This window comes from Lagopus muta, chromosome 10 (assembly GCF_023343835.1).
Source record: "Lagopus muta isolate bLagMut1 chromosome 10, bLagMut1 primary, whole genome shotgun sequence".
NCBI lineage: Eukaryota > Metazoa > Chordata > Aves > Galliformes > Phasianidae > Lagopus > Lagopus muta.
In genome coordinates this window covers 15,163,099-15,223,062 of record NC_064442.1, presented here as the reverse complement: position 1 = coordinate 15,223,062, position 59,964 = coordinate 15,163,099, and the positions used below count along the sequence as shown (strand labels likewise).

Here is a 59,964-nt window from a genome sequence, read left to right as displayed (position 1 = left end):
TAATTCTAAGGCACTTTGCCCACTAAAGGTATAATTTGACTTATAGGTGCTCAGGGTTGGGTTGGTGTACCTTAAGAGAAGTATACTGAATGCACTTGAAAATATCACAGTAAGGCATGCTATAGAACATGGGCTGCCAGCCCTGCTTACTCTCCCTCAGCTACTGACCCACAGTCCTTGTGAGCAACTGGGAAGGAAATGAAACCCTTAGCTCATAAAACCTGTTGAAACCAGGGTATTTCATTGCATTAGATGTATACTGTAGAGCACGGTAAAAATTCACTGGGTAATTAGGTGATGTAAAAATATACTGGGTAGGGTGTGCTCTCGTACTAGCAATAGTAGCAGTGTTACACTGGTCTAAAATTGGTTGATATAATTTGGACAAGGACAGATCTGTGGCAGATCTGACATCTGCCAGTTGATTTCAGCAGGAAGAGACTGCATGTGAGCATGGGGAGAAAAATGAAAGCATAGTACTGAGATTTTGCTTCAGTCCACAACAGTTGAATAAAATCGCTCAGAAGTCATAGAGGAAATCTTAAGATGAGCGTATTTTACCTCTTTTAAATTTTAAGACAAAGAAATTTAATTTATGCAACAAATGCTTCCTTTTTCACAGTGCAGTTTTTAATGTAAGGCAAAGTAATAAGAATATATAGAATATGAAGTGTATTAATAACAGAAATTTGTGTAAATTAATATGATTAGGTGATTAGATCAAGAGAACTACCTTGGATGGATTTAGTGCATCTATAGGATGAGACCAACAATTTTAAACCCCCAAAAACTTTCAGTTAATTTGGGACCCTAAAAGCTATTCATTTTGCATTGTTCTTCTTGCTGTCTGCTTGAGTATTGGTCTATACATCATCAGTTGTAATCATCTTCACGTGGCATTTCTGGAATGATACTAAAGGGGATGAAAGAAACTAACTGATAGTGAATTTAGCCCCTCTTCTCTTGAGTGAGCTTGATTAAGTTAAACATTTCTTTTTTTGAGTTGTATTTATTTACAATTTATATGTACAGTTGGTAGCACAAACTCTGAGCTCTTTGCATAATGACTATATATATCATTACGCACACCCTCAGCACAGTGCCATATATGTTGTCTTTGGAAGCAGAGTAGCTGTATTTTGGTAGCAAGATAAGGTGTGTGCGTAGATGTCTGCAAAATCTGTTCTTGTACGTGGTGGTTGTGATTGCCAAGCCCAGGATATTATGGTGTTTCTCTAATTGGAGGTGTCCAAGCGACGACAGCAGTGAAAGTCCTGAAAAGGAATTTTTAGCCTTCTCAGCTGTGAATATTTATGCTAGCAGTCGAGCTTAGTTCCAGGGACTAAGGCTGCAGAACTCATTCATTTTGTGTGTTTAAAGTTCAAGAGCAAGAGGTAATTTGTCTTTTTCTAAGAAAACTAAATTTTGCAGTTCACCTTTTAGAATCTCCGTTGGTTGTGGCAAGAGAAGCAGCACAACATATTACAGTGAAAGTGTTGGTTGTATATACACATCTCTACCCAAATCCGTCACTACAATCCAGTAAGCCGCTGACTTCTGTTATTACCCACTTGCAAATATGTCTGTCAGGTCCTGCACAGTTAGTTTTGGCTAATGTTTATTTTATACTATTGTTAGTGCTTAATAGTAGATTCTAGTGGTTTCAGATGTACTTGCTATGCTTAGACTTGGGAATCTATTATTTTACCTTGGAACGTGACACTAAATTATAACAGGTATGAGTAATTCAACTTGTTCAGTGGTGGGCATTTATATGTGTAGACTATGATTTTATTTAATTTTTTAATACCCACTCAAAGCAAGATGAATTTTTTTTTCAAGTATTTAAGCATATTACTTTTATAGTAGTTTGTGTGATTCTGTGAATCAGGTTCTGAGCCTCCAAGAATTCAAAATGTTGCATAGTATGGGCAAGTTTATCCTATGGCTCTGGAAAAACCTGTGTGTATTTCACTATGTGAGTAAATGCACTGGTTTTTTTGTATAATGATCACTGAAGTAGGTGGCTGAGCTGCAAGCCATTCAATTGCAAATAATTTCAACCACGCTTCTTAAATAGCAGCTCAAGTGACCTTATGTGGTTTTTAGTAAGAAAGTAACTTGCAGCTACCATTTTTGTCCAAGCCAGCTGTCTTGAAAGACTGCTTGTGGCCGTATCATTGGCATTAGTCTCCATGTCCCTGACCCAAAGCCTTTTTTAAAGCTAATCTTCAGAGAAACCCATGCTACATTTAACTTCAGTATCTCTCCTGTGGGTCTCAAATCTAACCAGACACGGCCGATCTGAATATTTCCTGCATGTTAAACAGACCATTGTAAGCCTTTTCCTCCAGGCTAGATTGTTATAAATGCTGTTTATGATCCTGCTATGACAACTGTGAAGGACATGGCAAAGAATTTATCACAGGATTATTCATCCACCATCAGAATACCTAATAAGATTCTAAATGACCCAAGATGATAATAAGATCTAGCTTGTAGCAATAAGGTATTAATAAACTGCTTTTTTCAATAAGGAATTGTCTTGGCATCATTACCCTGACATATTTGTTTTCCTTATATTTTGCTGGCAAAGTAGCTCTGGTGCTTTATACAGCAAATTTATAAAAACTTGTGATGTATGAAAAATACACCACATATGAAGTGGAACCCATAGGTTAAAGTCAAGAGCATTCTGTTTGCCTATGCCATAGAGGACTAGACTTTCAAGTCATAGATCCTAATTTTTTCCATGCTGTTTCTCTTTGTATTTAAAAATTATATATAGAATAATGCATAGCCTAGTGCTGAATACAAGGCCATAATTCAAATGAAGGGATTTTGTCAAAATCATAAACCCAGGAAGTTCAGCTCAGATGATTAATGACTGATACTGGAACCCTGAAGTCATACTGAGCTGGAATTTCACCTGCAATCCTTATTTTTGCATCATCTCAAACTGAAACTACAGACTTCATGAGAAAAATAAACTATACACTGTTATAAAAAGTTCTCATGTTTGTTGGTAGTAAAACAAGTAAAAGATACAAAAACGTGCAGCCGGTCTGGTTAGAAAAATAGTTGATGTCAACAAAACATGTTGCTCTGTTCTGTGTGGCCCTCTGGTCACCTGGAATTGCTGTGCCTGGGAGCTTGCTGCTTCAGTTGCTTCTGTTGCCCTAGAGGAATGACTGGTGTTGACAAGAAAGGCCAGCAAGTGGGGAATTGCCAAGGAGGTGGGAGTTCACAGTGTAGAAAGGAACGGATTTGCAAAGCTACAGCTTTTCCCCGTAAACTTACTGAGCTTAGAAATAAACAGCTAAGTTACACTTCTGAAATGCAGAGCTGATACAGCTTTTTCAGTGTGAGTTTGCACTGCAAGATCTCACAGTCTCTTACAGGTTGTTTCTCCCTGCCCTTCATTTATCATAGGGGAAAGTATGAAACAGTTGAATTGACTAACTCAGAGCTCTGACCTGGGGCAGTGACTGAATTTGTTATTTCTGGTTTCTGTCAGCTGCTATGACCATCAGTGTTCATGGTGTCCCAAGTGGTTCAATTTGAAAAGCCAAAGGTAGGAGTACATTTCATTCTTAAATTTCATCAAAAGTTTATTCAAGCTGGAGAGCGGTGAGATTTAAGTATGGAGAGCCTTAAAGTTTATTTAAATTTATTAGGCATAGGGAGGTCTGGATTATTTCAGCTCCTTGCTTTCACTCATGCTGCTAGTTGGAGAAGTGGCTGCAGTAGCGTTTGCATTCAAATGAAATGATCACTTTGAAGAGTGGGTTCATGGTAAAGAAAGCCAGCATGGGACACTAAAGACAAAAAAGGCCTTCTGCTCCCTAACAGACTTCCTTGTGAACGTGAGAAGACTGCTCTGCCTTGTTTCCTCATCTGCAAGAAAAGCAAAAAATCTTTCCTATCTCATGGGAATACTGACAAGACTGCTACCAAACACTTTGGTAATGGAAGTACTCAGATATTATTGGAATGGAGGCCATATGAAAACCTAACATAGATAAGGCCCAGCAGCCAGTACTGTATATTTGGCTTTCCTTTCCCGTGCAGCAAAAATATCACAGATGTGCTTATTTCCCTAATGGAAAATTAAGATAATGTATTCCTGAGAGTGCTGTGGGTGCAAAGTGAGCAGGTGCTGAAGTGTGCAAATGTGAAGCAAAGAGATAAATCTGAGTAGCTAGTTATGGATAAAAATCAGTGAGATCAAATATTTTATCTTTTTTGTTGTTGTTTTTCTTTTCCCAATAGCTTTTGTTACTTCTTTAAGCAGCTATTCTATGGAACAGTTTGTTTCTGCTTCTGTAGAGAATACACAGCTCATTAAAATAGATTGGAAAGTAAGAAGCCAAAAGTGCTGTGGCCCGTTGTGGGCCTTTCCTCTCCTACTGAAGGAATATGTTTTGGCTCGACATGGAGTGTTGTTGAGGGCACTAAAATGAGAACACTAAGCAGTGGTGTTCATTTGCTACTATCATTTATTTTCCTCAACAAACTTAATATGCATTTAAACCAACACATTTTTACTATTTGCCCATGATTCATGTAAACTTTAATGTTGTAATGTTCAGAGATTGGCACAGTTCTGGAGTGAGGCTGGGGCAGTTTCTTTTTGCATTGTGTATGAATGACTTCCTGAGAAAAGTGCGTAGCTGTCACAGTGCAGTCTGGTAAAATACCTCCCTGGGTTTGTTGCTTGCTTCTTGGAACATCCTTAATATGTAATTGGAAAGGGAAGTTTTTGTGAAAGCAAATTGTGAGTGTGTGCATGATCATCAGCTTTCTAGGAAATAGAAGTAGTTTTCCTTTCTAAATAGAAGTAGATGTTACATGAAGGCTACAGGGAGAGGAAAGCAAACTACCAAAGTGGCTAATTGCTAAAAGTGGGCTTAGATCAGCACACTGCAGTGGGCCCTTAGTAAGAAACAGCATCTTGTCAGGCTGAATAACAACATAGGAGGTTAAGAGTCACAATTCATTTTTCTGTTTCATTTTGGGATACAAGAGCTGCAGGAGGAAAAAAGCGAAGGCCATTCATATCTTGCTGTCTATCAGAATGCTGCTGTTCTACGTTGTGTTGTGTGGAGATTAGAAGCATCTTTCCAAGTGCTACAGTCACGGGGCTGTTCCAGGATTCCTCTGCACAGCAGCTGAGAGAAATGCCCACCAGCCAGAGCCAAGGGGCAGTTGGCTTTGGAGGTGGTGAGCTAAGAGGTCAGAACCAGACTGAAATGGAGATGCAGAGCCTTCATTTTGGAATGGGCACGTCTGAAAGATTTTGCAGGATTGCAATAAAACACAAAATTTTGTATGCTAGAAAAGAAATGTATTTTGGTTACTGGAGCCTTTTTTTCCTTACTAGATTAGTTTTCTGCTAGTATGCATCTACATACTAGCATACTGTACCTGTGTCATTCTTAATTTTCTGTAGCGTGAGGTGTTTCTCCCTGTGATGCCATCACAATAGGGAAAAAAAGTTAAGAAAGGAGGTATATTGATTTTTAAATTACGGATAAATATTGATTTTTAAATTGTGGAGAAATATATTGCTATAGTATCCAAAATCTGAGTGTGTCTGCTTTTTAACTCAAGTAACTTACAACCATATTGAGGGCAGATAGTAGGTACAAATCTGACAGAAAGCTAATGAGCTCTCCTGTGATTATCTCTAAGAACTATGACTCATTAAATCTCATTTCCTGAGAAAGTCCACACAGGGAAAAGAAATTGACTGGAATAAAGGTCTGAAAACCTAATTCGAACAAATTTATAGGTAGTCTTGTAGATGCTACGTAATAATCAGTGAAAACAGAGAAACCTTTTAATGAGATCTTTTGAAATGGTTAATGGTTTTTGTTGGTATTTTTTGGAGGGGGGGAAGTCCATTTCAAATGCAGAGAAAATATCTGCGCTTCTCACAATTTGAACAGTCTGAAAAGTGGTCTTAAAAAATACTTATTTTAGATGTGTGATTACAGCTGAGACAACAAATAAGGACCTGTGCACAGTAGGATTTTCATTCAAAACTATGCTTAAAAATGAACCTGTCTGCTTTTTTACGGGTTGATTGCATTGATGCAGAATTTTCTACTTGTTATTTATGTCTTTTTTGTGGTATATTTTGCATATGCTGAGTAGAGAGGAAGTACCTCTCTCTTATTGCAGTGAGGAGACTTCCATCGACTTTAATGAGCTTTAGATCACCATTTAGTAACATAGCATTGCAAAAACTTTTTTTTTTTTTAAAAAACAATTCTTTCTTTGTAGAGATTGAGTGAAGGAAACCTCACACTATATTGTGAGTTAGCAGAATTTGGGTGGTGACAAAGCAAGAATTAGTGTGGTCTCCCAGTGCAATAAATAGATACCCATCATTGCCTGACTTGAATACAGCAATTGCCAGATAGCTGAGGAATGTGGGACAGTTATTCACATTTGTAACCCTGAGCATGTGCTGAGGACTTCAGGCACTGAACTGGCTTGCCTTGGTAACCAGGCTTTTCTCACTAATGGGAAGGACCTCACACTGGCTTCTGCAAGCAATTTTGAATAGTTTAAATTATGGATGTGTTTCTTACTTTAGAACAAGTTATAAATGCTAAGGAGCAGTGAGTTGTTAGCTTTTATGCTTTGTAATTTGTTTTTTCCATCATCTCCTTTTTGCTGTATTTGTCAGGATCTTTTTTCTTCTTTTCCTTCACAATGAGGTAATGATATGGCCACTGACATTAGTGAAGACTTAGATGGGCATTTGTATGAGAACTGCTGAGTCCTGGCCTGCTCCACCTGTGGAAAGGACCCGGTCAGCTCTGGGAGCACAGGTGAAGGCAATGCAGCTGTGTGACCAGAAGGGGTGGAGCCTGGCTGCACCTCTCTTAGACCCCATTGAAGGGCTGACTGCCATTGGGGAAGGATCTCTTCCTGGAGATCCCTCCTTGGTGGAGCTTTCTCTTGTGAACCTGGAATCTTCTGGTATGGGTGAGCAATTTTCTTCCCTTCCTTTATAGCACCTTTCTATTGTGCTGATCCTTCTGTCATCACACCTTTGTTGTAATGCCTTTCCTCTTGTCCTGATCTGTCTAATTGCTACAGCATTTACAGGGTGGTAGGAACAAAGAAACACTGATACTTCTTCCTGTTGTTTAGTCTGGGAAGAGGAGGCTGAGGGGGCAGACCTTATAGCTCTCTTCAAACACCTGAAAGGTGATTGTGAAGAAAGCAGGGTTGGTCTCTTCTCACTGATAACAGGTGACAGGACGAGGGGAAATGGCCTCAAGTTGTGCCAGGGGAGGCATAGGTTGGGTATCAGGAAAACTTCTTTGCAGAAAGGGTTGTTAAGCACTGGAATAGGCTTCCCAAGGAGGTGGTCACCATCCCTGTAAGTGTTTAAAAACTGTTTTGATGTGGTGCTCAGGGACATGATTTAGCAGAGGGTTGAGTTACGGTAGTGTGATTAGGTTATGGTTGGACTTGATGCTCTTGAAGATCTTTTCCAACCTGAGCAATTCTATGATTTGACATGATGTTAAATAGTATGGAATGTCTCTTTGGCCAGTTTGTCTTGATTCCATGCTCTCTCAGCTCCTTGGGCCCTTTGCTGAGAATGGCCGTGGCTCTGTACACCACTGCTTAGCAGCAACTATGGACAGCTATGCGTTATCCACATTGTTTTTATCCTAGAACCAAAACACTGCATCATACCAGACACTCTGAAGAAAACAATTCTATCCCATCTGAAACTAAGCCAATGTGCAATACCAAAATGAAAAAAATTATGAATCCTTATTTGACTGAGAAGCATAGCTGAAGATGAAGTGATACTGAAGAGAAATTCAAATTTCTCTTGAAATTGTCAGTTTCTTCAGCAGTGGTGCTTTCCTGTGTTCACTGGAATTAGCCATTTATTACCTTAGGTAGGAAAGACTTAGCAATACCTAAGAGGTTAGGGAGTTATTTTCCTTATCTAGCACATCTGAAAGCTTGCAGCATTGTGTTGTACTTTCATGTAAAAATAATCAAGGGATAGAAAACTTAAAATTATCAAATCACAGAATCCTTCAGCTTGGAAAGGACTTCTGAAGGCCATCTAGTCCAGCTCTCCTGTAATGAACAGGGACACCAGAGCTAGATCAGGTTGCTGAGGGCCTTATGCTGCCTCACCTTGACAGTCTCCAGGGACAGGACATCAATCACAGCACTGGGCAACATGTTCCAGTGCACAATCATCTGCACCGTGAAAGATTCTTGTATCTAACCTAAATCTACCCTCTTTGGGCTTGAAACCATTTCCCCTTGTGTCACCACAGACCCTGCTGAAGAGTCTTTCCCTTCTTTCCTGCAGCTGCCCCTTAGATACTCCAAGCCGCTATCAGGTCACCTCCCAGACTTCTGTTCTCTGAGGAGAAAATTTTGTGTTCTTGGTTGTCAGTGTTGTTCCTTTTTACACCTGAAATTGAAGTTTCTTATCTGAACGGAACTAAAATAATAAAGCAATACAAAGAAATAATGTTGAGTAGTTCAAGAGATGCTACAGCATTGCTGCCTGAGGGGACATACTCTGTGAAGTCTGGGCATCAACTGTGTTGCTTATGGCAAAGAGCCTCTTCCATAAACTGACGTTTAGGTTTATTTCTGATAAGTGAATGTGTTAACGTTCAGGCTACTTTAGTGATTTGTTAATTGTCACCAATTTTATGCCACTAGGTTAAAAAAAATAAAATGAAACTGAAATTGCTCTGTTACAGTCTTATCAGAGTAAGGAGAGTCTGGAGCAGACAGAAATTCTTTGTTTATTCTTCTAGGTTTATCCATATTTTAGTCTCATCTTTTTGAATCCGTGTGCCCTGTCTTTATTTCGCTGTCTTATAAAGCAGTGCTCGAGAGCCTCAAAGGTGCTACTGCTCATATTTGGGGGGGAGGATGGGAAAAACTGAAGCAATCTACATGCAATGCTCCCTATGTAGTTTGATGGAAACCTTAGCAGGTACAAAGAGCATAGTAGCACAAACTGAGCAAATTGTCAGCTACAAAACGCTATTTTTCAGCACTGTCGCCACATGTTAGTCATGCTGTGCTCATACAAATCTGCACCAGTGGAGGTGCTGTCACCACTGCTGAAATGTACTGCTCACCACATCACTGCTCACTCCCACTATTTGGTCTCCATTGATGTTCAGCAACCATTGATGAATGTCACTGGGTGCAATATTTTCCATGCAGAGGAATTCAGTGGCACACTTGGCTCCATCCACACTTCGATGTCAGACACCATTCTGTCAAACTGCCCCACTGCTGCCATCTGTTGCATGGTAGCAAAATGGAACAGAATGTTAGTGGGAAGATTCATCCTCTATTGCCATACTACCACTAACATCCACCTCCGATGTTGTGGGCCAACAAAATAAATAGGATGCTTTACTTTCGGAACAGCCTCATATAACATCAGTGGGAAAAAAGGTTCTTGTGGGCCTGTTCTCTCTGGTAATTTTCCAAAGGCCTTGATTGGCTTGGAAACCACGGTGAGACCTATATTAAGGCCTAGATAAACTGATTAGTTATGTGACGTGCATAACTCCGTTTAATGCACGTGTCAAATTGAGACTAGACCCCTTAAGGCTAATTCGCTGCCTCATTAGAAGCCAGTAAAATTCCTTCAACATCAAGTAATGTGCTTAAAATGTGCTGGCTTTGGCAGGCAGTCTGTTCAAAATGTAACCTTTTAAGGTGCACCTGGCAAACAGTACCTTAAAATCCAAAGGTGGCAGAAGCATGGGCCACTGCTGGCCGTGTGGAAGTGTGATATTTGTCAAATGCTAGAGAACATGATGAAGGGGAAGGGGCTTTGATATATTCATAATATTGATTCATAATCAATTTTCACGCTATCTGCAATTTACATAGGCATAGATGAGCTTGAAATCCCTCAGATTAACATGTCAAAGGGACATGCTGTACATTTGTTCCACCTAAGCCTCGCTGGCAGTTCAGGCTCTCTGGAAGAGATAAATCAAGAGCAAACTAACCACATCAGATTACTCAATTTACTATCTCAAAACTATTCTTAAGCTAAAAAAGGGAGGACGTCTTACACATTAACCTATCTGTCTGCCTGTCCTTCATTCAGTCATTGCACAATAGGACTGGCTTTTTGGCAAAGTGATGCTAAAACCAACGGTGTCCAAATTTTTCAAATCAAAGACAAGAACTATGCTTTGGGAGTCCATTTTCTAAGACTCTAATGAGGAGGGAAAGGCAATTATTATTATTTATTTCTCTAATTAGCTGGATAATAATTCATTGTGAAATTCTTCTGTGTCAGAAATATGCTTCTTGTACAGTTGCCTTAATTCAGTTTCCTTTTGATCAAACCGAACCATTGTGTGTCTCCTTTTATTAGTGGGGCAGGGGAGCACTTTGGAGGAAAAAAAAAAAGCAGGTTAGTTTCCAAGCTGTGAAGATAATGCAACAAGAAGCGACAGTCCATAAAAACATCACCTTTCAGTCTCTGAAGACATAATGCTTTATGATAACCATAAAACATTTTAGTGCAAAATAAATTGCTGTCCTATTCAAATCCTTAAACGTACTCCAGTGGATGTCACTGAAGACATACAGCTATTTTTTCCAATACTGAGATATATTTTATCATAATTTGTGGTGTAGGTGACAACCTTGTACACATGATTGCCTTTTCTTGCTTAGTTAGTTTGCCAAGGTCAGAGTTCTTTGGCCTTTTATGGCTGTAGGACTATTAGGAAATAAATAGGATAACCAAGTATCGTGAAAAGAAAACTTGTTTCCGTGACTTGTTAGGTATATATCTACCTCTTAAAGATTTCAGTGTATTGAATGTATGCTTAGTGAAATTGATCCCTTTATTATAAATGCTTTAGCTAATTCTTAGCATCTGTAAAACATTCAGATTTTCTCTTCTTTCTTTTCTCTCTTTAAATTAAATTTGGGTTGATTTTTTTTTTTTTCTTTTTTTTTTTTTTTTTTTTCCCTCCACCTTTAGCTAACACCAATATTGGCTTTGGAGCTGTTGAGAGGGGAATGATGACTGTGAACTAAAGGAAAATACTGCAATTGCAATTCAGAAGTCTTGATCCAGGTAAGCACCTCAATTCTCTGTAGTTGAACTCTTCGTATGTCATTTTGTATTTTGCCACTGCTGAGGTCCTGGAGATGGGCATTCTTGAGGACTTTCTGGAATTTAATGTTAAAAGTGACCAAGAAAACATTACAGAAGAGGTTTTATTCTGAAGTGTTACTGCGTTCCTTCTGCTGCTGCTAATGGGGAATTAGGCCTTAGGAAGATGACATAGGAAAATGGTGAATTATTTAAGAGACATCCTTCTCCACAAATACAAGCATTTTCCTTGGCTGATTTGTTCAAATTCGTTACAAAGTATGGTAGTGTTGAGTGGAATAAAAAAAGCTGTACTGATAAAATATGTGGATCAGTAGAGATGTGATAAGACCTGGTTGCTGACATTTGTATAAATGATATGCAAGTCTGATGGAAGATAAATACAAAATGTATTTTAAATGTTTGCCTTCAAAATGTACTGAAGTTGAAACAGAAAATTGGCAACAATTAAACTTTACCATCTGTCTTGAGTTGCTGGGAAGAAATTGTGTGCAGTCCCCCAAGGAAACTAGTATCTTTACAAGTGTAAGTAAAAATTCAGTCACGCGCTTTCATTTGTATGTTGGTTGGTGGTGATGCTGTATTTAATGCAGAGGTTTTCCTCTCTGGTTTTGAAGATCTGTTATTCTTTGGTCGGTGAACAAAAGTTGCTAGCATTCATATGTTACTAAATATCCTATGCAAGATGATATGTAAAATTGCCCAGTAGGCCACTTCAAGTAGTTTTTCCTAAACTAAAAGGTGGAATTTGAAATGATCAGAAATCATACTGATGTGGAGATCTGACAAAACAGCACTTGGGTTTTTAGACCTGTGCCATTTGCACGATCCGGATCGTTTGAAACTCGTCTCTCATCCCTTAAAATAATCTTATGAAAGGTTTTTAATTATTAACCATGTTACCAACATGTTAAAGGACTGTGTATTTGAACTAAGGGATGTTCACCCATAACCAACGGATAAAAGAAGGTTATAAGCAACTTCTTAGCCTTTTAGACTTACAACCACTTGTCACAGCATCTATTATGTATAGACCCTTTATTAAGCTATTTGGAATTGTTCGATTAATATGATGTTATTTTCTTGAGATGTTCATCTTTTGCTTGGCAACCCGTACCATGTAAGAAAATAGTTCCCCTGGGAGACAAGGAAATTGGGTCTTTAGTTTCTCATACTTAATGTTTTTCTAGTTGTTCCCCATTGGTTGTTGACAGTTTGTTTTAGATTTTACAAATAATATAAGCGAGCAGCACTAGTAGTGTTTGGCTTTTGGATTCAGCAGATGCATACATTTTAATCTAAATGACAATATTTAGCAACAAAATTGCTTCATTTTAACTTCGCTGCATTTCTCAATCTATGGGATCTATAATTTAAAAATAATGAATGCAACAGGGTGAATATATGTCTTCTATTAATTTCAAATACTGCTTATTTCCAGCACTTTTTAATTATTTGAATATACTTTTCAATATATTAACTGGAGTGGAAAATCATTCAAATCTCAGACCATTTACAACTATCAGCGTATCTGTAACTTTACATCCAAATACATCCAATACATCCAAATTATTGAACTTTAGCGTAATATTTCTTTTTGAGTATCTGTTTTTCCTCTGTGTTAGAAAACGCTAAAATAGTCAAGAAAAATGTTTTGGAAGATGCAGGTTTCATAAACAATGTTATCATAGAACATTTTAATTTACAAGTCTTGTGTCTAAGTGGTGTTACAGAACTTAAGGACATTCAGTATTGTAACTGAGAATAGGTGAGGCATCTTTCATCCTTCTGTCATATTAAAATGGTGCATTCTCTGAGTGGCAGCAGTATACAGGCAGTGGAGGATTTTTGGAACTCCTAGAACAATTGGCTTTAATGCCCCTTTCACATCATAACTGCAAGCACAGTAAGAGCTGTGATTTGTATCCCATGATTGCACTTTCCCTGCCTTTTGATGACTGGAAACACTAGAATGTTGACAACTGGCAAAACAAAGATGAATATATATTCAAGTTTTCTTTTTGACATTTATGTGTGTGTTATGCTCAAATAGACCTGGGTCACCATGAGGAATTAATTATCACCATGAGAAATCAAATATTGTGATGTGATGGATAATAAGCATTTATACAAGGAAACATCCCTTCCCTTGCTTGAAAAGGAAGCAGAAACACCTAGTTTATTCCTATTTTTTAAATCAAAATCAGAGTTTAGCAGTGTGAGTATGCTCTATCTGTTTGGTTGTTTGTTTTTTCCCCACTGAAAAAAGTTAATACATTTTCAGGGCTCAGGGAATGTTATACTGACTGGAGCAGAGTATTGTGTCCATACTATGTTTAGTCACCGATTTAGTTGGCTCACATTTTTGCTTGTCACAGTTAGTGAGAGAAAGCAGACTTTGGGCCAAAGTCCTTGTGCTTTCACATAAGGAAGTACTGTGGTGTTTCTTTTTCCTTCTGTGTCATATGAGGAAAATTTTGTCAACTTGGGAAAGGTAATGAGGGCTGGGAAAAGAGAAAGTACATTGTGAGATAGTTTCAAGAGCTCTGCCATGTAACTGACAGGTGATTGCTGTTGAATTCCTTCACTGACTCCAAGGTTAGTTTTCTCATCTTGCTCTTCATGATGCCGTGTACTCTGCCTTCTTTTGCATTTGTACACAAACAAATTTGTCTCTCTTCATGTCTCTTAAGCTGCAACACCAACTCTTCTTATCTTTGTGCTACCTTTATGATACCTATGATATCCCTTTATTGTGGGACCTCCAGTATGGGCATCCTCTTTTGCATGGATTGTTGCAGTCAGTGTCTCTCAAAGGAATTGTACTCCAAGGGAAGCGTGTGTTGGTGGTTGATCAGCTGTTAGCTGATGTTTTATTCCAGAGCTACGTCATCCTCAGGTGTCAAGTCATGATCCATCGCTATGCAAGTGCCACACGTCACAGACAATAGTCAGTGAGGGGCTGAGCGATGACCGTGTATCAAGTACTGAAATGCTACTTTTCAATTGCAGGTGTTATGAAAATTTCACAGTTAAAAATTCCAAAAGGCAAACCACTGAGGAATTGATGTGTGCACAAGGAAGCCAGCAGTGGCTGGCTCACTCAGAGAGTATCTTATCACTGTGATCTCCAGAGTATAAACACTAGTCTTCTCTTATCTCTAGTAGCCCACACTGTTTCTGTTTGTGTTCCCTATGCTCTGTTACTGGCAACTGGTAGGTGGGTGCCTGTGGTTCTCTTTTCTGAGTGACATCAAGACATCCAAGTCTGTAAGAAATATATAGTTGTTCAAAGTGATGTATAGCCATATTCAGAAAGTTCACCTGAAACAGTCAGGATCCCAAGTGACTGACCCGGGTTATCCTAATTGGGTAGCTAACAATGGTAAGCTGAAGATTAGATATGCAAAATAAACTTTTCATTTTCGATTGCCAGGAGTTTATGAGTGTATGAGAATTGTTGTTTGTGTAAAATATCCTGTTTTGATTGAAAAAGAGTGCCTCAAAATCCCAGACTAGTTTCTGAGATTTTGCCTTTTATGTCTTTCAAGTATTCTAACTTTCAGGCAAGGATGTGATTATTCACAAGATAAAGGCCTCAACGCTGAGAAACTTGATGAATCAGAAATTGATGCAACTGTAAATTCAGCTTAATTATTTCATTCTATCCCACCTGTTTCCAAAGAACAAAGGCAAAAATCACTTGTCAGATTTCATTTCTGTTCACGTATTTCTCAATGGATTACTGCCCCTTGCTGCCCCTCCCAACAGGAGTTCACAGAAGTGCAGCAAGACCTTATTATTCTGTTTATGATTGGAGGTCCTATCCTAGTACATGCAGTCCATAGTAAATCCATCCGCAGAATTAATTCTGGGGTTGTGAGAGAGGTATGCAAGTAAAAGCTGTAATGATTTACAGTTTGAAGACACAGCTGATAGGAAAATAAACATTGAATCAGTTTCTTCTATATGTCTTGGTTCAATTAGAATAATGACAGTAGGTGATATTTTTCACATTTTAATTGGTGTTTTGCTGATTTTATCAGAATTTCTGCTGATCAAAGCAAACTGACTATTTATTTATTTTGCAGTGATGCTAACTATTCAGTGCAAGTTTAATGTACTGTAATGAATTTTAAATATCTTCCTCGTCATTGCGAGTATGTGAATCTAGTCTCTCTCATAAAAGTTGAAATAATTAATTGAGTAGCACAGAAAGGTAACATTTAATATAATAACTTTTTGAAAAATACTTCACTGCGTGTTTTAGAGTACTATCTCAAACTAGTAGAGCATAATTCTGTTCTGTGCCCCACTTGCACACAGCTTGCTTAACCCAATCCTGACTCCATTGTTTTAGACTGATAGGGAATACCTTAATTATTAGTTTGTTTCAGTAGCTTACTGAATGATACGTTTTTGCGTTATTTATACTTCAGTGACTTTGGCTTAATTGGTTTCTTTTATATTATTTATCCATACAAATATATCACACAAGTTCTTTTAGTATTAATGATGCATTTTATGTCATAGTATTATTTCCTACCTATAATGACATGCCATAAATCGACCCCATGCTTATAAAAGAACCAAGTTAAAAAGTATATATGTAGCCTAATTGAAGTAGTTTGTTAACTCCATGATATAATTCTTCATTTATCCTTTGGTTGAGGAAATGAGTTCAGCATGCATTTTAAATGTTTAGGAACAGGATGTGTTGCCTGAATTAGAGTGTTAGCCTTTGAGACTGTACAAATGAGTTGTAAAGCATTTGACTACACATGCATTACAATTAAACTGATGTCAGGCACCAGTACATTTCTGGACACTATGTTGTATACTTTCATGCTGTGCTCTGAACAAGAGTTGGTTCAAATGTGTTGCCAACTGCATGTGAAAAGTGAAATTAATGCCTGAGGTTCAGTGTATTTATATTTCTAGGTATTAATTCAGACAAGAAAAATGGGGAAAAAAAACATGTTCTCATTGCAATAAGATTTGGTCCAGTTCTGGGCCCAAAATAGGCATATTTCCTTCACAGAAGGGCAGTAGCTGTAAGGGGAGTGGATGTAATTTTAGCTTCAATGCAGTCGTATGTTTTTGTTCTAATATGAACTTTTTTTTTTAGTGTGGTTTTGTGGTGAAACATGCAATAACACTAATTAATTTCTCAACTGGTCATTTGGTGTTTATTTATTAAATGTGAGAGAGAGCACTTCATGTAGGTACAATAAATGCAGTATGTTAGTGGTCAGTAGGAAACAGCTGTACTGCACTGTGATTATAAGGGAGTAAATGATCCGGGGATCTTTGTGAAAGAGCACAGTTTGGGCGATTACAAAACGGGAGATTCAGTAGATTTGTGTTCCTCAGTAAAGGTAAATTATTAAACACTTCAAAAGTGTGCCAGTATTGTTTCTACATCACCAGATTAGCTCATGTGGATCCTGTGTATACATCAGTTTTTTGAAGTCTGTTTTTATCAAGCTGAATGTCCGAGTGAGAGATTTTGATGCTCCTTTAGAGCATCAAAATGTGAAATTGTAGACTGATTCCCAAGTGCAAAGGAATGCAACTTTCATTTCGGTTAAATTAGAAATTCTGTCAGGGCCTTTTTTTATTTCCTTTTTAAATGTTGGCCTCTTGGAAACAGAGACACTCCTGAATTTTGGGGGGATCTTTTTGCAATAATGTTTTAATCTTCTGTGTTGTTTTGATAAACAAAATATATCAAGTAATGGATTGGCCATTCTTTTATGCCAAACATGATTAGATTCTGAACTATTGCTTGTTAGGATTCATCTACTACTCTATGTAAGCACAAAATTTTAAAGAAATGAAGTAGTTGTTGTTAGAAAGCAGGCAAACTAATAGGGAAGAATTCATACTTTTCATTAACATGACACGCATGGGAACCACAACATAACTATCAAGTGAGCTTGTAGGCAGATGGTATCGCTCTGTGGTGGATGTGGCTGTTAGAGGAACCTGGATTGAGAGCCACAGATATACAGAGAGATTCCAAGCACTGATGACAGTAAACAGCAAGCTCTGTAGTGATTTAGCAAATGTTTGGTACGAATCTGATTGATAGATTCTACTCGTCTCACTCGGCCATTTGACAAGCTGGAAATCCATTACTTTTCATAGAACTTCCTGAACTTGAGTTGGACAGCAATTCAGAAATCCCTGAAATGATCCTGTTTCAGAAAACACAAGTGTCCAAACTCTGAAAAACAGAGCCCCTGTAACGTATCTCCACTAGGCAGTGTGAAAGTAACAAATCTGCTTGTCATTCATCACTGAAAAGTTCTGGATTTAATTTAACAAATGAAAATAAGGCATGGAATCGGAACGAGCTTCTCATCTTTAAACTTTACAGTCAACTGGAAATGCTGCTGAGAAGTTTGAGATTCTATGCTGATCATTATATACTAGTCTGTAGCTGATGAGCAAGTGTCTTTTCTGATGTTCCTGTGATGAAATTAGGAAGCCAGAAGGTTTTTGTGTTTAAAAAACAACAACAACAAAAAAAAAAAAAACAAAAAAAAAACAATGAACTGGAAGAAAAAGTGCAAAATATTTTGGTTATTATTTATCTCTAGAATATGTTGAGTTTTGCTGTTGCTGCCACAGCAAAATGGCTGTTGTATTCCCAAAGTAATACTACTAGAAACCTTTCTTGAGGGCATTATACAAAAAGGCATTTAAAAAAGTAAAAGGAACAACACTGATGCATTCTGGTTTAATTGTTGTTCTGTTGCTTCTTGTCGTTCATTTAACACGTGAAAAAAGACACCTATGATTTATGGAAGAAGCCTGGTTTTGTACCAGATATTTTCCGTGTGTAACAGTAGTTATGCTGGAGTCTATCTGGTCTGTTGGGGTTTCTTAGCTTGAGGAATTAATGAATATTCATTCCTTTTCCCTGGGTACAAAGTAAAATAACTAGTAATTAGTATAATATTTAATACTCCTATTCAAAATAAATAAATCTTTTGTGAAAAAAATCTAATTATTATAATGTAGCAACTTCTGCGTGTGTAACTGAAATTGGATGTGCTGTTTTGAAAATGCTTTTAAGCCCTCATTTACATGTTTCCAGATCAGTTAATTATTCCCCTTGTATGCATAAAACAGAACTCTGGATTGTACTTGCATATATTATTCATTTTGCTATCTATCTTCTAAGTTTAGCTGATTCTAATATTTTAATTTTACATTATTATTTTACCAGCGATATTTGTCTTCTGATACAAAAGCTATTCTTGTCTGCACTTGGTTCTATGCTCGTTTTTAAATGAAATGGCTTACACAGTAGTAAGTGTGACTGTTATAACTTTTGGCTTGTACAGTGCATACTGTACTACATTAGTCACGTTCTGTGTCCCTGTGAATGCAGAGTTTTTCAGATGGGAATCTACACAAGGGATAAAAAGAAGGCAGGACCTTTGAAGCTGGTCACCAGGGCCAGAGCTTGGGAATTACTCTAATAAGTAAAAGCTGAAGCTTTCCGAAATCTTCAATAAGATTCATGGTTGCTTGCAATGAGAGCTTCAATGTTTATCTCAACATCAGTAGCTGAAGTATTTTCTTGATGCCTACTGGGTCCTTATTGCTACAGTCATTAGATACTGTTCATTCTTCCCATCTTTGTAGGTGTGAGCGGGGAGGTGTTTGATACCAGCGAACCCTGCTGCAGTCATACTATTCCCTCCTGGGCACTGGCATTTACAAACCATCCCAGTCTCCTCATTTACCACTAGCACCATGGCTGCTCTTTTGCCTCCTTGTAGAATGTAGGGAAGTGAAGTGGAATTGCAGTCTATTTATTAACGTTCTTAGGAGTTCATATGTGATAGTTGTAAGTATGCCCTGGAAATCATTATTATCTCTGCCATATTGTGTTAGCTCCTATTGTTTCACAGAGCCAAACATCCAGAAACTGCTAACAATCAAACTGCAATTGTTATCAGCTGGTATCTTTTAGTGTGGTGTGTGAGAGAACGGAGGTTAGCACCTAAAGCAGTTCTCTACCTTTGCTTTAGTGTACATGACTGTACAGTCACAACATGCACATTCATTATTTGCCTAATATATATTTATACTTTTCCCCAAACGTTCATCCTTTTCCAAGAGCTGAGTCTCCTCCTGTTTTCTCTCCTTATATGGTTTCCTTCTTCCAACCGAATTTGAGTTGGTGGTTATGCACATCCTCAATTCAGTGATCACGCAGGCAAATTTCTGTCATGAAGACTCAGCTGTTCTTGCTTGAGCTTACAACATTCCTTTACTGTTTGTTTTGTTTGCTCCCATTCTGGAGACTTTACATGCCTTTTCAGTTTGCTGACCTTAAGCTTAGCAAGTGCAATTATTGAGCAACATACTGTCTCTCATTATTCCATTTTGTATTGATGATGTCCATTTCAGCCTGCTGCTAACAATAACAGGAAAAACTCCTGTTCTTGAGAAGGAAGTTGGTTGTTGGTGGGAAACAGAAATAGAATATGGGCTGCGTTGCCACCCTGTATGCTTTGACTTTTGCCATTGTGGGTGTCGGTTAGTATGACAGCAGGAAGTTAAGTCAGGAGAGAAAGCTTTCTTCCACCTATAGAATGAGCTTGTCAGGTGATAAGTAGCTAGTCTCTCCCTCATTTGATCTTTCTCATGGTTCTTTTTTTTTTTTTAATCTTGCATTTCAGGAGGAAAAAAAAAAGACTACCCTCTAAGGGTTTTACTGACACCTCCAAGTCACCTATTTCTTTTCCTTGGTTGTAGATTAGGATTTTCAGTAACCTTTGGCTATGTGGTAGGATTTTGGCTAGAGCTGTCAAACGTGAAGTACAAGGAAAGGTAAGGTAGTGCTCCTGCTGTCAAGACATTCAAGGTTAAGTGTACCAGAAAAGCTGACATAATTATATAGGGAGGATTCAGACAGAGCTGTCTAATGCAAAGAGTATTAAATGCTAGCAAGGAGTTAAGAGGCAAAGTCAGGTAGGGAGCAGTTTTAATTGAAACTGAGATACAACAGCATTTTAAAGATACGCACAAAGGACGAGGTTAAAGTATGCTAACCAAAACAGACATAGAAGAAAGATTTGCCATGCCAAATGGGGCTTCCTGTCTTATAAGCCATTACTCCATTTTCTAACTGCATGGCATGTCACCTCTACGAAAGGTGGCTTTTCTATTTCTGGGAATACAGAAAGAGAACTTGTAGAACAGGGTGACTAGCGAGGTGTAGGTCTTTCATTTGTTTGGATCTACTTGCAGAAAGTTACATTAATGTCCTTGATTAAATTTGTTCAGTCAAACCCTAAATGCTGACTTTCCTTGCCCTAATGGTAGATAGTATTTAGTATTTATTTTTCCACAAGATCTTGGCCATTCTCAGGGCCCACAATATATGGTGTTTACACTTTAGTAGCTTATTTTTCTTATTCAGATATGACACATTTATTTAGTAGTGCTTTTCAAATTTTGCTTTGTAGAGAGAATGACTGATTCACCCAGGGGGCTATTCAGCTTTTCAAACATTAATGAAATTGCTTTTACCTTTATGAAGTGAATGAGTAGGATTATCCCCATTATAGAGATTACTAGCTGAGGTACAGAGTGTTAAAAAGCAATCTCTAAGTTTGCATGTACAATTCAAATTGTGAAGACCTTATTTTTTGGGGATCCCAGTGAATGAGAAGCTGGACACGGGCCAGCAGTGTGCTCTTGCAGCATAGAAGGCCAACGGTATCCTGGCCTGCATTAAAAAAGGTGTGGCCAGCAGTGAGGGGGAGGCGGATTGACCGCTTCTACCCTGTGCTTGTGTGGCCCCTTCTGAGTACTGCGTCCAGGGCTGGGGCCCCCAGTACAGGAAGCACGCAGGGCTGTTGGAGTGAGACCAGAGGCGGTCTATGAATATGATCGGGGTCTTGAGCGCTTCTCCTATGAAGAAAGGTTGACGGAGCTGGGCTGGGTTTTAGATTGGAAGAGAAGGCTCTAAGGAGACCTCATTGCAGCCTTTCAGTACTTGAAGGGAGCTTCTAAGCAGGAGGAGAACCAACTTTTTATACGGTCTGAAAAGGATAGGACAAAGGGGAATGACTTTAAACTCAAAATTGGGGAGATTTAGGTTAGATATTAGGCAGAATTTTTTTACTCAGAGGATAGTGAGGCGCTGGCGCAGGTTACCTGGGTTGGATGTGGATGCCCCATCTTTGGAGGCATTCAAGGCTGGGTTGTAGGAAATCCTGGGCAGCCTGATCCAGGTGTTAGCAACCCTTCCTGTGGCATGGGGGGTTGGGATTGGATGGTCTTATACGTTCCTTCCCATTTAAGCAGTTCTGTGATTCATTCTATGATTCATTCTGTGATTATTATTGTTATTTTAAATTCTATTTAACTTTAACTGCTATGTTTTTATTCAGACATAACTCCAACTAATTTTGGGCACAAATGAAGATTTCAACAAAGACTTTGGGATCTCAAGTAGTGAGTCTATGAATGAAGAATGTGCTATGAGAAAGGATCTCTGTAAAGTGTGTTTCTACGTTGTTAAGGTGCTCAGTGGGCGGGAATATAATTCAGTTTTCCTAAGCAAATTCAGATTCATTAATCAGTAGCTGTTTATTTTTTTTCTAATATTCTTTTTTCAATATTTTTTTTGGCTTCAGCAAGAAATTAAGTTGTAACTTCTGTGGCTAGTTTAGTGAGCAATATCAAAGCCAGATGCTTTTAAGGAAGAGAAATATAAACTTCTAGTTTAAAAGTAATAGTAACCAAATGCATATGCATAAGAAAAATTAAATGGATTTTGCATGGGCAATCTTTATCCTAATGCTTCATGACCTCAGAATGCTTGGTTTTGTAAGCCAGAAACAATTCACCAGCATCACCTTTTGTGCATCATGTCTTCCTGACATGCCATGTCAGCTCTGATGTTTCTACTTTGGTTTTCTAAATGCGTTCAAAGGAACAGGATTTTTTTTATTTTAGCTCTGCATCACCCTCAGTCATTCTGCAGTCTGCTCATTGTGTTCATCATATCTGCTGTCAGTGTTAGCACAGTAAATAGCGGCAGTAGTAAATTCTCTCTCTGCTTCAGGTGAGTGAGAGGTGCTGTTGCCAACTGTGAAGCAGGCAGTGGTGAGATATGAGGAATGTTCAATCCCCAAGAAGTGCCAGGCTCTGTAGGTATTTCTTTTGTGTGCTTCCTGTGAATCTCTGCCTCTGTTCTGACCTCCGATCTGTTCAATTCTCATCACTACATCCTTACCCTACCCCAAGATTTCCTTCTACAAGAAACACCACCCCTGCACATACTGGTCAACTGGGTGAACTGCACGCTGGCAGCTTGCTTACGTTTGCTCCCGCTCTTCTATGGAATTTTCTTTTAAAACAAGCTGTACGGGCCGCTCCTCTAGAGCCATTTTTAGGCTTTGACAAAAGTTGGCAGATCTTCTCATCTTCTGCGCTTGGCTGTTGTTTTCAAGGCTGTCACATCAACTAGCCATGACTTTGTTTCTGAACAAAATGGTAAGTTGTAAAGTACAAGGAGCTCGTGTGAAAGATATGCCAGCCTGTTGTTTTTTGTGTTGGCCTAGCACCCTGCCAGCATACAAGGAGATGAGGTGAGGAGAGACTCTTATTCACAGCAATGGGTTTCTTTTTTTTTCTTTTTTTTAGGCTTTTTTTCAGTAATCGGAAGATAGAATTATGGTTTTCTGCATAGGTAGTTTGAAACTCTTTGTTTTAGTTGTCTTGACTGTAGATCTTGGTTCATGTGCCGTGAACTTTAAGGTCAGAAAGTTACAACTGAACTAAAGGTAGTAATGCTTTTGATATTACTTGAAAGATGAGCATTTTTGTCTACTATTGTCAGAACAAGCCAGTCTCTTATTTAGGATATAAGTAGATATTTCGTTATCATTTGGTTACGCTGTTTTTCATTTTAAAAATCTGCATTTAAGCATGTTAGTATAATAAGTATAAAGACTTCATTAAGTAATGCAAGCCTTCAGGGCAGGAACTTGCCTTATCAGTTTGGTAAACCTTTGTGCGTATTTACAGTGGCACATAAAGAATTATGGATGGTAATACCATAAATTGTTTCCTAATAAATTGCTGCATGTTAGAAAGGTTGGAAAGAGGCACAACAAAGATGAACAGGCTAGGAAAATGATGTTATAAAACCCTGCTTCAAAGCACTTTATTAAGTGGAAAGTAAGAGAATTTACTGTGCTGCTCCTAGCTAGGATAGAACTAATAATTAGGGATAAATAAATTGTGACTTTTTACATTTAAGTTCTTCCTGTTGTCCTTCAGCTCAGCTCTGTCCCTGCCTGTGGTGTTTCAGAGGTGTAGTGGTAAATTACAAAGGAACAATTCATCTGTGCTTCTGTTCCTTATCTCTAAGAAGTGAACGAGCACTGTAGTGCTGAAGATGGAGGTCGCTGGACTCTATTCTTCCATAACCCTGGCTGTAGCACCACATAACTGTGTCTCTCACGACTTCACCACTTATTTGTCAGCAGTTCCCACAAACTCCCAAGAACCCATGAGGTATCTGAATTTCTTTAGAATTAGCCAGTTCTTTAAAAAATCGGATTGAGGGGAGTGCCTTCACATCTCAGAGAATTTCAGAGGAACTGAGGTCACGCTTTGGTTGGTATGGTTAGGTTTGCATATTAAAGTAGCTTGAAATTCATGTCCTACAGGAATGTGGAAGCTATTTGGTCATCTATACGACCTAATCAGTGAGCCATATTTTTCTGACTTGTACTTTTTTGCACCCAACTCTTTCACATCAGGGGATTTCCAATACTATCTGAGTTTGTTCGGTAAAAACATTTCAGGTGTTCAACAATGTAGAGAACAAAAGCCTCTGGGATTCATTTTGCTGCCGGGCATGGTTGCAACCCTTTTTCTTCTCCTTCCAAACACCCACTAGTTTAGTCGCTGAGATGTGCTATTATTGATCTGCAGATGTACCACTGGGCTACTCACTTGTCATACAAAATGTGTCAGAATTTGCACATCAATCGCGGTAGGTACTTCAAAAATCACACTTCTCAAATCATACTTTATAAAAATAAAACAGAAACTCACATGCTGCTCGAACACCTCAGCAATAATTTTGTCGCTTCAGGCACTTGTGCTGTAACAACTATTGGCATTTTCACTGCAAACCTATTTTTGAGAAGTTTTAAAAAGCACTGTCAATTCATGCCATTTTGAAATAACTGACGAATGCATGAATGGGGCAGACAGCTGGTAATTAGGCCAGTCAGCTGACCACTGCCTGTTTGCTGCTTACACTTGTCATCTTGCCTGCCTTTTCTGCTCTGTTGAAGTATTTTTTGCTAGGTACAGTGTGGTGTTTCTTTAATCAGGTGCATGCATTAAGTACACTTTGGAAAGATGCTTTGGAAAATACGTATTGTATCCCATTACAAGCAATAATCAAGGCATGAATTTTTCATGTGCATTGAAGACGTAGCATAATTTTTTCTTTTATTGACTTTGTTCGTAGTTACTTTTCAGCAATACAATTCTCAGGTTGAACTCAATCTACTCTCCATCTTTTAATCTGTCCTCTTAAGGAAACGAGGATTATTTGGTCTGTGAATGTGTGTTTTTCTCTCCCCATTTGTCGGCATGTTGAACTTGTGCGTTTTGAGTCTGTGTCAGCAGCAGCCAGATTTGAAGCGTTCCTAAAGATACTGAAGTCCTTTAAGCTTTCTGTCTATATGAAGTAGGGAAATCCTAATAGTACTTTCACTAAGAAATAGACTGTGGAGTGTGTTCCAAGTGGTAATAGACAGTAGTCACTCCATAGAGATGCTCAAATCTTGAGAGAGGGATTCATTTTGGGGCAAGATTTGTTAGCTCTGCTGTTCACAGATTCGTTCTCTTTGCTCTGCTACTCCTTATCTTCTTCTTTCAGCCACGCATTGTGTCTTGTTGTTCATTTGCTTCTTCTCCACTCCTTCTGCCCCCAACTTTTCTTTTGATTCTTTTTTTCTCTATAAAATAAGCTAGGAAAGACTAGCCAGACATGGCCCTCTCATTCACATTTTTTGCACCAGTATTTTTGCAGTGAGATGCTTCAGTGATGATTGGAGGAGGTTAAAATGGTATGCACAGACTAGGAGCAAACCTGCTCTACCTGTGTAGAACACCATGGGAGATTGTATGCTGAGTAATTTTCAAAATTTAAGTCTGTAGCAAGCAATCCATGTAGTAAATCCTTTAACATATTCACCTTAACATCTTTAGCCAGCTTACGATTTCAACAATGTTTTCTCTGAAGTGAGAAAACTCTCAGTTCATGCAGGCTTACAGTCTGTGCGATCTGAATGCTCCAAGTGCCAGCAGGGATTTCCCCTGTGACATCGATAGTGGAGTCAAGTGCACCCTCAGCAAGTTTGCTGATGACACCAAACTGTAAGGTGTGGTTGACACACTGGAGGGACAGGATGCCATTCAGAGGGACATACAGACTTGAGCAGTGGACCCAGGTGAACCTCATAAGGTTCAACAAATTCAAATGCAAGGTTTTGCACCTGGGTCAAGGCAGTCCCCACTACCGATACAAACTGGGGGATGAAAGGATTAAGCATGGCTTTGCCGAAAAAGATCTGAGGGTATGGGTGGATGGCAGGCTGGACACGAGCCAGCAATGTGCCCTTGCAGCCCAGAAATCCAACTGTATCCCAGAGATGGAACACCTCTTTTTGTGAGGACAGGCTGAGAGAGCTGGGGCTCTTCAGGCTGGAGAGGAGACAGTGAGGTGACCTGATAGTGACCTTTCAATATCGAAAGGGCAGCTACAGACAAGGCAAGGACAGGATCTTCAGCAGGGTCTGCAGTGACAGAACAAGGGAAACTGGCTTCAAGATCGGAGAGAGAAGATTTAGGTTAGATGTAAGGAAAAGGTCTTACAATGAGAGTGGTGGAGTGCTGGAACGTGTTACCCAGTGCTGTGATTGATGCCCTGTCCCTGGAGACTGTCAAGGTGAGGCAGGATAAGGCCCTCGGCAACCTGATCTAGCTCTGGTGTCCCTGTTCATTACAGGGGAGTTGGACTAGATGGTCTTCAGGTGTCTGTTCCAACTTGAAAGGTTCTATGATTATCCATTGTTTGCCCAGTTTACAGTGGCCACTACTTCAACTACCATGAAAACGTATGTTCTAGGCTTTGTCTTTGGTGTGACTGTCTTGCTGCCCTGGGACTTAGAAAGTCCCATTTTAGTACACCTGTCTAAATGCACTCTGTTAAAAAATGAGATGATAGAGAGAAAGATTCTGTTATCAACTACTTCTGCTGCTATTAAAGGTATCTTTCAATAGATCTGTGCCGCCCAGGAATACAAACCAGATTCTCTGCTGAAGTATCTGTTAAGTCTTACTTTGTTTCTGCCTGACGGCTTTCACTGACTAATCCAAACTGTGTTACAGTAAAGCTCTCAGTTTAGTGTTTGTAGTCCTTTGTCTAGTGACTAACAGCAAAATGTTATGAAAATATTTCTCATGACTTGCTACAGAGTGCCACGTTCATTTAGCTGGCTCTGTGAACTGGCTGTGTATTTGAGAGAGAACTCACACGTACAGATCCCATGGGGGCGAAGGATGAGTTTGTTACGAAAATGATGCAAGCATTTAGTGGGAAAGGGGACGATTGCTGCTTTGTTCACAGAGTGCCCTATGTAGACTGATTAAAGCACAAATGAAATGCAGCATTGACAAGCCCGTATTGCATGGCACACTGTGAGAATCACAGGAGTGAGTAAGTGTGGGTTAGTTCTGTGCCATTACTGACACATTATTAGGCGAATGGGTTCCAGTTGTGCCATTTTCTGACATTGTTGTTGTCTGCACTCTAAATCTGAATTATCAGGCCTGAATGTGCTTGTAAGAACTTCATCTTCTCAACATCATTTTTCCACTCTTTTGGTTGCTTGGCTGACCTTGTTTTTATGTTGGTGGGGTTATTGATGGGAGTAGCCAATGAAATGGGTAGTGAACATGGGAAGCGTTTTCAGAATGAGTTATTAAACTCCTACCAGAGCTTGCATCCCTTATAATTATCACAAAACCTTTATGTGGCCCCATAAACTACCATGATGATTTATAAACTTAGTCTTAAATTTTGTTCATGTATTAAGTGTGATTTTTTTATTTTTTATTTTTTTCTTTCCTTGTGGGAAGTTGCACCTGTGAGTACCATGGATGGGGTGGGATCTTTATTCAGGATATTCAGAAGTTACTAATTTAGACTGGAATCATGGCACTGTGGATAAGGGAGCTTTCTCAGAAAAAATTGCCCATGAAAATGGCAGTTGCCTAATCCTTGGGGGATCTGAATCCTTTGTGTGCTTTTTAATACCAGTGGGAAAGCAAGATACAGTGGTATCTAAAGAGACACAAAACTGGAACTACAGAAAACTTTTCCAGTTTTCTTAGCATATGCTAGTTAATAGCAGTAGCAGGAAGGATGTCTTTGTTTTGTCATAGCAGACGGTTGGATGTCACCTATTTCTCTATTGTGTAAAATTTTTGCAGCTTTTCTAGCTTCTGGAGTTCAACCTGAGGAGCTCTAAATAGTCTCATTAGAGTAGAGTAGATTTGCTTACATACAATTTGATTAAATTGCATTTGGTGTTCTTAACCTAAAACTGAGTTTTCAGACATGTTTGCTGGAGGTGGCTGCAGTGAGTGGCTGTAACCAGCTGAAAGCCTTAATGCAGAGGGGAAAGGGCCTGAAAGGGAGTGAAGAAGGATTACTCCTTCATCAGTTGTTCTCCTCCCTCCCTGAAATACATACATTCCTGATTCTGGCAATTGTAGGTAGTCCCAATTGCAAAGTGCATTACTGGGCACTGCTTGCTTGCACATTAGGAATTCAGCATCCTGAAGTGAAAATAATATTCTAGGAACCGTTTTAGAACGTGACCTGGCTGTGCTCATCACTAAAAAGAATTTGAAGTATCAAATGCGCTTGAATCATTCCCAAGCATGGATTAGACCTCCATACATTCAGACATCAAAATGGGAACCATATGTAAAATACTTCCCAACAAATTTCAACTTGATCACAAAAGCACAATTAACTTCAGGGTAGGCATGAGGACATGTATGTTTTCTGGAGAAGGACAAATGTGAAATAGCCACTGATACGCTCCATTTTGTAGATTGTTATGGCTTTAGGAACACAGTAACTGGAACAGTTTGGACTACACCGTGCCAAAATAATTTGAGCCTTGTGAAAATGATGTGACTTTACCTACATTTATAAATCTGACTTGGAAAGATTTTATATATGTATGTGTGTGTGTGTATATATGTGTGTGTGTGTATATATGTGTCTGTGTGTATATATTCAGCAGCATCTCTAATATATATATAATATATATATATTAGAGATGCTGCTGAATACATACAAGGGGAATTTTCTGGAAAATATCTCCATAAATCTTAGGAAATGCAAAACTAACAGACGTGAAGGATTTGTATTTAGAAAAGGATCTCCCAGTGGGTTGCTCTCAGCAGAAAATGAAAAGGTCTTCTTTGCATTCAGTTGAACTATTAGTGCATTTTTTGCTGATATCAGCAGTCATCCAGGTACAGCCACTGTCACAGTCCCAGATCTCGGCGCTGCAAATTAGCACACTTTTAACTTTGCTCCAAATATCATGTAAGCTCATTTTCATTATGGAAAAGATGGGGGGAGGAGAATGGGACAAAGCACCTATTGGCAAAGCACATTATAATTGTTTAAGCAGGCCTCACAAGTCATGCATTTCAATTATTTGTTCAAAGCTGCCTGCAATTAAGAGTTGCAAACAAGGTTTTTGAATGCAAAGTCAGACAATTAAAATGTTTCTAGAGTGCCTTAGAGAGAGAAGTTCTGAATTAGTACTTTGAATACACAAGGCCTCCTGTTTACTAATCTCCTTTCCCTTTTACTGTGAAAGAGAGGACATGTATATTTTTGCCCAGAATTTTTCTTTTCTTTAAGCTGGGCTGATCCTAGGGAAGACTGAATCATCCTAATCTCTGACTTGTACATTTGAATGTCTTCTGCTCCTAGAGAGATCATCCTTCTTGCTTCATAATGGTCCAGGTGCAAAAAAATCTTTGCCTACGTCTGGCTTGTTCTCGAAGGGGGGTCATAAATCACTTTAAGCATCTCTCCTCCCTCTTGTGCACCCTCTTTCTCCCCCTCCCCCCTATCTTCTTCCTTCCCCTTTGAAGAGGCAGGACCATTTTAGCCCGTGATTTGTGGCACTCAGGCACTTAGAGTGCAACCCCTGTGCTCAGTAAGCTAACAGACAAGATGTGGGAAGCAGTGATGCATTGGCTTGTTAATGGGAGTTCTGTGGATGTTGGTATTATAACTGTTGGTGGTGAGCAGGTCACAGCTGCTCCCAGGAGAAGGCCTAACTTTCTTCCTTTAACCATGCAAAAGAGACTTAACTTCCAGCCTCCTTTCAGGAGGACTGTGCTGCTCACAGGGAATTTTTATTTATTTATTTGTTTTGTTTATTTTGTAGTGCCAGTTAAATGCTGGTTGTTCACATTTAGAACTTGCACTTAGTGAGCTTGTAAGGTTTATTTTTTTCCTCTCTGTGCTCATAAATCAGCTGTTTCGAGAGCATGTGACAGGCTTTTCCTTTCAGTGCTTTGTTAATTTTTGTCGTAATTATCATTAACGGCTTTAATCTTCATGCAAAACAGTGCAAAGTGCTGCATCCTACTAGAAGCTTTTTTGTTTGGTGAAGGTGAGAACCTGTGTCACTTAAATAAAGGTCTGCATACTGAACTGCAGAAGAAAACTTTCACATTTATTCTTGACTTTGTTAAACTAAGAAATAAATAGAATTGTGATGCAATACTGTCATTGAACTTTCCTGGGGTTTGATGTCTTTTAAAAGCTTTGATCTCTACAAGAGTCATACCAGATGTGTTACTAAAAGTAAAAATTCGCACCAGTTAATGAAATCATCCATTACTTTTGCTGCAGAACCGATTAATGACATTTTATCTCTCCAAGTGAACTAAACTGTAGTTTATGGAGTTTCTTTCTGAATGCAGCACAGTATGAGGACGAGGAGCTGTATTGACTTGCTCAGAGTCTTTCTGCTCATGGGATTGAGCATTCACTGAGAGTTTTCAAAGGCAGGGATTAGTGAGTTGCAGGCTAAGGAAGCAAACTGTGCGTGCCTGGAGTCCGTCCCTCTGCAGCAGGGCTCGCATGGGTTGAGGGGGCTGTCAACGCATGTCAGCTTGCCTGACCTTAAATACGCTGGGTGTAGCCACGGCACCTTCAGCAGCACAGCAGTGTCAGTGTTTGAGAGGAGATGGGGTGAGACCCCATTGGCAGGATGGACTATTATCCCTTATCTCCCTTTTGTGAGATTTCTTACTCCTTGCTCTAAAGCAGCCGAGGTTTATCTGCTCCATACGCAGGCAGAGTCCACCTCACCCTCCCAGCTGTGTGTTCCCAGGAGCTGCCAGTCACCCCCTGGTAGCTGCTCGTGAGCCTTCAGACTGAAATGTTTCTCCAGGGAGTTTTAATCATTTAAGCTCTGTTCAAGGGAAGTTTTGAGTGCAGTATAAGAAGCTGACTGAGAAATACAGAAATGGGATGTCAGTGTGGTACCTAAATATCGCTCAGGAAGGACTAATATGTACTAAAATACATTTAACATTTTTTCCAAAGAATACTGTGGGAGTATAGCTGGAGTCTTTGGTTATCACATCAGCACTCAATATATGTGTATCAGTTCAGAGTGAATCTCATAGGTGTGTGTTTATGAGGAGAAGTATATTCCAGTATGGAATGTCTTGTTTACTGGTACAAATGGAAATTTCTCATGTATTTAAAGTAGAACCTACATACAAACCCAGGATTTTACACTGGAGCACATCAGGAATGAAGAGGGACACACACACACAGCCCATAGCGTGAGAAGTGATGGGTATGGAGTGTGTGCATGTCTAAAACCTACTAAAACACATTTGGTACTGTTACAGTGGCATCAGGTTGTCTTTCTATCTGAGAATAACTGTACTCACACCACTTGAAATGGATATCCTGCAACAAGATTTTCATTTTGAAATGCAAGCCTAGTAAAAGTCACTTGTGTTTATATCATAAGCTTACACTGTTGGCAAGTGGCAAACAATAAATAAACAGAATGTAATATTTTGTCACTTCTCAATTTTCAAGGCTTCTTGTTTGCTTGATGAGTGTTGATTATGCTGCTGCTTTTTCTGTAAGATTTCAGAGATTGAGAGGAAATGTGGAGGGAAAGCTTGCAGGTCTTGCTTTTGTTCTTTATTCTCCTGAGAGCAAAGGAGTAAGGAAAACAAGTGTCCCAAAATACAGCCTGGGTAATAGCAGAAAAAATGTCAGCATATGTGGTAGCTTTACCAAAGGCATAGAGCATCATTGTGCTTTGGGATGATAATTAGTACTGTCACCACTTGAAACAGATGTTCAGTGCCTGGATACAGAGACCTATAAGCTCACATATTCATAGAATCATAGAATCTCCCAAATTGGAAGGAGCTCCCAAGGATCATAGCACACAGCTCTTGGCTCCTCGCAAAGACAAACCCTGTGTCTGAGAATGGTGCTCAAATGCCCCTCAACTCCAGCAGCTTGCAGCTCTGCTCCCTGCCCAGGGCAGCCTCTTCCATGCCCACCATCCTCTGGTGAAGAACCTTTTCCTGATACCAGCCCGATGCTCCCTTGGCCTGATAGCTGTTACCAGAGAGATCACCATCTTTTTGGAAGTAAAATATTTATTAACAGCCATTTAAAGAAATGAAGAAAAAATCATAAATACAAAGGATTTTTTTTAAATTGCACTTTCTTTCTTCATATTTCGTAAACTGAAAACTTGATGTCTTAATTTAAAAATGTTGTGGAAAAATTACAATTCTTCTGTTGTTTTGACCAGGTTTAATACTCAGTATTCATATTATGAATATTCATATTATTATTGCAGATAGCAATACATATTTTCATATTTGCAGGACATAAAATGTACGACAGGATTGAACAGATTTAGGTGTGTTCACTAAACCCAACACAAACATGCACACACGCATATAATCTTCTAGTTAATCTGTTTGTGTTAGAGGTATGTGACCAAACTAATTTGTGTGACATTACAGTCTGTGTTCTGCACTGTTGGAGTGGCAGCTGAGAGTACGTAGCAATGCACTCAGCCTAGCGATTGCCAAGATCGCTCTGTTCTTTGGGTTCTGGCATAGAGAAAGTGGAGCGGACGAAAAGGAAGATCAGTTCAAATGTGGTTCCAAAGCAGAGCAGGGGTTGCTGTTACCTGTGAGCCATCTTCTCCTTCAGATGTTGAGGTGTCCTACTAGGTCAGTTTTGGCTTGGCTGTGGAGTTTGTCTTTGAACAAAGAGCAGTCTGAGACATGCAGAAGCTGAAGAGGGTCTGAAAATGGTTTTTGAGGGAATCCGGGGAATTTCTCTCCTCGTTATTCCTTATCCCGAGGATGTGGCTTTATTCCTTACCTAGCTTTGTGTTTGCTTCCTCTCCCCTGCACCCCCCAGAGTTAATTAACTGTTCCTGCATGAGTGATTCAAGAGTTTTTGCTATTATTTGAAAATTAAGGGGGCAAATCACCATATCTTGCTTTGTATGGCTATCCAGCACATATTACAATTTCTTGAATGCTGCTAACAAGAGCAGCCATTTCCTCCTGAATAGGATGTATTTTAAGCATAGGTAGAAGTCATGGAATGAAACTGAGGTTTCCCAGTTGGTTACTGTTACTGGAATACTTGTACTCAACACCATTCACAGCTGCCCACAAGTTAGACTTTTTTCATATGCAAGCAATTTCTTGGGTCTCTTAAAGTACAATTGCTTTTATTTAATAAACTGTAAAGTGGGAAATTTGTGACGGAGTTCTGGGAAAGCAGCTGCAGACGCAGCTGACTGGTGATGGATTGTGACTAAAATACCGGGTCCTGCCAGTCTGCAGAGCATGCAGATTTTTCAGGTATTCTTTTAGTTCAACTGTAGTATAAAACATTTGAGCAATTATTCTGTTGCAGCAAACTCTGGCCCCTCAAGGCAGTGTCTTATCCTGGGGAGCAATGTTCCTGTGACAAGCAGGAGTTCCCCACGAGACGGCAGTGTGCATCTCTATGAAGTCTAATGTCTTTTCTGGTAGGGTAGAGTATTGTAAGTTAAATGCTGGTAATTCTTACTAGAGTTTCAAGGAAGTGTGATAGTACTTCTTTTCAGTGCATCAAAATAACTGCAGAAATTAAGGGAATTGGATACCTGCATATCAAGTTCCTAGCAAAACTTTCACTGGCCTTAAAGTTACTTGGATGTTTGTACTGTGATCTGATGTATGGAAGGATGTTTCTTTGTGAATGGAGACAGCACAACCTCCTTCACTTACCCAGGCCAAAGAAATATCTAAGGAACACCAACTGATTTTGCCACTGATGTCTTAATAGCTTCAATGACAAAGCCATAGCATGGACAACAGTTGTAGGAAGGGCTGGCTTCCAGAGCAAGGAGTTTAGCAAACACTGCTGGTATTGAACCTGCCATCCAGCCCTTCAGTAAGGTTCCCTCAATAATCTTAGCACACAGAATGTTTTTACTACTACAAATCTTGTGACCCAATGTTTCTCTCAGTGCAGAGAACTGAAGTAAGCACACATTCTCTAGTCTGTCCCAGAAAGAACTGAAGTTCAGCCAGAAGACAATCCTGTATGGATCTGAAATGAAAACCATGGTTAGTAGACTGATGGCCCTCCACAAGAGTGTCTTCATTTCTCTGCCAGCACTGTCCAGTTTCCATTGAGTCTGTGTCTCTGAGTCTCTGTTCCTCTGCTAGAGAACCCAGTTGCTGCTGGACAGTTGCACTGGAAGAAGAAGACATTTGCTCTATGCCTTCACATCTTTCCATAGCAATACCATGTTCACTTTCAATGCAGTAATTAGAAGTAATTCTGGACAACAGCCATGATTGGGCTCAGCTCTTTGTATCTTCATAACGCTGTGCAAACATTAGCTAATTAATCTAGAAGTGATGGAAGGGTAGGTGGGAGTTTTAAATGTCAGCAAGGGAGTGCTTCTTAGGCACTGCTCTCTGTCAACAGCTACTGCTCTAGCCCAGGCTGTCTGGGTGGCTAATCAGGCAGATTGCTGGTAACCACAGCGGTTAATCACCTGGGACAGCTGCCTGCTTTTTCTAGCACCCCTTCATTGCTCCAGCAAAGTGGAACTATTGGAGTATTGTTTTCAAGTTTGTGGTGCTGTGAATTCTCAGCATGTCTAAAATGACTGTCTAAAAATTGGCAGGCTTAGTTTGAAAGGCAGTGAGTGTGAGCATGAGTCTGAGCATATTTCTGTACACAGCCCTCCCTGCAGGCCCCTGATCCACTACCTGCAGCAAGGGGGCTCGGCCCAAGTTAGCAGCATTGGTGCCAGCATAAGCTCTTCTTATCCAGCTCTAGAGAGCAGGTAACACTGCAAAAGCCCTGAAAAGCTTTCCAATTGCCAGCCCCATATGTCAGTTAAAGCCAACTGCTCTGCAGAGCTTGCATTTTATTTTACTTTGGGATGCCAAGCATTGACTCCTCCTTGATTTGTTATTTCTTCTCGGTGTTTGCTTTACATGTGACTGTGTTCATGGCAGAGCATTAGCTGCTAGGTAAGCATTGATGGGGTATTGAGAGAGCTTTCAAAGCTCAGTTAGTACTGCGAGTTTTTGCACCTGAGTGAGTAAGACTTCCTTCACATTGTAAAAGGGAAGTAGCACATTAAGTGGTGAAGTTTGCAAATAGCAGGGCCAAATGCTGGGGAGCAGCTGTACCTTTAGGTGCCTTTGTCCTGTTAGCAGACCCAGAGGAGAAAGCCATGAAAGTCTCACTTATCTGTTTATCTAGCTTGCAGCAGTCTGATGCCTTCTGCCACCTTTACTGATAATGGTCCCTTTGAAGTTGAGTGCAAGTGTGAATTTATGGTTTTGTAAAGACTGGATTCCAGAACAGGTCATAAATTACCTTGTAAGACAAAGGCTTCTGGGGAAACAATATTGCCTTACAATCCCTCACTGTGTTGTTATCCTGATGTGTTTGTAGCATTGCAAATAATTGACCTGAATGATATGCTGGCTGGCTCTCCAAGCGAGCTTTAAAATTGTTTGTGTAATCTCTTCTACCAAGAAGAGCGCGCTATGTAGCTCTAGTACATTCCCATTTTCACTCTTAAAATGAATCTTGAAGTAACTGCAAATGATTGTTAATACTGTTAATTTTCTGAAGCTAAGGACAGCTAGGATCTTTATCTGCTTGAAACATCTGTTTAATTTAGCACTGTTTCTTTTTAATAAGAAAAGCATTTTTAAATACTAAAGGTCCGTTTCAGGCCTTCTCACAGTGTAAGTAAAGAGCAAAAACATGCAGAAGAATGAGTATATGTGTATCTTGGCTATGAATGGAATAGATCCTGAAGATCACCTGCTTTAGGGAGAGATAAGGGGCCTAATCTGCTGCTCAGGTATCTCTAAAGCAAGGTGTCTATGTTCAAAGCTCATAGCTATCCTTGATATTCTTACTGCTTTACTGATCTCAAGTAAAAGTGAGTTTGCATTTAGCTGGACAGCAGGTGGGTTGGGTTCTTTTGATTTTGTAATAAGGAGATATGCTTGAAATGGTTTGTGGTATATGTTTGGTTGTCATATTAAAGTTTCAGTAGTAACAAATTATTGCTTTCCTTTTGAAATGATTCTTGTTTTCTTGGTTGTTTTTTTAGTTTGTGTTATGGTTTGATTTGGTTTGTTGGATTTGTTGCTGTTGTTGTTGAGGGACAACAGGAAACCAAAAGCATCATTGTGCCTTGTGCATGTCTGCCTTGGGCTCCTGACCTGTTAGCCAGGTTCCTCAGGAAAACCTCATCCCAGTGATTTACCACAGGGAGACTCCTGAGAGAGTTTGGCGGGGGTGGAGAGTGTTGGGGTAATGTAAAATTGCATTGGACATGCAGTAAGGATGACATTGTGTTGATTTCAAATTTGCCAAGTAGACATTTTGGAGAGTTTGTTAGATGAATAACTGTTTTTATCAGCTAAACACCTTAACAGAAATCTGACTTCTAGCTTGTTCACTGAAGTATCCTACAGTTCCAAATGAGGCAGATCTCTGCCCTTCTGAGTCTTTGTATTTCATACTTGCTCATTCACTGTCAACACAGACTGAGCTCCCCAGGACAGTTGTGGTTCTAAATTAAATATTAAATATCTTTAGATGCACTTGTCCATAACGTTACACAAAGTGATTTCTTCTGAAGAAAATTAAACTGCATTGTCTGCTTAGAAAGTGCTGGAGAAGATTTTGTGTGCAGATTTTTGACTATCTTGCAGTGCTGTGTTTCTCTATTTCCACTTCCCTCTCTGTCCTCAAGTCCTCAGAACTGGTAATTTTCTGTTGTCATCTGCTACTGAAATGGAAAAAAAAAAAAAAAAAAAAAAAAAAAAAAAAGCTAGAAATTACTTTTAGTAGATCCATGATAAAATACATGCTCATTTTCACTGCTGCATTTGCCCTCCCAATTCTGTCACCTTTATTACAGACCTCTGGAAATGGTGACAGCACTGTTCTGAAGGCTGTTGAACTCCATTTCTGGCTCCTGTCTTTACGTGCTATGAGTAAGTAAGTAAAAAGAAATGTCTGGGCTTGTTCTTGGCTGAGGGTTGAAAAGGAGCCACAGTTTGAAAGGAAAAGCAAACAGACAAATAATGGAATAATCGCTGGTATGGACATACCAGGACATCTGTGAAAATACCGTGTATGTCTGCTCCAGTAAATGTCTATTGAATTATTCTCATTCACTGGATAATAGGTGGCTGTCCAGAATAAAAAACATTCAAAGTCTTTCTGAGGCGTTGCATTCAGTTGCTCCTATGTGCCAACATTGTGTGATGTCGAGGAGTAGGATATGTCTTGATGTACGTGACAGCCACAGTAAGAATAGAAAATAAGAGATTAGATCAATTCCCTTTGACAGTTTGATTTCCGTCTGATCCATACTTTTGTCGGATAATTAGCAGGTCAGATGCAGTACATTTGCAGGGAGCAAAGGCTCTTGTAACCTGTGGACAGTTAGTTTGCCATAGAAAGCAGAATACAGCGTTAAAAGAAACTGTGGAAAGTTAGATTGCTAGGACTTTGACACTTTTGAAGAGAGATCACAGGAAAGGTTTGAATTGGCTTTAAGGCAGGACCTAACAAATGGCTGTGCAGTTGTACAGTATGTGGGATGAAGCAGTAAGGTTATTTTATCCAAGGCTTACTATTCTGGAACAGTACATGAGACCATTATCATTAGAACAGTCAGAATAGTAGCTCAGTTGAAACGTGAAGATACTACTAAACTTCATACAGAAATTTTTATTTCCTTTTGCAAAGGTTCAAATGATCCTTAAATGCTGGAACTCTGGCATCATTTGCTATCAGTTTTTAACTTGGATGCACTTTCTTAATTGTATAGTTTAGTTGTCTGACTTGATGTTGTGATCTATGATACATAAACTACAGATCACAAACCAAGAACTGGATGCATGCTATGGCCTGATTCTTAATTCTTGAATCTAGAAACCCTGCCTCTAGAGTCTCTCACTAGCGTTAAATAGGAAGATGACAGCCACTGCTGACCAAGGGGTAGTTAAAATCTGCTGGTATGGTCCTGGTTTTCAGCATTTCATCCTCTCAAAATATGAGGGTGACACAGCAGTGAGTGTAAGAGGTTTCAGTTTTCCTCAGCATTCCTCCTGTTTTCAAAGAAGGCCTGGATTCACAAAGCAGGCTGTCCTGTTAACACTAGTAGCCACACAAATGTAGTTGATATTGGATTGTATTTTGTTAGGAAGAAAATGGGGGCATATATTCAGTGCAAGAATTCTGGAAATTATCTAGGTCTTCTAGGATGACCTTAAAATACAATTGTACCAAATCTAGACTCGAATTCTGCAAATAATTGTGGTAGTAAAGTGTAATTTATTTCCTTTTCCTTCTCTGCCTTTCCTTACTACATTTAAAAGGGCTTATTTTTGGTAAATAAACATGGATTTTAGTACTCATGAATCTGACAAAGAATTTTTAAATCTAACCTACCTTATAGGCATTCTCTAAAATGTAAGCAAAATTCATCATTGGTGCCTGTGCTCTGTGTGCTGCAAGGCCACAGAAGTGTTTCACAGGCACAGATAGGGCAATTACTAGAAGAAAAGGAAATAATAAAGTTATTGAAACTGTATTTGCCAGGCAAAGCAGATATTGTGAAACTCCTTTAATTGGGAAGCAGCTTTGTTGATCGGTTAGAGCAGAGGAACCAGATCTCTAGGCTAATATTCTGCTCAGTTAACAATTAAGTTCAGGCCCATGCCAGAGCTATCTGTGCAGTGGCTGCAATATCTCTGACATCCCCCTGGGGAAGGGAGGCACGCTCAGCTGACGGTCAGGAGGCGCTTGAGAGGCTTCATCAGGGAAGCTGGAGAGCCCTCCTACATTGCATTTTTGGCGATAGATAGTTGAAATTTTTTCAGTAAAATTATTGTTCTTCAAATTTACTGTGTGCTAACGACAGGCTTAAATTTTTTTCCTAAGTGTTGCTGCGTTGTTTGAGCTTGCAGATCACTGCAGGTATTAAGAAGGTAAAACTGAGGTCAAGTGTTATTACCTTTTGACAATATTTTTGCTAGAAAGTTAGGGAACTTCTAGTATGCCATCCAGAGTGTTGTGTGATAAATGTTAGTAATAATGAAACTGAGCAACTGAAGCCATGCAGCCTTGTCAATACATGCCAGACACATATCGTTTGGTTTATTACAGATAGTCTTTGATCTTTCTTATGTTTGAAGACTTGATTAGGCCCATCTTGTTAAAGACATAGCACATGAAAGCTGGGAATTGGTTCCTCTGATAGTGAAGCTCTTGAGAAAAAGTTTCTCAAATTAAAGAGTAGAGAAAAGTTCCTAAGGGCTGTGTAAGCCTTCCACATTCAATATGAAACGTGTTTGCAGATGTTTCTGTGTCAAAATGGTCCTTCTTCACTGATTTTTGAGTAGTGTTCAGAATTTTGGATTTCACTTTAGAAAACTTGCTTTCTGAGTCAACTTAAACACATCTCCCTGTGTTGTAAAGATGACTGTGTGTACTCTGCACGCTCGTGCAGGGGAAGGGTGAGCTTCTTATTCTACACCATGAATCTTAATAGCTACAGCGAAAAATATTTCTATACATACTTGTCCCTTAAGTCTCTATTAGTGAGTATGATTTGGATTCAGAACTTGTCAGCACTTCCTTGTGGTTATCTGGGTGACAGAAGGAGCGACAGAGCTCTGAGTTTTTCACCTCTCTGCGCGCAAGGCGCTGCTGGCTGGCACACACAGCAATAGCAGGAGGAGCAGCAATCCTCCTACCCACATCCGGGGCATGCTCACGGTTTTGTCTCTGAGTACTGAACAGCAGGATGAGTTTTCAGATGTGTTATAATGCTGCTTCCAACTATTTCATTTATTTATGTTAGCTATATTTCCTTTCTTGGTCCAGGCTTTCCCATGGTTAGACAGAAATGAATTTATACGCAGAAAGGAATGATTAGCCTGATTATTTCTATATCAAAAAACAGAAGGGCTTGATTATCACACTTTTGTGTTATTGCTCTTCCTGCTACTTGATTTACAGCATCGTATAGAAAATCATATTCTGAAGAGAATGTAATTTAATTACCAGCTACTGCTCCTGTTCCTAAATCAGTGATTACAACCTCCTCTTCAGATTTTCTATGTTTTGCATTCCATAAGTAGCAGTAGGAAGGAGAAAGCTTCTTTGTGCTCCCTATTGTGCCAACACAGTGGATTCAAGATAATGGCCAGCCTTGCCCAAAGCAGTCTTCTTGGATAACTGTTTTCTAGCCAGCTGCTTGTGAAATACAGTGTTAGAGTGACATTCTTTGGAATAAGCAAAGAGCTTTCCTGCCTTGCTCGTCCTCAGTCTCATGTTGCTTAGTTCCTGTGTTTGCTGTATCTGCAGAACTAGAAAACTTGATCTCAATTGTGATAACTGATTGTGTGTTTTAGCTTTAACTCAGCATATTGTTTTGTGTCACCACTTGTACAGTTATTATTTGCTTCCAACAGGTGATCTTTAACCCTTTTGAACAGATTATGTTCAATATTTTGTGATTATGGAAGTGTAATTTGGACTGAACAATCTGTCCTTAGCCAAATACTCACTACAACTTATACACTTATACATGAATTCAGTTAGTCTGCACCTTCCTTGGGTCGCTAGGGATTTAATTTCAACTTAGGTGCCTTGATTCATGTGATGGAATCTGGGACATCTGGCAGCTGGTAGGATTCGTTACTGACTGTGTCAATTCACCATGAAAGTCTCTCAGATGATGCAGTTTTCAGGTTCATAAGTTAGTACCTTTCTGTGGCCTTAGCAGTGAGATGAATTTTTGATGTACTTTAGGATGGATATGGTCAGAATTGGGATTTGTTACTACACTGCATTTGAACCATTTTTAGAGAAAATTTGCTGTGGTGCGGGCTTCCATCTGTGGTTTTGAATCAAAGGTCATCTGTTTACCAAGGACATTGGTTTGATGGAAGATAATATATTCTACTGAGTAACATTTTGCTATGGTAATTCTATTGATAGGGAATTTCTGTTTTAGTGTCAGCAGTCGGAGATGTACATAGTAAAATGGAAAACAAAAGTGTGCTTAATATGAACTGTGCATTTGAGTAAATCTTTGCCAATAGGAGCACAAATAGTTTTTACTTTTTCACTGTTGTCTGTTTATATTAAAAACACATTGTCTTCCTGCATCATTGATGTTACATCTCTTTACAAATATTAAAAACGTTTGTTTAAAAGAAATTTGTGACAATGAATTTTAAATACCACATTATTCTTTTTAATAAACAGCAATATGAAAGCTCATGAAGTAGGGCTCTGCAGTAACTCCCTAATTGCAATGGAGGGACTGCCCTTCTGGGCACCCTCCAGCCTACATAGGACCCAGACTCCAGCATGTGGCCAACTATTCCTTTGGGAAAGGCATGCAAAGTATTAGGTATGTAATTTTGTCAGTTTGGATTGCTAGCCTAAGGTTGTTTAAAAGCAGGTGCTAAGAATAGGTGCATCAGTTGAATGCTTTGTGATGAGAGTGATTTATGATGGGAGGTTTAAGGGAAAAAAAAAGAAAATTATTGCAAGCCAGATGAACAAAAGCTGGCTGTAATTAAGAATGTATTAAACACCAGCATTAGAATGTATTAAACACCCAGTGCTGACTTTTTCTTTTTGTCATCTTTTTCTGGTACTGTTCTGCTCTGGTTATTTGTATCAAATCCATACAAAGGAGCATATTCTGTGTTCCTAGCTTGCTTTTTATAGTGATCAAGCTGGAGTGACCTTTAAAAAGCCAGATAATATTTTATTTACCTTTTTTCTCCCATTTACTGCTAAATGTTAATGAAGGTAAGAGATTCAAATCCTTGCAAATAAAACATTTTAATTGACTTAAGTGTAACCATAACAGTAAATTGGCCACTTCATATGAAAAAGCTTTTCAGTATGTTGAAACACACTTGTACAGTTCTTTCATTTGTCCGTAGACTCGGAAATTAGTAACAAACATTTCCTTTGTCTCCAATGACAGAGTTTGGAAATGTTTTGAGGCAGATTTTGCCAGGACAGGTTGCTGTAATCTGCTGCTGACCACGTGCTCCTCCAACACAGCTCCACACAGCAGTGACTGCAGTTGCTGCTTAGCTTCCCCTGTTCCCAAGCTGCACACAGTCCTTGTGGTAGTTACAGCGTCTGAGATTGCACTTGGCTCAGCTTTTCAAACTACCTGCTTAAGTCAATTTAAGTCTTGGCTCTTCTCTAACGGTGTTGTTGAGTTTGCCCTGGTATTTCAGCTAGTCTGAACTTAATTGCTTTAAGCTTTCACTGCTGAATTCTTCTTCAGTGGAAGTAGATAAAATCCCTTATCCCTTTGTCTGAGCTTGTTTATAAACTGAGTGGAAGAGCAGCAGTCCCAATGGTAGTGAGACCTTGTGTGTGTTACAGTGCAGGGGCAGAGGCGCTGCCGCAGCACAAGCAGTGGGCAGGCTGTTTTCAGAGCTCTCCAGGTGAGCAAGTCCTTGGGGACCCACAGCTTAGCTTTTGCTCTTCGAGTTGTTGGGATCCTAAGGATCCTGTCAGAGGAGCTCTGTGTCAGAAGGAATGAGCTGCAAGGAATGAGCCTCTGGAGAACTTTATTTTATGAATATTTCTCATTCTTTCTTCATGTTCTGTTAAGGAGTTGGGGGGGGGGCTGTAATTGATATTCCTGAGGTCAACTTGGAATAATATACTGCAGTTTCACACTTAAGGCCTGTGCAAATTGCTATCTCAGTATGCAATTACCCATGCTTGCATGCTCAGAGTAGCATCATGCTGACCTCAAGAAATAAAAGACTAAATGAATTTCTAACTTTGGATCCATTTGGAGCCATTTTAGTTTTGTTTTAGCTAAAAGCAAAGCATCTGCTGATAAAGGCAGAATCAAGTCCTTAGTTTGCTGGATAACATAAAATACACATTTGGGAGCTCATTTTTCGGTTAAGGAAAGGAAGATTGAACTAATAGTTGGTGTGCATTAAGGCTACTCTCAGGACCATATGCTTCTTTTCCAGCAAACAAAAATTCATGCAAGTTGAATGTATCTTGTCCAAGTGCTGCTGAGTCTCTACTTTCATATTTGAAACATTATTGTGTCTACTGCTAGAATAAAGCAAGTTTGCTTATGTAAAAATTAAATGCGAATATTGCATTTGGACAGTTTGAAACTTACTGAATACCAAGAAATATGTTTAGTTAATAGAATTCCTCAGGTGCCCTTTAAAAAAAAAAATTAATAATGCAAAGACTGTATTTCAAATTTCTTTCCTGTTCTGTTTTTCTTTATTTCCTCTTCCTTTACAGTGACAAAACAGGATAAACTAGAGCAAAGGGATAGTTGAGTATTTTCAGATGTGGTTTAAAGAAATTAAACATTCTAGGGGGAAAAAAAAAAAGAAAAAGAAAAAGAAAAAAATTTTTAACTGAACAATGTTTATTCCATTTGGGGGTCATTAATTCATAACACCAGAAACAAATTTTCTTTTTCTAGCTTTTGTGGTTTCACACGACATCGCTGTGGCACAATGTTTTCTCTCCAAACCACCTCTGTCCTTGCTGCCCAGGGCTGTGTGCTGAGTCCTCCCCTCCCAGCACTCCTCTGCAAATGCACTGCCTGCCTTCTCTGCACTGTTTCAAGGCTTAGTGCAAGATGAGAGCCTTTCCCTCCTATTGTTTGAGTTGCCCTCTAACGCAGCATCTAGAAGGATGGAAATATTTACAATAAACAGAATGTTAAGAAAAAAAAAGGTGAGGGCTCAGGAATGAAGCTGCAGCAGAGCCTGCCACTCACTCCATGCATTATAAACTGTTACCGAGTAGAGTGTGTGTGCGTGTATCTTTACATACTGTGATTCAAGACAAAAGTGGATGTCCAACAAGGCAAACCTTACATGCAAAATTCCCATCAGAAGGATGTTTGGTAGAAAAAGTGGCAGGGATAAGTAAATAGAGATTTCTATTTTTTTCCTAAAATTAGAAAGAGTACTGTGCTTCACCAAGGAAAAATATTTTATCCTAAGCTATTACGAGCTAACTGTATAGCTAATTTATTCCCAAATTATTGCAGTCCTAATGTAACCCAGAACAGTCTCCTCTGGTAACTCTGATTAACAACTTGTTACTGTAAGGGAGTTGACATAAAGAGTTAGGATTCCACGGTTGTCTTCCTGCTAAACAGCCCGAGCAAGATCGGAGCAGCAAAATCCGGCCTGGTGTTGCTGCTTACAAAACTCCAGGCAGCATGAGAACTGACCAGTGCCTTGGAAGTATTTACTTTCCTGCCAATTTGAGACCTCTTCATGCACCTGCTGCGTGCAACTGTATCAGCCACATCTGTGTTAGTTCCTATTTATTCTTTCTGGGGAGCAGTGCTGTGTTTGCTGCACTGAGGTGACTGCTGAGATGCCATGAAAGCCAAGCTCCATTTGTGACTGTTCCTTTTCTCCTCTTTTCCTCTGTTCACCCTTCAAAATCTGTTGTCTGACAAAATAAGACAGTATATGGGTAGTGCTTAGGGGTTGGTTGGGGAAATTTTTTTTCTTTGCAGTGCATGAGAAGAATATTCTAATCTCAGCATTTGTATAGAGCTTATCTGACCAGAATGAGAGATTCCTCACGTGGAAAGCACCTCTTTTTATACTTAGTTTCCAGGCAATGTCAATTCATCAAGGCTGAAAATGAAAGTCAGTTCTTTAGAGTTGAATTTTGTTATTATTGATAAATCATTAGATCATTTTGAGGTTTATGGTTAGAACAAATAATAATCTATGAAGGTCAGATTCAACCTATTAATTAAAATTCAGCTACAAACTGATTGCTTAAAGAACTTCATTTTTCACATCCTCAAAACTATTATGTACCCAGCTACCTTTCCAGAGAGAGATTTCCAAGTTTATCTTTATTGGCTTGTTATATTTTCAATTTAGAAATCCAGCAGCCTAATCAATGTATGAGTTGATTTACTGAGATGATCCCAAACCTCATTATCCGTCTTTTCTCGAACAGGTTGATTCCTTCCTTGTCAGCACTTTTCTGCCTTACACTTAAAGGAATTATCTGTATTTTCTTTAAAGATCACTGACTCGGGTCCAGATCCTCTGCTTGTCCCATCCTTTTCTCACCTGGCATCCATCATTACTTTGCAGTCTCTTCAGGGCAGAGACCATTTCTGATTTTTGCTGTTTAGAGAATAAAGACACCTTGCTACTACCTGCCAGGTGTTATTCCAATAGGAAATGTATAAATATCAGCAACTTTTAGCAACAACACATCAAATAATTTTGTGTGAACTCAACTTACCGCATTGCATTCAGATGAACTTTGTGCATATTTAGAGTTGCACTGATCTGTGCGTGCTGGGCCGAAGTCTGCAAATACATTTGGAGAGTGTTTGAGTGGGACGGCAGCTGGTCAGCTGTAGCTCAGGAACTCTGCTAACAGTTTCATCCAACTGAATCGAGGCAGCAATTCAGGAGATGATTTTCTCTAAGAATCTTTTCACTTAAAGTCCTCCCCAAGTGTTTTAACTGTTAAACACCTATGAAGAAGGAAAAAAACCCAAACAAATAAGAACAACAACAACAAAAAAACACACAACTTTTTAAAACAAACTTTTAAAATTGCTTTTTGAAACTTTGGAAATGGCTGAGCTTAGTGAGGCTCATTTGATGCATTTGACTGAGCTACGTTTAATCCACTCAGAATCACTCAGTCACCCAGGAGCCTCACACTGCCTGTTTATTGTCGGCAGCAACCTGAGCAACACAGAATTCCCTAACAGCTTGTGAGAAAAGCATTTTGCAAGTTTGGAAGATTTGTTTTGTAGAAAATAGATCAGAGATGCAATGAAGGATGTATTTGGCCAAAACGGTGAACTGTCTCTGTGTGCTTTGAACATGGCACTAAGCTGAAGTACTGAAAGCAGTTTAGAAAAGCTTTTGAGAATTGTAAATTTTCTGCGTACTGCACACAGCTATTAGAAAATAAAATCTGGCAAAAGATCAGATTTCTCAGGATTGTTCTGTAAATCAAACCAAAATCAGATTGAATCCTTAGAACAAAGGCAGATATATTTTGCATTTGAATATAAAACCTATCAAGTGGGTGGTGGGAGAGAATGAGTAAATAAATACAAAACCTCTTAAGGGTTTCTTTCTGGGTTGGTTTCAAGAATGTCCCACAAAACAGGTTTTCATGGCTGTATGGGGCAATGTGATGCCATTCAACCTTCTTCCCTTTCTTTAGAAATTCTGAAGAAACTGTTGAAAACAGCTTCTGGGCTTTTACTAAGATATTTTCCTCATCTCTGGAAACTGAGAGAATGCATATACAATCTTAGACAAACGATCTGCTCATATATTGAAGCCTGGATTGTAAAATGACTGCTGTGCCTTCCAATGAATGAATATTCAGTGCTTCCCTGCTGGGTTGGCTTTTCCTATTTGAACCAGCTACTGTTCTGCACTGTGATTCACTTGTTACCAAATTAAACTCTTTACACACATGGGAGATCCAACTTTATAAAGTCAAATTTTTGCAGTGCTTTCTGCTCAGCCACTGTGCCTGTCACAATCTTCATAACGCACTGAATTAAGTTTAAAATATCATCCATGTGTGTTGTTTTCTCTTGGCTGTTCAGCAGCCCTTCTGTACATCACGCATTTTTCTGTTGACACTACGTATCACTTAGCAACTCTGTGAAAGGCCCTATATGCATTGATTGCACACAATTGTCTTTATGGGGTGGAAGTGTTAAGTGAATAAACCCCCACGGGTGACCAGACGGTCATTCCTCTCATGTTGATAATCTGTTTACATCAAAATATTGTTTACTCAGCTCTCTGATCTTCAGGAATTTACATGAAGCTGAAAGAATACAGTTAACTCCCCACGCTGACACACAAGTATGAGCTGCGTTTACGTTCTCAAAGATGGGTAGATTAAGAAGAGGAGGACTGTTTTGTTTTTTTACTTAGCTCTCCCAAATAAAGCATTAAAATGCATTTGACAGTTAACCACAGATGATAATGCAATCTTTATGCTGTGGTTCTCATCATAATGGAGAAGTTACAAGGCTGTCACTACACCATAAAGAACCTTTCCTGCGGTCTTAGTGCTGTCTTTTCTGCTTTCCTCTATGCAGGCAGTGTCACCAAATTACCTTCTGAGAAGTTTGATGGTTTATGCTTATTTTTGTGCACAGGGTGGATAGCTGAGCCTTTAGAATTAGATACAGTGCTCTGCCCAGGCATTTTTCCTCAGTATGAAGTAGTTCAAATATGCAAATTATTTTAAATTCCTCACTTATTTTTACTTTTATTTTGCTTTTTATATTCTTATTATTTTGTTAATGAATGGAAAACGGTATTTCCTTTGTTAGTTTGTTTTTGGACAAAGAAGTAACTTTTAACACACACTCATTGGAAGAGTTTAATAGTTTATGTTGCAGAGAAAAAGAAGCAGAAGCAATTTTGAACTGGTTTTTTTTTTTTTTTTTTTTTGTACTTATTTGAACAATTCTGGAAGATTTGGAATGAAAAATCCTTCTCTTTGAAAAGATTCCAAAACCACATACCCTGAAGTAGGTGAAGTAGCAGAAAAATTGCAATCTGTTACTGTGATTTTTTTTTTTCCCCATGTTTTTTTGATTATTATTAGGAAGAGTCACGCTGTAGCATCTGTCTCAGTAGGTAAAACAAGTGCAGTTGCAAGAAGGGAGTCAGTTATATCTGCGCCTTCTGTTTGGTGTTTTCCAAGGAGCAAAATATTTTGAAACTCTTATACTCTTTTCACATAACTTTTTAAAAGATCACCTACTTGAGTGGCTTGACGGAAGCTGTCCCAGACCTTTGGAAGTCACTGGTAGCAGATATCTTGGCAGCAGACTTGAAGTATTTTGAGCTTGTGAAATGGCAGCTCGGCCACATGCATTACATGTCTTATTACAATGTGTGTTTTCTGAAGTCAATTTAGATCAGTCTTCGAGAAGTCTGGAGAATAAATGATCTGGATTTCTCATTATGTATCCCATCTTGATCCCATTGATGTCTGTGTATCCAATCCCCGTCTACAGAGCAGTCCTATTGAATCACATTGATCCTTGGTGGAGTCAGTGGAGTTATGCCAGTGATTAATTTGGCTCATTAACTTCAATGACATTTTTCTAGTGAGTAGGGCAGTTAGAGTTCGACCTGACGATGAAATTCTGGTTGCCTTCACTTGAGAGTAAGGCTGAACCTGATGATGTGCTCACTGATAGTGACTAAACGAAAGGAGGAAGGGTTGAGCCAAACTTACTGGTGTGGGATGACCCTGGAATACGGGTAGCACAGGGTGGTGAGCAGAGGAGTTGGATGCAAGCTGTTTCCCTCTTAATGGCTTTCAGCTAAAGCTAGTTTTTATATGTTGGAAAATAAAGTTGATAGATTAGTTTTTAGTGGAATCATCTAAAAACTCTGTCTTTCTGAGCATTAACTATGAAGCTGATAGCTGAAGCCTAGTTCTACAACTAAATGAATGGTTGCTTCTATAAACATTTCACTGTTACAAGTTGGATTTTTCACAGCATTAACTTTAACAACGTGGGTGTTTGCTATGAAATAAAACTTTAAATTGATGTTTTGCCATTTTGCTAGTTAAAATGAGGGAAAATAAAAAGGAGCTAGAAGTATGATGGATTCTGTGGCAAAATTGCCTTGTGGTACATAGGGCTTATTGGGAATTAATTTGGAAAGCAAGAAAAAAAAGCAATACTATGTCTCAGTCTTACTATGTCTTTTAAATCTCTATAGTACATTTAGTTTTGTGTATTTATTTCTTTACTCTTTATAATAAAAATAGGTAACATTGAGTATCGTATGTTCGTTTCAAGTATGTTTTATTTTAAAGTCCGTACAACAAAATACTGACTTCACATCTCAAAAATGATTGACTGCCTGGGAAACAACTCAGAAATGCTAGGAGCACCTTAGGAAAACTTGGTTTCTCTTTCAGTCTTCTAAAAGTTAATTTTATTTCTTTTTAATTGAGAAGCTGGATTATGATCTTGTTTCCATGCATTTTAAAGTTTGGTAGCTCAAGCTGAACATTTCCAAGGCTTTATTTGTAAAAAATTAATTAGTAAATGGCACTTCTGCCCTGAAGATGCAGCTTTCAGCATGCCGTAGGTTTGTCACGTGCTGTTTGTCACTTACATTCCATGGCGATCGATCTTTGCTATTTTAAAATCATGGAATAGGGCAGGAGATTGTTGATAAATCTGAACTGTGTGTAGTGAAGGTGTGCAGTGGGGAGCTGCAAGGAATTTGCTGAACCTTTATTTGGGTTGTGCTACCTTATGCTTTATCGTAAACTTGCTCTCAACCTCTAATATCTTTGCTTGCCTCTGTATTTTTTCCATTCTCACAAAATTCCTGGCCTTCTAATTCTAATGATGTTGACATATTAAAATGGTAAGGAGAAGAGTGCGAACTGAGCCCCTCCTTTTAGCTAAATGTTATCTGCTTAGACTAATATTGCAATTGCCACCCACTGACATAATTTGTTTCACAGTCACAGCCTGGCAGCATGAATCAAATGTTGACATTCTAATTTCATGCACACATGGGTGTTTGGCTGAGCAGGCCTCAGCCGCTGAGCCATTCACGCCATACCTGTGTAAATCAGGGAGACAAGGCCTTTTCAAGGCAACCCGAAGGGAAGTTGATACCTTCTTGCAAAGTGCAGGGCTGGTGAAAGCTGGACAGCCCTTTCTTTTCCCCAGGACAGGCACGTTTACACAGAGAGTTTTGCTCAAAATAAAATAAATTAATTCGGTGTCTGTAGATGTTTGTTGTAATTCCTGGGTGGAACCGATGATTTAATTCTCAAAACTGTTTGCCATTTTTTCTTGTAACTGTTTCCCACCAAGTAGGTGTAATGCAAAAGCTGTCTCAGCTTTGCTCTAGGAGACAAAGGCGTTGATGATGGTTTTTGAAGATGTTTCACCCCAGTGCTTCAGTCCTGACTGCAAGGAGCCACGGCCTGGCTGAAGTAGTGCTCAGGATCACTGTGCACCTTACCTTATCTCTGAGCACTCTGTGCAGGGAGAAAACTGCAGCCAGCTTCTGACAGCCACCTTCCAGAAACTGGGTTTAAACGTTCTTCTCCGTTGTCTTTTTGCTCTGCTAGCCCCTGTCCCCAGCAGCAGTGCAAGGTCCGTTGTGAAGAGGACAGGATGTGACCCGGCGGGGTTCGGTGTCGCCTTGCTGTGGAAAGGGAGAGGCACAGCCGGGCTGGGGAGCTGGCGGTGAGCTGGGGCGTGGAGGAGGCAGCGGCCGTTTCTGGCAAGGACTGCTGCCTCCTGTGGCCTCTCGCCTCTGTCACGGCAGAAAGCCTGGCTCTGCAGGGCTCTCGGATGGCCACTGGGCTGCCTTGGAGACTGCCCTAGCTGTCTGCTGTGCCAGGGAATGGCTTGCTTTCCCTGCAGCTCGCTCCAAAAAGACTTGCTTCCCACTTTGGAAAGTATCGAGTACAATTCTGAGCCTTTCATGGGATAATCATGGCCTCAGAAATGCAGTTTTTCCACTGTAAATACAGTTAAAATCTTGCAATCACCAAAACCTTGGATTTTTCTGTCTCTGTTTTGAGGTTTTCTTCCATTTCTCTGAAAGGAGCAGTTATTTGTGGTGGAAGAGGAGATTTATTTTGCTTTAGAGAACGTCTTTTGTTTTTCCTGAAAGGCACCCAAAAGTCACGGCAAAGCCAGAAGAATGGCTTTGAATAGTTATTCATTGATCTGGAGGCACTCCACAATGCTGCATCTCAGAAACATTCCCAGAGCTTCGTGGTGGAATCACTGAGAGTGATGCCAGTTGCGGCAAAGCTTGGTGGCACCTGATCACTGAACAGCACAAACTGTCAGACATCAAAATATCTGTTTGCTGGTTTCCCACTTGTGTGTTTGGAAGCTCTGAAAGATCTGGGTTGTTATCGAATCCTGCTGGGAATAACAGGCAGTCTGAGCCACGTGAAACTCAGCAGTTTCAGTTCGCAGTGCTCCAGAACAGACTGTAGCTGAAGGCTGGTGCTTCACCTGAGCATCCCTTACTGAGTGAAGGGTACTGAGCTACGGATCAGGCAGGACTGCCACAAGCTGTGTAAAGGTAGTAACATACATTTACAGTTTGCCTGTCCTCTGGAAAGCTTCCAGTTTTCTTCAGACAGTATATCTGCAGCTCTCTGAAATGCTCTCTACATTGGACTGGAAGACAGGATATAGCTGGCATATGCAGTTCTGTGCTGCAGGAGTGGAAAGGGAATAGATTTTAATCAAGATGCTTGTGTTTGAGATATGCCAGATCTTTCAAGTTCATTCAGAGTAAAAATGATCTCTTTTTTTAGCCCAAAAGAATGACACTCAGTAAATTGTTACGGAAGTGAATTTATCTCCCTCAGAAGGATGGAGAGCTGAGTAAACCCTGCTGGTATCAGATGTGCTGTTCCAAGGATGTGCAAAGATTTCAAATGAAGCTTCATGTGCAGAGCTGCTCTTAGCTCAGCTCCTGCTCAGGCAGCAGTGTGCCAGAAGGCCTTGGCTTTGCTTTCGCTGTTTTTGCAACAGTTCACAGGTCTATTTTCCTTCATTTTGATGAATGTTGTTTGCATGCCCGGAGCTCCTTTGGTCCAACCTCAGCTAAAGATTTTTGCCTTCCATCAGTGGAAATTCAATGGAAGGCACCAAACGCAGACATTTTTGTGGGGAACAGCTTCTGCAAGTTACATTGTTAATGTTCATGTGGCTCAGTCTGAGATCTATCGGTAACTGCACGATACTGCAGAAAAGTCTTTGTGTAAAAAAATTATGGACTAAAACTCCAAGGCAAAATGTTCTTGTTTTTTGTCTTAATTTCTATGACAACTTATCTCCTTTTATATCAACATAATCAACATGCAGGGCATTTGAGAGCTTGTTTTTAAGTGTGCATGGTGATGCAGTTTCTGCCCAGCTGTGGTTACCTAAACTGGGCTCAGTTCCTCATTTGCATCATCAAGCAGTCAAGAAGCACTATATGGGGTACTACTATTTAACTTCTGTAGCACTTAAAGCTCTGAGCAGATCCTGTTCTAAGTGAGTTTCAAGAATCTGGCAATATTCAATATGAGTAATTAGAAGAAAATTATTGTTTGACAGGAAAAGGAAGCTAACTGGGGCTGGTGCGGTGGGTCTGGCTGATGGGTTTTATTATTTGATAGCTCAGTTATTCTATTTCATGCTCTGGACTTGCTGGAATACTTTTGTGGCACCCTAAAACTTCCCTTGTATTTGCTCATACCTGCCTGCCATGCTTCATCTATGCCAATACATTTGCATTTCTCCCAAGAGACATTGATATTTTTCTTTCAGGCTCCGTATCGTCTCCTCCATGCTCTGAATCAGCTCTCTGGCTTGCCTTTGGGCCTTTCTTTTCCCAGCTAAAGAAACAAGCTATGGAGAAGACACACTCCTCTGCCCTGGCATAGCTGTGGGCAGGACTCCTGAGGATGCTGATGAGCTGCACTTCTCTTGCCCATCAGGGCTGGCAGGAGGTCCTGGTGGCTGTGCCTAACCTTGCTCCTGCTTTGCAGGAGATTTCGTCAATGTTTTGCAAAGCAAAAACTAATCAGAAATTATTTTTGTTTTGATTTTCTTTCTCACTGCTTTATTCATTTACTTGGTTGCTTTTGTCCATCTGGTTAGACCAGAAGGAGAGGGCTAGAAGGGATGATTTCTTGGTTTGGACGTTTCTGAACAACGAAGACCTGGCAGGGAGGTTATATGAACATCTCCCAAGAAGAAGCCTTACCAGCTGGCAATCTGCTGGAAAGTTCCTGCTGCAGGCTGCTGTCTTACCAAACTGCAACCAAAACAGTGAGGAGTGAGGCTTAGATACTGAACTTAAACAGGAAAACTTCTTTCATAAATCCAAGCCATAACATGGAGCATTTCTGCATGTTTAGATAAGGCAAACAGGGACAGAAGGGATGAAATACTGTGCCACATAGGCATGGTGCTGAGTTGGCACAAGTGGGCAGCTCACTAAAAGAGCTCACATAGAGCAGCCTGCAGTGGGCTGTGGAACACTGACATGTTGTATTCCTGCCTAAGAGAGTGCCCTTGGAACAGTGAGTATAACCTGAGAGCTGATGGGATTCCATCAGGTCACACATACGGTGTCTGGATTAGAGAATATTATCAGCTGGGCCAACCTCCTAAATCACTTAGGAGTTGAAGGGCTTAGTAGCACATTTAAAGGGGCTTAGTGGTAAATTTGTCTGTGATTTCTATTGCAGTCACACTAGCTACTGTGAGAGAAAAAGAGATGGTCTCTGTGAAATAGAGGAGGAGATAGGCAGCAGAAAGTACTGAAAAAAAGATGGCTCAGAGGGTTGAAATACACACCTGAGAATAAATAGGTATGCTGATGGTATTTGCTCATCCTTCATGAAAGCAGTGTGAATGACACCTATTTGCCTCCGTTGTTTTTTTACAATCTGGGTAAGAATATAATCACCTGTCTCAGTGGCTTGCTGGGTGTGTTGTTGTCTGGAAAGGTTGTGCTGTGAGTGAAAAGCTGCAGCTGCACAGCTCTCCTGTTAGCTAATGGAAGCTAAGCCTTGTTTGCAGGAATAATATATGTATTGCAAAGTTGCATGCTGCTGAGGACACATTCACAGTGATGGAAAGCACCCTTGGCAGGCTTGTGGCTTGGCTAGCACCAGCACTGCTGTGCTATTTCTGGGTTTCATCTGAGTTCCGTGCAGCCAGGCTGAGTGTGGAGTGACCCCCACACTTCTGGTTTGGGGCTGGCACTGGCAGAATCAGCTCCAGTGTCTGTAGCCCACATCCATTAAGTTGTCATTTCATAATGACAGTACATGTCTGTTAGAAATAGAAGTGCTCAGCCTGGCAAAAGCAGAAAGAGGTAGTGTTACAAACATTGAAGTGTCACAAAGTTTGAGCAAGTGATGTCCAGATATCAAGATGATGGGTGTGTTGGTTATGGCAGAGAAAGAGCAGGTGTGTGACAGGCTTGTATTTAATGCTGGCCTTTATGACAGTATGGTCACACACTATTTTAGGCATGGCCACCTTGAGCAGCTCATGGCTTATGAGGGGAGTTGTGTGTCCTGGATACTTGGGGGTGAGCTTCTCCACCCCTTCTAATCCATTATTCTTGAGTACGTAAGATAAGACACCTCCAGACTTATCTGTAGGTTAAGGTGGACTAAGTTCCTGATTCCTGGCCATGTAGCGTGGAAGCCAAAAAAGCAAATATGCAAACAAAAATATGTTGGTGTGAAAGCTGAGATGTGGAAGTGCTGAAGTACGGCCTTAAAGGACCGAGTTACCGTGACCTTCTGACCTTGTCTGTCTCAATTTCAACTGTTTTCTTCTTGGAAAGATGACCTGTAGCAATTTCCAGAACTTTTAAGGACTGGCTTTCCCACCCAATTCCAGCCTAATAAATCTGTAAGTTTAATGCTTAATGCAAAAGCAAAAAAAAAACCAAAACAAAACAAACCTCTTTACCTCATCTTTTAGGTAGTCTCTTGTCTGGAGAACATTTATAATTTGTATTGTGATCTTTGAGTGTAATACTTACAAATTTAAGATGTTTAGAAAAATCAGGAGGTGAATTTAAAAAACCTACTTCTTTATTCTATTCATTTGTCTTCCCTTTGTCCTTAATCTTGATTTGCCCTGTAGGTTAGTCTTATCATAAAGACAGTATGAATGACTGTCTCAGCGCCTTTCCTCATTAATGCTGCAGGAAATTGATGACTAGATCTCTGGAACTGTGGATTTTTTTGGCAAGAATTATAGCCCCTATTTATTTTGGAGGGACCCATGTGGCTTTCTAAGTAAATATATGTAAAAATTTTCCCCCAAAAATAAACATTACAAGTAATTGCTTGATATATGAAGTTGACATTTTGGCTTTGTGATTTGCTATGATACGCAGAAATCTAATTTCCTCTTTGGAAATATGCTACTGCAGAATTGTAAGTAAATTAAAATCAGTGGTTTATTCAGAAGGTGAGTAATAGACTCTGTTTTAATATATCAATATTTATCCTTCAGGTTCTCAGGTCTGCCCAAATATGCACCATCTAATGCTAAATGTATGCTTGACTATGGGATTACCTTTGTTTGTAATTGGAATGGATAAAGATTGATGTCCATGTCTTGCATATTCACACTGGATGGAATTCGTAAATAACGCTGCTCCGGATTCCACACAGAGCACTTCCACTCTGAGCATTACACTCACCTGCTCTGCTTACTTATTTGATGTTACTCACTCAAGTAAGTACTGGAGTTCTGAAACTCAAATGATGAGTGTAATTTAGTGAGCATAATGAATCTGTAGCTGGTGTTACACCTCAGCCTTGCAGGTAGCTGCTGAGTACTTGTTGTATTAAGAGTGGCTTCTGTTTGTGCCTCTTTTTTTTTAATTATTTTTGTTATTTTTATTTTCAATAAACCTAAAAATAGACTCCAAGAGAAATAAATATCTGGCTTAATATGCTGAACACCCTTTGACACCCTTTGAGGTGCCCAGTGAAGTGATGCTGTTAGAGCTTTGGACCTGTGCCACACTATGAAAAGTAATGGAGCAAGCTAGATGGTAGCATTATGGGGAGGAGGGGGTCCAACTGTGGCAAGAAGCCTGCTGCTCCCGCAGGGCATAGACACCTCAGGGAAACTGTGCCAGCAAAAAATAGCTTACAGATAGGAAAACTGATAGATTAATGGAATTGGTCCAATTTTTTCAGGAGTGCATCTAGCCATGCATCTAGAAACAATTTCAAAAGCCTTAATAATAAAGTTAATAAAGTCTGTCACAGTATTACGTCCTACAGTTAATAATAACGATGAAATTCATTCTGATTAATTTCAGAAAATCTATTGCTCTGCTTCTGTTCTCCAGTTAAATAATTTTGTTGACCAATTCAGTTGCTTCTCCAAGGTCTAGAACTGCCTGATCATTTGGACCGTACTTACAGTGTAACTCTGCATTTACATATTGCTGGGTAACAGATGATGAAAAGGTCTAATTTACTTTATGGTATTATATGGAAAAAGAGAAAAATATTCAAATTTAGCAGTAGTTGTAATAGCATTTTGTGAAGCTGTATGAAACTGAGTGACCGTGTTTCGTACCTTAGCTGTAGCAAAACGAGTTTCTCTCTGTAATGCAGTGAGCTTTGTGTATGTTTGGATGTTTTGAGTGAGACTCCAGTTCAAGAGCGGAAGAGTGGATTCCGCTTTGTAAAACTTGCTTGTCCTCCCACTGTTTTCTTTGTCAGTAAGAGTTTCCAGAAATATACTTGTTCAAAACGAGAGAATATTTATATTTTGGAAAAAGAAATGCAGTTTAATTATTATAAGAGACATTTGTATCTGCTGGTCATTGCTTAGTACTAGAAATGTGAGTTTTGTTAGAAGTTTGTAGCTGGTCTTAAAATTGGACGCTTCTGTTATTTATGTTTCGTGTTTGAATGGTTAAAATTCATACACATGAATTTTTGAAAGCATGTGCACATGTGACTGAAAATGATTTTCATCCATCACTTTGACTTATTAGAATTTAATCTGAGTTATCTGAATGTTTCTAGAAAAGAGCATAAAAACTCAGAAATGTGTAGCACGAATAACACGTTAGTTTTTAAAGTTACTGTGCTTCTATGGCTGGCACTGCTCTCTTGCTATGTATTCCAGGGGGCACGACCAAATCTGTGTACTCGCAGACTTGTGCAGACTTCAGAGGTTCTGGGGTCAAGCCTTAGCTGAGTGCTACCAGCTGAAGCCAAAGGACGCCCATGCAAACAAAGCATTCCTATCCAAAGAAAGGCAGATTATTGTTGGGACTGCTGAATCCATTTCAATCAGTATAAATTCAGCTTCCTTGAAAGCAAACTATAGCCCACGTTTTGCCATCAGTTTCAGTAAGATTGAGTCCTGGCCCTCCATCCGATATCAATTGGTTCTGCAGGATGACTCTCATTTGTTCATCTCTTTCTACTGTGAATGTGGTAGTGGGAGATGTTCAAGCCAACACCAGGATCATCAGTGAAAGCTGTGGAGTAATGATAGCTAACCCTTAGAAGAAGTTTCCTTATTGGCCATTGCACAAATAAATACAACAGAAAGCAAAGAAAGGCTCCTTAGTGATGCATCTTGGAATATACCTCATTTGATTTAGCATCATCTATGTATTTTGGAGCAAAACTCCTAAAATTATTGCAGATAATACCTCAGAATAACTTTATTCTTCAACTGAAAACGAAACAGACAAACGAAAGTACAGAGATGGTTAGATAGTCTTTCTTCTGTATTTGAGAGTTACAAAGTGTCACGTGTCTGCTTAGGAGAGCAACTATCGCAGGAGGAGGATGCACAAAGACCTGGCTTCTGGCTGTGGATTCCCCATGTTACCAAATGCCTCCAGTTTTTATGCTGTTGCTGGAACATGAAAGAATAATAGGAAGCAGCAATCAAATAATTTGAAGGAAAGATAAAACCCATTCAGCATCTTCCATTAGGCCTAATCCAAACCCCACACACCGCAGGGGGTTTCCCTACTCACAGGCAACAGAGGAAAAAAACAAATCAACCGTAGATTTTCTTTTTTAAAGATTGGAAATATGGTGAATTCCTAATGTGGGTATAAAATAGGGAGAAATGTGAGAGTGCACAAGGCAAAAGTTTTGACAGGATGGAGAGAACTGTCTTCTGATCTGTGTTGTTACCAGAAGGCTTTGGGGAAGATTTCTCTTCTGTCACTGAACTTCAGAATTCCTCTAGGAAAGCAACAAATCTGTTCTGAGACATCTAACTCTTTCTGGCCTTCTTTCCATCTGCCTATTACAAATCTGCCTGACATCCTTGTAGCTTTTCACAGGATCTGCAAGTCATAGGCCTGGCTTTCAGTTCTCTGCTTTATGAACAGGTGCTTAGTGCTCGATGGATGTAAGGTTGCTAAGGTATTCAGCAGCAGTTCCAACTCGAGTCACTGCTGATCCTTTTGTGGGCACTCAGAAATGACGTGATGGCATGTTTAAGCATATTGTGAACTGAATCCTATGGAAAATAGTTCATCAAAATAAAGTGTGTTGTATCACTTTGCTTTTGCTTGGTCACATCAGTGTCCTGGTTTGGTTTGCAGTGAGGCAATGCGACTGAAGTTACATCAATCCAAAGAGAGGCGGGAGCTGGAAGATGAGGTAGGAAGGGCAGTAGATCAGGGTGCTGTGAAAGCCAGTGACTTCAGATTACAAAGCCCTTCCTTTGAGGGTTGGTGTTGGAGCCTTTTGCTACACTTGGGTCTCACTGAAAATTTCCAGGGCTACCTACTTTCAGGTTAGGTCCTTACTAGAAACTGCGTCTACATCATCACAGACTGTGCAACAGAGCTGGTAACTGATGTGGGCGAGAGATATCCTTCATTAAGAAAAGAAAAAAACCTTTCATCCCACTTGGTAGGCAGCATTTTATGAAGAAAATTGAAGAAATTAATTAACTATAACAGAATTTCACCTCTTTAACCTTAGCTCTTGAGCAAACCTGAGCTAAATAAACATCTGACCATTCAATTTCTTCCACTTAAGGTTAACTTGAGTTTATTATTCAGGCTACTGCCCTTGTGTATTAGGCAAAGCATAAATTATGCATACTAATTACCTAGGATGGAGCACGACTTTAATGAATTCTTTTAATTAAACTGCAACACAGTGCTTTTGTAGAGGATGGTCTATATTTCATCCTTAAACTATGTAACCTTCATCTTTGTCTGGAGAGATCACACATTTGAGTTGATTTAATTCATTTAAGTAGCATATACAAAGAGCATCCTAGCCTCGCTATCACTAGGAAATTTGAAAGGGTTTGTGTTCCATAGCAGTGCTAAGAAATCAGCTTCCTTGATGAAAAGTTAGGATTCGGACAGGAAGGGCACAGGAAAAGAAGGGAGTCTTGAAGGAATTGAGTTAAGGAATAGTGTAATACTTGTAACTTTCAAAACAAACACACAGAGATCATTTCACACGACTTCCCACTTAGTGTTTATGTTAGTGATAAACCAGCAAAATTACCTTGGTCCCTAGTATGTTCTTTGCTTTCTTGAAAATGATTGAGCCATAACAACTCAATGTAAAAGTTATGCTATTACCCGGAAAGAATTTGTTCCCATTGACAATGCCAATAACCTGCTAGCAGGAATAGCAGTAGAAACACCATAATTGCCCACTCTCGGTTATTTTATCCAGTGAAATTCAGAAATTTAAAATGCCTTTTCTTTACCTTCTGCTGGAGTTCCTTATTTTGTTCTTGTTATTTACCTGCTGTTGGCAATTTTGGAACTTCTGTGGCTTCCCGGAGTCCCAGGAATAAAAATGATCAGCAGATGTACATCAGCTGACAAACAAGCTGCTTGCTCAATTAAAGAGAAATGTGGTAGCTGTTAGTAGTCCATTTATAAGGAAAAGCAGTAAAGGCTGCCTGTCTTGACATCTATTCTGTTCAGACTGTCCAGGTCACCTGGCTCTAGGGTGCATATAAACCAAAATGGTAAGGTGTATTTTTGATGGATTCTGCTGACACATTCATGTCCTCTTTGCTCATAGATCTAGTGCAGAATTGTGTCCTTTCCTTTGGGGTCTCAGTTTGGTGCTTTGCTATTTGTGCAGCAGCCAAGGTGTAAAGCTGTGGAACCAAATGGGAATTTGTTAATTTAGATTCACTCTCATGCTTGTCCTTTGCTCCTATCAGCACTCTTTATTAAAGTGTTTCATACATTTTTGCTTCCTCTAGAAAGGAATACCTGCCCCATACGGTTATTCATGTAGTTACCTCCCACCACAGAGAGCACTTTTAGTAACATGTGTGGAAAGCTGCCTGGTGGAAGGCCATACAAGAAAGGAACAATCATGCTTCTATGTGTTCAGTACATCCAAACTATTTTTGCATACTTAATTATATTTAATCTGAAATGTGATACAAAGATAAATGGTTAATACACAAAATATGTAGTAT

At 39.5% G+C, this 59,964-nt stretch overlaps 1 long non-coding RNA gene across 2 annotated transcripts; it reads left to right on the top strand.

The window, feature by feature from the left end:
* The first annotated feature begins 6,917 nt into the window (after positions 1-6,917).
* On the top strand, positions 6,918-55,200 carry LOC125698042 (uncharacterized). 2 transcript variants are annotated; one of them, XR_007379057.1, is made up of 3 exons: positions 6,918-6,999; positions 11,036-11,131; positions 55,012-55,200. It is a non-coding gene; the product is annotated as an uncharacterized LOC125698042 (long non-coding RNA). The 2 variants fall into 2 exon arrangements; XR_007379058.1 differs by lacking the exon at positions 55,012-55,200 and adding an exon at positions 52,294-52,402.
* The last annotated feature ends 4,764 nt before the right edge of the window (positions 55,201-59,964 follow it).